The sequence below is a fragment of the Oncorhynchus keta genome, chromosome 1, assembly GCF_023373465.1.
Source record: "Oncorhynchus keta strain PuntledgeMale-10-30-2019 chromosome 1, Oket_V2, whole genome shotgun sequence".
Classification (NCBI taxonomy): domain Eukaryota; kingdom Metazoa; phylum Chordata; class Actinopteri; order Salmoniformes; family Salmonidae; genus Oncorhynchus; species Oncorhynchus keta.
Window position 1 is genome coordinate 69,618,054 of NC_068421.1, and position 71,910 is coordinate 69,689,963.

Consider the following 71,910-nt stretch of genomic DNA (forward strand, 5'->3'; position numbering starts at 1 on the left):
ATGTCAAATGTAATATGATGTCAAATGTATGTCCTGGACTGCAGTTCAGGGTTGGAGATAGTCAATGTTGTACTGTAGAGACTTTCCTCCTATGGCAGTGGCTTCCCTTTATCTCACACACACACACACACACACACACACACACACACACACACACACACACACACACACACACACACACACACTTCTTATAGTGTGGGTGTAATGATAGGTGGTGTCAGTGGTTTTATCAGTAATACTGGGCTGCCACCACTAACAACTGGGTGATATGAATTAGCATTAGTTTATATCTAGGAAGAACCATAAACCCAATCACTGAGGAGCCAGGGTTGGGGAGTAGAAGGAGAGAGACCAGAGGTATGTTTGTGGTCTTGTCACTCGGCCACATACTGACATACACACAAATGTACATGTATTTGACTCACACACTCAAAGGTTCCATCTGCATACAATAGAATTCTCAAATATGGTCATTCCACTTAGGAGTCAGATATGGAAGTGCTGGACCAATCAGCCAATCACGTGTCAGAGTGAACCTATGTAACTCCCTGCTGACAGGCTGATTGCAGTGTAACAATGTGTATGGTAATAACACAGGCCTGTTCTGACTGTTGTAGTCTGTGGACATCTCCATCAAACCTGCTGTGATATGTTTCCACACATACTCACACGCTGCTGTAGGAGGAAGGCAGACAGTAGTGTGTCAGACACACACATGCACCTGCAAACACACACTCCGACAGTGATAGATCCATTGTTCAAAGTTAGGATCTGACAGGCTGAGGTGGGTGGGAGAGAGAGAACACACACAAACCCTACACACTTGTGAAGATCTGAGAGGATTTTATTGGTCTAAGCAATATAGTGAAACTTCCACCAAGCCTATTAGAAGGCAAGTTGAAGCTACTACACCTGTCAAATCTTCTCCACAAGTGCGTAGTGCGTAGGGTTTAGGAGTCCATTTGGGATTGGGCTACACACTCTCTATGCAACAATACCCTCAGCCTCTGCACTATGGCTGGTCTCTCTGTCTGCAGCAGGGTGCTACTGCCATCTGGTGTTGACAACAGGAACTGCATGTGGTGCAGCTGGAGAAAGGGTCTGTGAGTCTAGGGAGTAGCTGACCTGTGTTCAGTCCCAGTGGGTCATGCTAATACTAACATGCTAACTGTGTCTCCTCTCTGTCTGCCTAGGGGAAGGATCTCTGTCTGCAGGGAAAGGATCCTCTCTATGCCCAGATCAACAAAGGGAGGAAATAAAGAGACTGAAAACTGGACTGACCTACCAATGCTGACCAACCAACCCCATGTGTGTGTGTGTTCTCTTTATCAGCCTTCACCTCTGCCTTCTTTTTACCTAGTAATTTCACCTTCCCCTCATCCTTGTCTTTGCTCTTCACCTTCTTGACGATGACTCTGGATGCGATGCCACCCGGCCCCTGAAGGGAGGAGAGGAGGGAAGGTCGAGTACTGCGCGGTAGGGAGTGCGAGTTGGAGGGTGTGTGTGATGTGGAGCTGAGGGAAGGAAGGCAGTTTGTAGGGCTGTGAGGAGGAGGCAGGACTTTAGGTTTCTCAGGGAGAGCAGATTTGGTCCCGGGCTGCTTCAGCAGCAACACTTCCTCATCCTGGAACTTTGCCCTCAAGGACTTGAAGTCCAGAGAGTCTTCTTCCTATCAGACAGAGAAAAGAGGGGACAGGGGAGAGATGGGTTGAAAACAGGTACCTCATACCTGAAAAAGACTAAAGGATATTAATTGAATTTCAAATCAAAGGTTATCATTGAGCCCACTCTACAGATGTAGGATCACACTGTTGCAGGAGAACTTTCCTGCAAGTGCAGGGCATTTTAAACTTGTAGTGTATTTGAGGTTTAAAAAGGCTTCTGAAGTTTGTGAGTTCCACTTTGAATTTTGACTTGATTTTTCACTCACGAAAAATGTATCAACACCTACAAAAATGTAATTAATTATAATCCACATAATAATTCACATGTCCTCTTGCTGTAGCAAACTGGCTCAAATTAAGATCTTACATCTGTATCTGTCTCTCTTTTCACAGTCTAATTCAACATGAGATAAAACAAACTAAGTGACCGTATCATTATTTTCAAGGTGGGGTTCACAACCCCCAAAGCATCTTCCAGACACTCTGGCACCAAAACTGCCAATAGAAACCCATAGAAGCCTAATTCCTTTAGGTGAGAGCCTGGGGGCAATAGAACTATAGGTTAGGGGCCGTGTGTGTGTGTGTGTGTGTGTGTGTGTGTGTGTGTGTGTGTGTGTGTGTGTGTGTGTGTGTGTGTGTGTGTTACTCATCTCTAGCAGCAGCCTGGCATCCCCTCTTACAAAGGAAGGAGCACTCCATCTACCCCCTCTACTCGCCTTTCATTCTCTCTCTCTTTCTCTCCGTCAAACATTGCTAGATGCTATGCTGCCAAAGGGTGACTGGGCCAAGCGTTGTCTCCTTTCCCAACACACAGACAGCGGTATCAGACATGGACACAATTAGTGTCTGTAGCAAGTGGATCCTGGTATGGACTGGTATGCTGAGATCCTTATTTCTGATTGTCCGGTTTATTGGGATCTTGGCATCTGAATGGCTGTTTGGGTGTTTCGCCTTTTTGTGAGTGTCTGCTGGATCACTATGCAGGAACAGACTCTCTGGGAGCTGCTCACACACACAATGTTTTTCCAAATGTCTCTTCTCAGAGGGAATGGGAAGGCTTCAAAGTGAATGGACACTGAGGCATGGATGTTGCCAACCTAACAGGCATCGCCTGGCATGAACGAACATTGCCAAATCGGATAGTGCCGGACTTCGGATGTATGTTGCCAAACTAACTGATTCTGTGAATGAATTGCTCATTCTCTATAATAGCTTTTGTACAATATGGATTAAAACAGACAAACGGAAATGTTTATTTTCTAAGTCAATCAAGCCGCTGGAGTCAGCTCTCCTGGAGTTATACAGTCACAAGACTTTCAGAGCTGATTGTCGATTTGCCAAACTCATTTTGTAAATGATAATAACAATGATCATTCTGTCCACAGACTTCTGTGCCATAAAATAGGCAGGCTTCAGTTATGCAACCAGAAGGTATCAAGCAATACCAACATGTCTGTCTGTCTAGGTTTCTGTAGCTCTCTCAACCTCTGTTCTGTCTATGATCCTATAAGTGTCTTTCCTTAACACAGCCCTTGTCTATACTGCAGCCCTTTATTATCAACATCCATGTTTATCAATATCAGTTCTATCAACATCCATGTTTATCAACACCCATGTTTATCAATATCTGTTCTATCAAACTCCATGTTTTATCAAAATCCATGTTTATCAACATCCATGTTTATCAATATCTGTTCTATCAAACTCCATGTTTTATCAAAATCCATGTTTATCAACATCCATGTTTATCAATATCTGTTCTATCAAACTCCATGCTTATCAACATCCATGTTTATCAATATATGTTTTATCAAAATCCATGTTTATCAACATCCATGTTTATCAATATTTGTTTGATCAAAATCCATGTTTATCAACATCTGTTTTATCAGAATCCATGTTTATCAAAATCCATGTTTATAAAAATCCATGTTTGTCAACATCCATGTTTATCAATATCTGTTTTTAATCAACATCCATGTTTATCAACATCCATGTTTATCAATATTTGTTTTTATCAAAATCCATGTTTATCAATATCTATTTTAGCAGAATCCATGTTTATCAATATTTGTTTTTATCAACATCCATGTTTATCAAAATCCATGTTTATCAATAGCTGTTTTAGCAGAATCCATGTTTATCAACATCCATGTTTATCAATATCCATGTTTATCAACATCCATGTTTCTCAATATCCATGTTTATCAACATCCATGTTTATCAATATCCATGTTTATCAACATCCATGTTTCTCAATATCCATGTGCCAATAACACGTTCCCACTGATGTACCCTGTAACCTCTTAGTCATACTATCTATCACCACCTCCATGCTTCATATCATCCCTCAGTCTGAGTGATAGGACCCTTACCCATCATCACAATCACACCAGACACTCAGCTGGCTGTCATCGACCCCTAACCTGTCTGTCTGTGCTACTGCTAGTACTACATCAACTCTGATGCCAATGACTCCCTATTTTATGGCCAAAGTCTATGCGTAATTAGACTCATCTGGACTGACAACTTGAATAACTGTTTGGACAATAGAAAAAGATAAAGAAGAAGAAAATGAGGAAGTGGAGTAAAAGGGAAACATGCTGTTTGATTACATAATATTTCTAGACATATTTTATGCTTACCGCAGATAACGTTTTCTTAATGTAAATTGACACATTATTTTTATCTTGATGAATACGATAGCATTCTACTGTGGATTTTTAGAATACTTATTTATTTTCTGTTGATTTACGTCTCCACCATGTATTACTGTTACTATTAAACACATCCCAATGCCAGCTGGGTCTGGGTGATCAGTGTGTGTGTGTGTGCCCCTTCTCTCACCTGCCTGACACACATCTATCAAGAAAGGATGGCTTTAATTATGATTTAGTAGACCAATTGTATGAATAATATCCTACAGTATGACATGTGTTTCTCTAAATAGCCATATCATTATGGAAATATAACATGTATTATTGTATGAATAATATCCTACAGTATGACATGTGTTTCTCTAAATAGCTGTAATAACATGCGTCTTGGTGAGAGGTGTAGGAGTCAGGCGCAGGAGAGCAGGGATGTCTGAGAAGCGTGTTTAATAATATAGTCCACCAATATGAAACGGCACAGACAAAAATCCCAAAATTACGCTCTCGAATAATCAGAAACTCGTGCAAACACACGGAGGAACAAACACAGTTCCGACACTTTACATACACGTGCGTAATAGCGAAAAAACAACAAACATCAAATACAATCGAGCGCAATACACACAAGTCTAATCCTGCACGAATTACGGCAGGTAACAGGTGCCCTATATACCCACAGAAATCAAAGCAATTGAAAACCAGGTGTGAAAAGGAACACAGACAAAACAACCAGAAAAAGAAAAAGGGATCGGTAGCGACTAGTAGACCGGCGACGCCGAGCGCCGCCCGAACAGGGAGGGGAGTTACCTTCGGTAGAAGTCGTGTCAGTACCCCCCCCCCCCTGACGCGCGGCTCCCGCATCGCGACCTCGAGGACCCCGCCGATGTCCAGGGGGGGCGGAGGGACCTCCAGCACCTCATCCTCTTGAAGCGGACCAGCCACCACCGGCCTGAGGAGAGACACATGAAACGAGGGGTTAATACGGTAATACGGGGGGAGCTGTAACCTATAACACACCTTGTTTATTCTCCTCAGGACTTTGAATGGCCCCACAAACCGCGGACCCAGCTTCCGGCAGGGCAGGTGGAGGGGCAGGTTTCGGGTCGAGAGCCAGACCCGGTCCCCCGGTGTGTACACCGGGGCCTCGCTGCGGTGGCGGTCGGCACTGGCCTTCTGCCGCCCTTCGGCCCGTTTAAGGTACCCGTGGGCGGCCTCCCAGGTTTCCCTTGAGCGTTTCACCCAATCGTCCACCGCAGGAGCCTCGGTCTGGCTCTGATGCCATGGTACCAGGACCGGCTGATAGCCCAACACACATTGGAAGGGCGACAGGTTCGTAGAGGAGTGGGGGAGTGAGTTCTGGGCCATCTCCGCCCAGGGGATGTACTTTGCCCACTCCCCTGGCCGGTCCTGGCAATACGACCGCAGAAACCTACCCACATCCTGGTTCACTCTTTCCACCTGCCCATTACTCTCGGGGTGAAACCCAGAGGTCAGGCTGACCGAGACCCCCAAACGTTCCATGAACGCCTTCCACACCCTGGACGTGAACTGGGGACCCCGATCAGAAACAATATCCTCAGGCACCCCGTAGTGCCGGAAGACGTGAGTAAACAGGGCCTCCGCCGTCTGTAGGGCCGTAGGGAGACCGGGCAAAGGGAGGAGACGACAGGACTTAGAAAACCGATCCACAACGACCAGGATCGTGGTGTCGCCCTGTGACGGTGGCAGATCGGTCAAGAAGTCAACCGACAGGTGTGACCAAGGCCGCTGTGGAACGGGAAGGGGATATAACTTCCCTCTGGGCAGGTGCCTAGGAGCCTTGCACTGAGCGCACACTGAGCAGGAGGACACATAAACCCTCACGTCCTTGGCTAAAGTGGGCCACCAGTACTTCCCACTAAGACATCGCACCGTCCTCCCGATCCCCGGGTGACCAGAGGAGGGGGATGTGTGAGCCCACCAAATTAACCTGTCTCTAACCTCCAGCGGAACATACACCCGTCCCGCAGGACACTGTGGTGGAGTGGGCTCAACACGCGATGCTCGCTCAATGTCTGCATCCACCTCCCACCTTACAGGTGCCACTAGACAAGAAGCCGGGAGGATGGGCGCAGGACCAATGGCCCGCTCCTCCGTATCATATAGTCGGGACAGTGCATCTGCCTTAGTGTTCTGGGAGCCTGGTCTATAGGAGATGGTAAACCTAAATCGGGTGAAAAACATGGCCCACCTTGCCTGACGAGGGTTCAGTCTCCTCGCTGCCCGAATGTACTCTAGATTACGGTGGTCAGTCCAGATGAGGAAAGGGTGTTGGGCCCCCTCAAGCCAATGTCTCCATACCTTCAGGGCTCTGACAACAGCTAGCAGCTCCCGATCTCCCACGTCATAGTTTCGCTCCGCCGGGCTGAGCTTCCGAGAAAAGAAAGCACAGGGGCGGAGCTTCGGTGGCGCACCCGAGCGCTGGGAGAGCACGGCTCCAACCCCAGCCTCGGATGCGTCCACCTCCACTATAAATGCCAAAGAGGGGTCCGGATGCGCCAGCACGGGATCCGAGGTAAAAAAGAGCCTTCAGGCGACCAAAAGCCCTGTCCGCCTCAGCCGACCATCCCAGACGCGTCGCCCCCCCCCTTCAGCAGTGACGTAATGGGCGCAGCCACCTGCCCAAAACCCCGGATAAACCTCCGGTAGTAGTTGGCAAACCCTAAGAACCGCTGCACCTCCTTTACCGTGGTTGGAGTCGGCCAATTACGCACGGCTGCAATGCCGTCATCCTCCATCACCAACCCCGATGTGGAAATGCGATATCCAAGGAAGGAGACGGCCTGTTGGAAGAACAAGCTTTTCTCAGCCTTGACGTACAGGTCATGCTCCAACAGTCGCCCAAGTACCCTGCACACCAGAGACACATGCGCGGCCCGTGTAGCGGAATAGACCAGAATATCATTGATGTAAACCATCACACCCTGACCGTGCAGGTCCCTGAGAATCTCATCCACAAAAGATTGGAAGACTGCTGGAGCATTCTTCAACCCGTACGGCATGACGAGGTACTCATAATGGCCGGATGTGGTACTAAACGCCGTCTTCCACTCATCTCCCTTCCGGATACGCACCAAGTTATATGCACTCCTGAGATCCAGTTTTGTGAAAAACCGTGCTCCGTGAAATGACTCAATCGCTGTGGCAATGAGAGGTAGCGGGTAACTATACCCCACCGTGATGGAATTTAGACCTCTATAGTCAATGCACGGACGCAGACCACCCTCCTTCTTCTTCACAAAAAAGAAACTCGAGGAGGCAGGTGAGATGGAGGGCTGAATGAACCCCTACCCCAGAGATTCTGATATGTATGTCTCCATAGCCACCGTCTCCTCCTGTGACAGGGAATACACATGACTCCTGGGAAGTGCAGCGCCTACCAGGAGATTTATCGCACAATCCCCTCGTCGATAAGGTGGTAATTGGGTCGCCTTCTTTTTACAGAAGGCGATAGCCAAATCGGCATATTCTGAGGGAATGTGCACTGTGGAGACTTGGTCTGGACTCTCCACCGTTGTAGCACCGATGGAAACTCCTACACACCTGCCTGAGCACTCCTCCGACCACCCCTGTAGAGCCCTCTGTTGCCACGAAATCCTGGGGTTGTGACGGGCCAACCAGGGGATCCCCAACACCACCAGAAATGCAGGAAAATCAATGAGGAAGAGACTAATTCTCTCCTCATGACCCTCCTGCGTAACCATACCCAGTGGAGCCGTGGCCTCCCTGACTAGCCCTGACCCTAATGGTCGGCTATCTAAGGTGTGCACTGGGAAGGGTTTGTCCAGCTGAACAAGGGGAATCCCTAACCTGTTCGCTAAACCGCGGTCAATAAAATTCCCCGCCGCCCCTGAATCTACTAGCGCCTTATGCCGGGAAAGAGGGGAAAATTCAGGAAAAACAATCCATACATACATGTGACCAACAGGGGGCTCTGGGTGAGCCTGGTGCTGACTCACCTGAGGTGTCCGGGCAGTGCTCGGCCTGGCGTCTCGACTCCCGGGGGGACCCCCCCAGCACCGGTCAGCAGTGTGCCCTCTGCGACCACAGCTGGCACAGGAAAGGCCCCCTCCTCCGGTCGCCCTCGCTGAAGCACCTCCTAGCTCCATGGGTGTTGGAGTGGTGGTGCTGGGAGATGGAACTGACAGAGCCTGATCTGGACGTCCGCGGGTCGCCAGCAAGTTGGCCAACCGAATGGACATGTCGATCAATTGGTCCAAGGACAGGGTGATGTCTCTATAGGCTAGCTCCCTACGGACGTCCTCACGCAAACTACACCTATAGTGATCGATCAAGGCCCTGTCGTTCCATCCCGCGCCAGCGGCCAAGGTCCGGAACTCTAGAGCAAAGTCCTGAGCACTCCTCCTCTCCTGCCTCAGATGGAACAGCCGTTCACCCGCCGCTCGACCCTCAGGTGGGTGATCGAACACGGCCCGAAAGCGGCAGGTGAACTCTGGGTAGTGGTCCCTCCCCGAGTCAGGTTTGTTCCATACCGCGTTGGCCCACTCCAGGGCTTTACCTGCGAGGCAGGAGACGAGGGCGTTCACGCTCTCACCCCCCGAAGGAGCCGGACGAACGGTCGCCAGGTATAGGTCCATCTGGAGTAAGAAGCCCTGGCACCCGGCCGCCGTCCCAACTTATTCCCTCGGGAGGGCGAGTTGAATCCCACTGTGCTCAGGCAATGAAGGAGAGGGTAGTGGTACTGGTTGGGGTGTGGCTGATAACAGTGTGGGAAGGCCACCTCTCTCCCATCTCTCCATCGTCGCCATCACCTGATCCATGGCGGTCCCCAGTCGGTGTAATACTGCCGTGTGGTGTTGAATTCGCTCCTCCACGGACCCTGGGAGTGCGTCCGCTCCTGCTGACTCCATAATTATATAGGTGCAGGATTCTGTAATAACATGCGTCTTGGTGAGAGGTGTAGGAGTCAGGCGCAGGAGAGCAGGGATGTCTGAGAAGCGTGTTTAATAATATAGTCCACCAATACGAATTACGCTCTCGAATAATCAGAAACTCGTGCAAACACACGGAGGAACAAACACAGTTCCGACACTTTACATACACGTGCGTAAAAGCGAAAAAACAAGAAACATCAAATACAATCGAGCGCAATACACACAAGTCTAATCCTGCACGAATTACGGCAGGTAACAGGTGCCCTATATACCCACAGAAATCAAAGCAATTGAAAACCAGGTGTGAAAAGGAACACAGACAAAACAACCAGAAAAAGAAAAAGGAATCGGTAGCGACTAGTAGACCGGCGACGCCGAGCGCCGCCCGAACAGGGAGGGGAGTTACCTTCGGTAGAAGTCGTGACAATAGCCATATCATTATGGAAATATAACATGTATTATTGTATGAATAATATCCTACAGTATGACATGTGTTTCTCTAAATAGCCATATCATTATGGAAATATAACATGTATTATGTTTTTACATGTGTCCATTTCAATCTTTATGTCTCCATCTCTTAAATGGCTGCGTCTTTGGAATTCACTACCCCTGTTCTCTACTTTGGAATGCTGACAGACTCCCCAAGTGGTGTCCCTTTTCTCTGTGTCTGTTAGTCTACAACAGCTATTCCCAAACTGGGGTAGGCGTACCCCCAGGGGTACGCGCAATGCCATCGGGGGTACACAAAATTAAATGTCATTCACTTTTTTTTTTTTTTACATTTTTTTTTTAAAATTTTCTTCACATTTTCGAACAGTACATTTATATTTTCCAATGGGACTATACATTTGGGTGAGGTTTTTTTCTCGCCTGAGTAGCCTCGTTCACTGCCAAAAATAAAATGAAACCATCTTGTGTTCAGTGAAATAACAACACAATGTCAAATACAGGTAGCCAAGTCAAATAATGAACATCTAATCACATTAACCGTTACTCTCTCACGGGAAACCTTCACTCTTGTGCAGACATTTAGAAACGAAACATGACAATTTGAAAAAATAGCCAAATGAGTTTTAAGAGCAAGAATTAAGATAATTTTCAAGTAGTAAGACATGTATAAAAGCAACAGATACCATTAATAAGAAGGGGCTAGAAGCGTCTTATATGGTGAGCTACCGATTGGCTAGGACCGGCAAGCTCCGTACTGTTGTGGAGGACTTAATGACTTAGTGACATGGCAGGAGATGTTTTGAAACAATTACTGCTTCGCATACAAGTCAGTGAATTCTATGCGCTACAACTGGATGAGTCAACAGACGTGGCGGGCCTGGTACAGCTCCTGGTATATGTCTGTTACGTTTATGGGGGTCAATTAAGGAAGACATCCTCTTCTGCAAACCACTGGAAACCAGGACAACATGAGAGGATATTTTTAAAGTACTGGACAGCTTTGTGACATCAAATGGACTTTGGTGGTCAAGATGTGTTGGTATCTGTACTGATGGCGCAAAAGCCATGACAGGGAGACATAGTGGAGTGGTAACACGCGTGCAAGCAGTTGCTCTTGCTGCCAAGGGAATGCCTGACAGCTTGAAAGACGTTTTGGACACTACAGTGAAAATGGTTTGTTAAAGCAAGGCCCTTGAACTCTCTTGTATTTTCTGTATTATGCAATGATATGGGCTGTGACCATGTAACGCTTTTACAACATACAGACGTGCGCTGGTTATCAAGGGGCAAAGTATTGACAAGTTTTTTAAAAATTGAGAGACAAACTTCAAGTTTAATTTTTAAATTTTATTTTACCTTTATTTAACTAGGCAAGTCAGTTAAGAACAAATTCTTATTTTAATTGACAGCCTAGGAACAGAGATCCTTATTTCTGATTGGCCGGTTTATTGGGATCTTAGCATCTGATTGGCTGTTTGGGTGTTTCGCCTTTTTGTGAGTGTCTGCTGGATCACTATGCAGGAACTGACTCTCTGGGAGCTGCTCACACACACACTGTTTTTCCAAATGTCTCTTCTCAGAGGGAATGGGAAGGCTTCAAAGTGAATGGACACTGAGGCATGGATGTTGCCAACCTAACAGGCATCGCCTGGCATGAACGAACATTGCCAAATCGGATAGTGCCGGACTTCGGATGTATGTTGCCAAACTAACTGATTCTGTGAATGAATTGCTCATTCTCTATAATAGCTTTTGTACAATATGGATTAAAACAGACAAACGGAAATGTTTATTTTCTAAGTCAATCAAGCCGCTGGAGTCAGCTCTCCTGGAGTTATACAGTCACAAGACTTTCAGAGCTGATTGTCGATTTGCCAAACTCATTTTGTAAATGATAATAACAATGATCATTCTGTCCACAGACTTCTGTGCCATAAAATAGGCAGGCTTCAGTTATGCAACCAGAAGGTATCAAGCAATACCAACATGTCTGTCTAGGTTTCTGTAGCTCTCTCAACCTCTGTTCTGTCTTTGATCCTATAAGTATCTATCCTTAACACAGCCCTTGTCTATACTGCAGCCCTTTATTATCAACATCCATGTTTATCAATATTTGTTCTGTCAAACTCCATGTTTATCAATATCTGTTCTGTCAAACTCCATGTTTATCAACACCCATGTTTATCAATATCTGTTCTATCAAACTCCATGGTTATCAATATCTGTTCTATCAACATCAATGTTTATCAATATCTGTTCTATCAACATCCATGTTTATCAATATCTGTTCTATCAACATCCATATTTATCAATATATGTTTTATCAAAATCCATGTTTATCAATATTTGTTTTATCAAAATCCATGATGTACCCTGTAACCTCTTAGTCATACTATCACCACCTCCATGCTTCATATCATCCCTCAGTCTGAGTGATAGGACCCTTACCCATCATCACAATCACACCAGACACTCATAGCTGGCTGTCATCATTTCACATTTCCAAAAACTTCAAAGTCTTTCCTTTCAAATGGTATCAAGAATATGCATATCCCTGCTTCAGGACCTGAGCTACAGGCAGTTAGATTTGGGTATGTCATTTTATGCAAAAATGGATTAAAAAAATGGGCGGCTAAATGACAAATCTATGTGCCTGTAGCTCAGGTCCTGAAGCAGAGATATGCATATTCTTGATACCATTTGAAAGGAAAGACTTTGAAGTTTGTGGAAATGTAAAATGTATGTAAGAGAATATAACACATTAGATCTGGTAAAAGATCATTCAAAGAAAAAAACGTTTTTTTTGTTCCATCTTCTTTGAAATGCAACAGAAAGGCCATAATGTATATTTCCAGCCCAGGAGCGATTTAGATTTTGGCCACTAGATGGCAGCAGTGTATGTTCAAAGTTTAAGACTGATGCAATGAACCATTACATTTATGTTCAAAATTTTGTATCGAGACTGCCCAAATGTGCCTAATTGGTTTATTAAAAACTTTTCAAGTTCATAACTTTGCACTCTCCTCAAACAATAGCATGGTATTCTTTCACTGTAATAACTGCACTGTCCAATTTACAGTAGATAACTAAAATGTAAGCATTCTGCCTATATCAGATATGTCTATGTCCTGGGAAATATTGTTACTTACAACCTCATGATAATCGTATTAGCCTACGTTAGCTCAACCGTCCAGTGATCGCCCACTGATCCTGTAGAGGTTTTCATACATGTATCATATAGAGTGTGTGTGGCAGGCTTACAATGATGGCAACAAAAAACAACATCTGAGAGTGTGCTGACCCTGGTGCTCGAGGGGGTAAGCCTCTGGAGGTTGAATGTTTGAAGGGGTACGGGACTATACAAAGTTTGGGAACCACTGGTCTAGAATATTTAATATAGCTTTAGGCAACATGGTTCTAGGCCCAAATATTCTGTATCACTGCCATATTAATAGGCACACACAATAGGATGTAGACTATCACATCTGTAATTAGGCAACATGGTTCTGTTTGCCCAACACGGGTCATATTAGCAAAGTGTATAGCCTACCTTGGTAAACGGAGGGGGAAACAAGTTTAATGAGCATTTCATTGTGATTTGTCAACAATCGCGCTTCTATGGCACGAGCTGCGAGTAATGACACGCACGCACACCTGTCAGACAGCATTCCTTTTTGATGAAAGCTGTCAGAAAGTTAATCATGCACGATGCGTTGAAATGCCTTGCGCTCTCGACAGACACCACGATACCCGCTGGCTGACTGACCCGTTTAGCTGGACGGACCGTTTCTGCGATGTGAGCGTGAATAATTATATGAGAGCGAGAGAGATAATTCCACCTGACTCTCTTCCGAGACCGTCCACCCCTGAAGCTAAGGAAGCCATCCCGAGAGAGTGTAAAGGTATGTAGACTAGCCCAATCCTCTATTAGTTGATGACAACAGTAACATTACCGGTAGCCTCCTGGGCTGTTGCCACTGGAAAAAGTTATTCCGAGTTATTGCGTTGATTGTTTTGTGTAACTGCTTGGTGTAATGACGCTACATGAAATAACCAGAATGAGATGGCAGAAGCTGACACCTGGAGAAATACAAGAGCGGCGGAACAAGGCTACCCATAGCTGTCTCTCTGCCTGGTGGAATTACGCACGATGGATCAGGTAATACTTTTATCTGGTGTTATTACACTTTCAGTACTGGTCGCTTCTCATTGTCTCTCTCCCTTGCACGCACACAGCGCCGTCCCTGTATAGCGGAGACCGGGGTTGATTGTCTCACGGGTTGGTTGTCATAGTGCATAGTACTCCCACTCTACAGGGTGCTGTGTGATAATTTTAAAATTCAAATGTGTGAATTCTTTGAAAGAACTCATCCACCTGGACAATTCATGTCAGCATGACAAAACATTGAGGTGAGGGACATTTGTGTTTCAAAGTTTTTGGAGAGCGATTGGACATTGGGAAGAATGTTGATGCCTGGCCGACTATAAATAAACGATGTAGAACTGTAGCATTTCGAATGTAGCTATTCTACAAACATTTGTGAGACGTCTGGCAAATTGTCAAACAATGTCTTAAACTGCTTCTTCCCGAAGCATCATGTATACATCCGTTGGGCCGAGGTATATGTGCTATCTGGGTTTGTTGCCTCTCTCTCACAAACATATATTTTCTGTCACACACTCTCAATCTACAGATGCGTGTGCAAACACACGCATACACACACATTTACTCGAAACGTCATATGTTGTTCTCAAGGCATAAAATGCATAATGTTGTTGGGAATACCGTTCCATCAAAGAAAGGCGATTTCTAAGACTTTATAAACTGGGTGGTTCGAACCCTGAATGCTGATTGGCTGACAGCCATGGTATAGCAGAGCGTATACCATGGGTAGGACAAAACATTTATTTTTACTGCTCTAATTATGTTGGTAACCAGTTTATAAACATGTTGGGTCATGCCTAAGAACAACCCTAAGCTGTGGTATATTGGAGATATACCACACCCCCTCTGGCCTTATTGCATAAGTATACTATATTGCTTAATGTCCTGTTACAAAAGGAATAAACTAGTAGCAAACATTGTGACAACCAAACCTCCTCCTCACAGCCCTACAAACTGCCTTCCTTCCCTCAGCTCCACATCACACACACCCTCCAACTCGCACTCCCTACCGCGCAGTACTCGACCTTCCCTCCTCTCCTCCCTTCAGGGGCCGGGTGGCATCGCATCCAGAGTCATCGTCAAGAAGGTGAAGAGCAAAGACAAGGATGAGGGGAAGGTGAAATTACTAGGTAAAAAGAAGTCAGAGGTGAAGGCTGATAAAGAGAAGTCGGATGAAAGGATGAATGGAGGGAAAGATGTTGTAGAAGTAGCGATGAGGTCAGATCTGCTGGACCAGAAACAGAAGAAAGAAGCAGACCTGGCCATGAAGAACACAAAGGTGTCCCTGCTGTCCCCTGGGGGGTCTAAGGGGGGTAGTGTTGAGCTGGTAGACATGTCACCACCGCCTATAAACACAACAAAGAAGAAGGGTTTTCTGGGCATCGGGAAGTCAGTGAAAATAGGGAAGAAGAGGAAAGAGGGGAGAGTTGAGCTTCTTCCTTTCCCCATACTGGACATAGCCAGCCCAGACCTGGCTGACCCTGAACCTGTCATGCTTCTAACCACCTTCGGAACCCCGGCCCCCCCTGGTGATATACCTATACGTACCGTCATGATCCCACCTTCCCCAGCAGTACACATTGTTCACTTACCCCCTGCCTCTATACCTGCCTCAGTACTAGATTCCCCCTTACCCCTGGAGCTGACTCATAACCCAGTATTTACCCTGTTACCCCCCACCCTGAAACCTGCACCAGCAGCTGAAACCATTACAGTCGTTACACCACCTAACCCCATCCCAGTGATCCCTGACCCTCCTATCATTGATCACATCCCTGAAGCCCTCAGTCCTAAAACCCCAGCTGAAACCATCCCAGCCCCCACCCTGCCAGTATCAGTCCGCCCTACCCCTTCCCCTGTTACTGCCCCATTCAGCCCAATATCAGCTCCCCCAGTCACCCATATACTCCCTGCTGTCCCCTCCCCACCTACACTCTCTACCTACACCCCACCTCCACCTGTTATCGCCACTCCATCCCCACCCCCTGACCCTACCCCCTCTCCTCCTCCTCCCCCTACACCTCCAGCTGCTGATCTTGACCCTGAGTCTGTAGTAGTGGATATTGCTGTTATAGTCGAGACCTCTGCCTCTCCACTTCCCTCTCACACCCCCCCTCCCCCGGCTGGTGACCCCTCAGTCGCACCCCCATCCCTCCAGCCTGAGAGGCCCGTGGGGGTCCAGGAACGGCCACTCTCGGCCCTGTTGGCTCTAGGACGAGCAGAAGAGATGAGTCCACCAAAAAAAAGAGGATCAGAGATAATCTTCAATGCCCTGGAGAAAGCTAAGAGGACGCTCACCAGGTACACAATATACCTTCAATACATGCATATTAACACTATCCACCAGTCACTTTGGTTGAAAGAGTCCGATAAATGACCATATTGTTAACATTAACATAATAATAACTCCATTCCCCCCCCCAGCCCTCTTATGACCCCCATCCCCTCCAGACCTGTCATGCCCACCATAGAGGACCAAACCCCACCTCCCCACAGCCCTAGCCCCACCCCGGTGAAATCGCTACCTGAGCTCCCACCAATCGACTACGATGACCAGGCAGGGGCGGCGGCCCCTACACCCCTGATACCGGCCCTGGCATATATTATTATTATTATTATTATTATATAGGTTTACATATCTATGTGTGTGAATAGACGGGTACATCCCAGTTAGTTATTTTATTTAACCTTTATTTAACTAAGCAAATCCGTTAAGAACACACTGTTATTTACAGTGACGGCCTACCCTGGCCAATCCCTAACCCGGGTTATAATAGGTGCATAGTAGGAAATTCAAACTTGTAGTGTATTTGACTTTCAAAAAGTGTTCTAAAGCTTGTAATTTCCCATTTGAAATGTCAGACTTGATTTGTCCTCACGAAAAATGTATCCAACCCTACAAAAATGTCCACAAATAATAATTCACATTTCATGTTGCTTCAGGATTATTATCCTGCTGTAGAAAACTGGCTCAAATTAAGATCCTACATCTGTATATGTTATATGTGCAGTACCAGTCAAAGTTTGGACACACCTACCCATTCAAGGGTTTTTCATTATTTTTACTATTTTCTACTATGTAGAATAATAGTGAAGACATCAAAACTATAAAATAACACATGGAATCATGTAGTAACCAAAAAAGTGTTAAACAAATCGAAATACATTTGAGATTCTTCAAAGTAGCCACCCTTTGCCTTGAAGACAGCTTTGCACACTCTTGACATTCTCTTAACCAGCTTCATGAGGTAGTCACCTGGAATGCATTTCAATTAACAGGTGTGCCTTGTAAAAGTTGATTTGTGGAATTTATTTCCTCAATGCGTTTGAGCCAATCAGATGTGTTGTGACAAGGTAGGGGTGGTATACACAAGATAGCACTATTTGGTCAAAGACCAAGTCCATATTATGGCAAGAACAGATCAAATAAGCAACAAGAAATTACAGTCCATCATTACTTTAAGACATGAAGGTCAGTCAATCTGGAAAATTTCAAGAACTTTCAAGAAAGTTTCTTCAAGTGCAGTCTCAAAAATCATCAAGCGCTATGATGAAACTGGCTCTCATGAGGACCGACACAGGAAAGGAAGACCCAAAGTTACCTCTGCTGCAGAGGATAAGTTCATTAGAGTTTACCAGCCTCAGAAATTGCAGCACGAATAAAAGCTTCACAGAGTTCAAGTAACAGACACATCTCAACGTCAACTGTTCAGAGACCATGTGAATCAGGCCTTCATGGTCAATTGCTGCAAAGAAACCACTAATAAAGGACACCAATAAGAAGAGACTTGCTTGGGCCAAGAAACACGAGCAATGGACATTAATGTGGTTTATTTAGAAGGCACACTTAACCAGCATGGCTACCACGGCATTCTGCAGCGATACGCAATCCCATTTGGTTTGCGCTTAGTGGGATTATCATGTTTTTCAACAGGACAATGACCCAAAACACACCTCCAGGCTGTGTAACGGCTATTTGACAAAGGAGAGTGATGGAGTGCTGCATCAGATGACCTGGCCTCTACAATCTGCAGTCCACATGAGTTGGACTGCAGAGTGAAGGAAAATCAGCCAACAAGTGCTCAGCATATGTGGGAACTCCTTCAAGACTGTTGTAAAAGCATTCCTCATGAAGCTGGTTGAAAGAATGCCAAGAGTGTGCAAAGCTGCCATCAAGGCAAAGGGTGGCTATTTTGAAGAATCTAAAATATGTTTTGATTTGTTTAAACCATTTTGGTTACTACATTTTTCCATATGTTATTTCATAGTCTTGATGTCTTCACTATTATTCTACAATGTAGAAAATAGTACAAATTAAGAAAACCCCTTGAATGACTAAGTGTGTCCAAACCTTTGACTGGTACTGTATGTGTGTGTGTAGATGGCTACATCTCAGTGAGCGACGTGGAGCTGGACATTAAGGAGATGTTGGAAATGGGGAAGAGGGCTTCTCGGGCCATCAGCTGTAAAAACATTACCACTATGGTAGAACAGGGAGGAGGCGAGATGGACAGCAGGACATCCAATCACTACCCACTTCAGGAAGATACAGGCAGCTGTAAGTACTTCACTGATTACAGTCAATAATTTAGTGCACATTGTCACAAACTGGCTCGAAGTTCATAACAAAAGGGAGACAACGTGGAGACGAGGAATAACAAAATATATGTATTAAATAAAGTAAACTGAATACAATTAACAATGGTGTGTGTAATCAGTAGTGTAAGTGAGTGTTTGCATGCATAAATGTGATAATGCGGGGTGTTGAAAGGTGCCAAAGCAAACAAACAAAAGGCCACAAATACCACGACAAAATCTATAAAGGTGTCTGCATGGAGAGAGTCTCCTCCATGAATGGGGAAGTGGTGTATTTATCCTGGGACAGGCCCAGGTATGTCCCATGTCACTGATGACCCTCCCGGCTCCGCCCACTGGCATCCTAATAAGGAAAATGAGAGCAAAGAGAAAGAATACAGCAGACAGAGTGGGAGGGTCATCACAACATGCACACACCATATTGTGGATCCAAATAAACTCTGTGTTCTCCCGCCAGTCACAGATGACAGTGAGGAGTGGGCACATGATGATGATGATAAACCTCTCTCCTCCCTCATCGAGGAAGACTCCACAGAGAGGTCAGTCCATAACACAGAAATTCCAATATTGACTATTTTAACAGTGACATTTAGAAGTAGGGACTGTTAGAGTATATGTCCTTTAATTTTAAAAACTTTTAACAAATGGAGATTATGGAATATGTATAGACAAGGTTTATACTTGAGGGTGCTATGTCTGATTACAGCTGCATCCAAAATCCATGCAGGTTTAACCTATGAATGTTCTCCATTCTCTTCTACAGAGACCACATCCAAACAATGTCCATGCCAGAGATGGGTGAGTGAAACACCAGTCAAACCACACAATGATCTATCTAACTATCAATGAGCCGTGACTGGCCTAACTGTCACGTGTGCTCCTTCTCCGGCCTCTAGGTCACCAGGCTGCTCGTTATGGCGCCCACCTGTCACCAGCGTTATGATAATAACACTCACCTGGACTCCATCACCTCCTTGATTACCTGCCCTTTATATGTCACTCCCTTTGGTTTCTTCCCCAGTCGTCATTGTTCCTGTTTCATGTTGGTGATCTGTTCGTGTGTCTTGTTTTGTTCATTTATTTATTTATGAACCGGCTTCCCTCCCTGAACTTGCTTCCTGACTCTCAGCGTTACAGAATGACAACTCAACAAAGGGAAGCATCAGGGAGTGTTTTTTGGTGTTGGAGGTGATGAGTCAGGGTGTCCAAACCGGAGCTACCTGAGAGGCCGCTGGTTCCTCTGCCTCAGCTGGCCCGACGGGTTTCCATACCTCAGCTGGATCGATAGGCTCCCAAGCCTCAGCTGGCTCGACAGGCTGCCATGACTCAGCGGGTTTGATAGGCTCCCGTGCCTCGACCGAGGCAACCGGGGAGGTCTCAGCCGGCTCTCACGCCTCAACCGGTTCGTCAGGTTTCTTCGCCTCAGTGGAGGCGACCGGTCCGCTCTGGGTTCCCGGGATCGTCCCTTTGGTTGGCATCCTGCGGCTGGAGCCGGACACGCCGGCGAGGGGATACTGTCACGTATGCGCTCTCTCCGGCGCTCTAGGTCGTCATGCTCCCGCACCTCAGCCGGCTCCACAGGTTCCCGCGCCTAAGCAGAGGTGACCAGTCCACTCCTGATCCCTGGGATCATCTTGGTCGGTGTCTGCCCTTCATATGTCACTCCCTTTGGCTTATTCCCCAGTCATTGTTGCTGTTTCATGTCTGCGCTATTTGTGCTTTGTTCATTTATTAAATGTATTCACTCCCTGAACTTGCTTCCTGACTATCAGCGAACAGTTTTACACTAACCTTCCTTCAATTCCTGTTTTTCTTACATTTTTTTTGTTCCTTATGAAAGCCAAAGGTTTTAGTTACAACTATTGCTTGTTGGCTATTGTGTGCTTATTCTTCCTCCAGGAAGCAGAGAGCCTAGCATCCACAACCAGCACATACTCAGTGATGCCAGCATAGATGGCATTGACATGCAGTGAGTCACACACAGATAATGATTTTAATACTATTAACAATATTCTGTCCAATAGCCTCCATTCTGATGTCTGTCTATTCTGCAGGGCGAGACATGAAGCACTTCAGAAGCTGGCCACTTTCTTCCACAAACCAGTTGTAGAGGATCCCATCATGAGGTACACACGTGTGTGCGCACAGCGGTAAAGGTGAATGAGTGTTTCTCTAGGTAATACGGTCACCGTAACAACCCACCGCCACACAATCAGTCATGATGACTGTCAAATTCCACGTGACCATTTTAGTCATGATAATTGGGCCTCTCCAAGCTCTGCTGCTGCTGGTCATTAGTAGCCTACCAAACATGCTAACTGTCTGGTACTCTGCACTCTATTGTCCCTCTAATCACTTTAACATCAATGCAAATGTATTTGAAAATCTAATCAAACACTTCATGTGAGCACATGAGCTCAAGTTAAGCAACATTTCTATAGTCAATGCAATTGCATGAGAGTGAGAACAGAGTTGATGGCCTCTGTTAAAAATAATAGGATCCCATCAGCTTTCTATAGGCTAGGCCTATTATTTATTTCTTAACTTTCCTAATATTATACACATTGGTTCTCTTTACAACAGGAGTATAGCCTACCTGGCTGGCATGAAAATGAACCACTGGAAACATGTCCTACATTTGCTATTTAAGTGCATAGAATACTTTTTTTTGCTGCCACCGTTTTGAGACAGGTGCATGATAATGGTCATTCTAAATCAAAACTAATTTCACACGTATATGACAAGATAAAATAAAGAATAGTGTGATGGGTGACAATATTATACATTACCACTTGTGAATGATGCCCAGCTTAAGGTGAACAGCGCATTCTTTTCTTTTTGACTTTTTCAAATCATAGTCTCACACCTCATGTAGCCTAGCCCATAGGCCTATATGTTTTGATAAGGTTTCTATCACAACTGAAGTGGCCAAGTAACATCTTTAAAAAGAAGCACATTAATCCACTTTACAACGGGTGAGGAGCCTATGATGCATACGCAGTGAGTTAAGTTTAGGGAAGATCATTTTCACCATAATGCACCTTTATAATATAACCAATACATGCATAATCACATTTGTCATCACTTTTGAGTATGCTCACTTGAGTTTCTGCTAATGGAACATTCATGCTTATACAGTAGCCTACTGCCATGTGCGCACTGCTACACTTATGTAAAGAAATAGTCAAATAGTTTATCAAAATTTGAAGCTAAACGTTCTCACCTGTTGCATCAGGCTCATTGCTTAAATGTTTTTTTGATGCTAGTGGTTGTATTAATTTGGGCTCTATCATATTCCACAACTGTCCCAGGCGATGTTTGGAATATTTATTTCTCACACAGAATAAATTGGTCAACTTTTGTACTATGAGGGATTGTAGATTGACATAGGCTAGTGCTTTTGCTGTTTGTTAGGCCCACTTATTGTGTTGGCTGACAAAGTAAATGTGGACAGTTCTTCAAATATCTTCAATATGCACCTCGGAATTGGATAAGGATGCGAGCAGTTGAGTCCCTGATGTGTCTGTCTTCACTTGTAGCCTATGAGATCCAATCACATAACTGAGAGCCATGTGAGTGAGCGGTGCTTCAGCATGCAGCCGGGAGAAGGGAATTATAATGATTATATTCAAGGGCACAACTGCCGCAAAAGGCATGGATGTTTTTTTGGGGGGAGGCATTACGGCCACAGAAAGGGGATGCAGCTGAGAAATTGTGTATAGCTTGCGCAACAAACAAAGCAGAGCTCATGCCTTTCATGCAACTTTTTCCAAGTCATTAGTCTCATTATGCAGCCGTAGAATGTATTAAAAATCAACATGTAGCCCAACATTTCTTTCACAACTGATGTTACATAACTCAATGAAGCATATAGAAGGACCTGTTTCTTTAACTGCTCAACACAGAATACTTTCATGTGTGCACTCCCTCAAATCATCTTATTCAGCTATGTTCAACTGTATTATTCATACTATAAAATAATGCCATGGAATTCTAAGCGAATATTGTCTGCTACATTAACTAATGAAGCCCACAGCCATATGGAATAGCCAGATCAGGGCCTAACATAAGGACAACTCAGTGTGCTATTCTGTTCTTCTGAAATGGGCTACATTTTCTTCAGCAGCTGCTCTTCTCTTGTTTGTTTTTTTCTCTTCTCTAGTTACTCGACCAGCTCTGTCTCCCTCTAAGACCTGAAGAACCGTAACGCGCTATGGGTGGATTCTGTGTCCTACACATTCCACATATTAGGTATTGTCCTTGGGCTGGTTACCTAGACACAAATGATCCATTGTGCATGCCTTTCTTTAATAAAGATGTAGGATCTTCATTTGATCACCCTGTTGCAGGAGAACTCCTGTAATGCAAAAAAAAAGGCTTCTCAAGTTTAACTTCCACATTGACATTATTTGACTTGATTTAAAAATTCAACCAGTACAAAAATCTCCATGAATTATAATTCACATTTTCTTTTTCTGCAGGATTATTTTAAAATACTACATTTAATAGTCCCGAGGGGTTAGTCAGCTAACTTTCCTAAATATTCTGAAATAACCTTTTACTGTTTTAGAAAGATGAGCTTGAAGTTGGCATGGTCTAATTGACTCAATAAGAAAGCTGGGTCCAGGAAACCAGCTCATAATCGTTGAAAGAATGTTGTTGGAATTCACGAGTTCAATGAAAGGAATGAACTTTCTACCTTTGAATCTCACACTCAGTTGACAGTGGGAAAATACATGTAAAACATTGTTTAATTTCCAGGCCCTATGGACTTAAGGACAAGAGACAGTGTACCTGTAAATTGGATAGAAATAAATGCCACATTGTGTAATTTATCAGACAGGTTTTCTTGTCTTGGGTTGTGAATGTTATTGAGCTGTCACTGAGTGGGTGTGTCACAGGCATCTGTGTGTTTCTCTGTAGGTGTAAAGAGGAAACAGATATGGTGGTTCTTCCTCCTCCTGACCTGTATGCAGACATAATCAGTGACACTTAGTAGACTACAAACTACCTACAGGTGAGAAAGTTGCTTTACTTTACAGCTCCAATAGTCACCACTGAGCAGAACCGTTGATCAGTTATTAAGGCATTGATGACGCCTGGATCTTCTCTCTCCTATGAGCAGCTGGTGAACACGGGAAGAACGGCAAGCTGGTACGTCTGTCATCGCCATGGCAATCACTCAGATGACGGAGGCTTGTAGAATCTGTCTGGACAACCTGCAATCGGATGGACTATTTCTGTTATTGTTTAGGCTGGGATTCAATCTGAGCACTCTAGTCGACAATGCAGCCTTAAGGTAACCGTGTTCAGAGATGGCATTCAAGATAAATGCTGCAGTTGTCGGCAATTACCTTTCAATTTGAAATGACTGTTAAATGTCAAGGACGCTATATAGCGCGGTTTTGGATTGAATCTCTTGTATTGATGTCCGTCCAGGGTTATGGAGGGCATTATACGACACCATAACATTGGTTGAGGTTCCACTGTATCTTTACAAGTGTCTACGTTGGAAATTGCTACGACAACTCACTGTATCCAGCTATTTATGTGTCTCAAATGACACCCTATTCCGTGTGTAATAAACTAAGTGACAGAGGGTTAGCCACATAGGGCTCAGTCAAATGTAGTGCACTACACAGGGAATAGTATGCCTGCCATATGAGACTTGTCTTATGGGAAATTCACTGGGAATAAAAAAAATAAGTATTAAAGAGATGTAACATTTAGCCTCCAGCTCTGCTAGTTGTGATCTGGTGATTCATAAACTCAAAGCGGCGGTCTACTGTATAGGTCAGTTTGTGTTTGACAAATTCTCAGTAAAGTGCAAATCAGAACACCATGCAGTGCATGCAACACAGACTGAGGGAGAGGTACATTTCACTGTGTGACAGTGACAACACACCTTAACCCTTAATGGTAGAGTGGATGTGTGTAAATATCTTCCCCTTGTATGAGCAGAGAACAGGGGTGTTGCTGTGGGTAATTGCATGAGTCTTGCAGCATGGAGCAGAGTTTCTCCCTGGCCCTGTAGTGGCTACAGTCTTTATTTAACTAGGCAAGTCGGTTAAGAACAACTTCTTATTTTACAATGACAGCCTACCCCGAATGACGCTGGGCCAATTGTGCACCGCCCTATGGGACTCCCGATCACGGCCAGTTGTGGGATACAGCCCGAGATCAAACCAGGCTCTGTAGTAACATCACTCTATAGCAGTGTTTCCCCTATTGGATGCGTGTTTAGTTTTTTGCCTTAGCACTACACAGCTGATTCAGATGTTTAGCGCTAGGGCAAAACTAAATGTGCTCCCTTTTGGGTCCCCAGGACCGAGTTTGGGAAACACTGCTCTATCTAATATAGATAGGTCTGGGTTCCGTATTGAATGTATAGTCTCATACAGAGAGAACAGACTGCACTCACTGCTACTTAGGATAGAAGAGAGGTTTAGTATATTTTCTCTGTGGCTCAAAACACACTAACAGATCACCTTCATGGTACCAGAACACAACACACACTAGCATGAATCAGATCAGCCAGAGCCCAGTCCTCACTGGCTCGAACAGGACAGACAGGACTTGAAGACTGTAAACCACCGGGCAAATAGTAAAGGGAGATTTGTTCCATTTTATAAACTGGGTGGTTCGAGCCCTGAATGCTGATTGGCTGATATGTTATATCAGACCGTATATCATGAGTATGATAACATGTATTTTTACTAGCAAAAAGGCGCCTCGGGGGTTTGTGGTATATGGCCAATATACCACGGCTAAGGGCTGTATCCAGGCACTCCGCGCTGCAGAACAGTCCTTTGGCCATATACCACACCTCATGCGTATTGCTTAAATAAAGACCAGAGAGCTATATATGCAATAATTTCATACAACTTCTAATCAGTCAGTGATCTCGCATATCTATTATCTCTCCCCCTCTCTTGCTCTACCTATAGTTATATTAGTCAGATCTCAAATCTCTTTATTTATCCATTATCTTACCAGGTAAGTTGACTGACAACACGTTCTCATTTGCAGCAACAACCTGGGGAATAGTTACAGGGGAGAGGAGGGGGATTAATGAGCCAATTGTAAACTGGGGATTATTAGGTGACCGTGATGGTTTAAGGGCCAGATTAGGAATTTAGCCAGGACACCAGGGTTAACATCCCTACTCTTACGATAAGTGCCATGGGATCTTTAATGACCTCAGAGTCAGGACACCCGTTTAACGTCCCATCCGAACATCGGCACCCTATACAGGGTAGTGTGCCCAATTGGGATATTTATTTTTTTAGACCAGAGGAAAGAGTGCCTACTACTGGCCCTACAACACCACTTCCAGCAGCATCTGGTCTCCCATCCAGGGACTGACCAGGACCAACCCTGCTTAGCTTCAGAAGCAAGCCAGCAGTGGTATGCAGGGTAGTATGCTGCTGACTGATTATTGACAAACTACAGTATGTCTTCTCCTCCTGACCAATGGCAAGCTCCGGTCTGTCACTCCTTTACACACACACACGTATGGTTTCCATTCTGTTTCTACAAACAAAACATTGCCACCAAGCTAGAAGCAACATTTGTGTTTTTAAGGCACCTAGAGAAAGTTCCGTGCCGTAGAGTCCTCGGAGGCTCGCTACAGACACACTTCCCTCCCTCCGTCCGGTAGCCACGTTAGCATCAATGCCAACTAATCCACTGAACAATATTGCCAGTCAGCTAGCCTCCTCTCTACGACCTCATCACCTAAAATCTCTTCAAACATCAGCAGTGCTTCAATAACCAGTAACCACACACAGCCTTTAAAACAATCTCTAAAAATAAATAAAATAATATATTCCTCTACTCAACATCATCTACTCAAAATGATAGTAATATAAATATATGATATGGGTAAAAATCTGTGTCATTATAAAAACCATTTAAAATAAAACTTTAAATGTGTAACCTAACATAGTAGGCATAAGAAAACGTCTTAGCGGAGTTCACACAACCGGTTTTCAGCGGAAAAGAAAGCTAAGCTGAATTAACTGTATCCCTGAAAACCGGATGCATAAAATTGTTTGCAATTCTGTTATGGTGATGGCTGTTCCACAGCTGATTGGAGGTTGAGAGTAATGTGGGAGGAGCTGCCCATCTTTATACAGTCTCTGGGATAAAGTAGATTTGACCTAACGTGACCCTGCCCCAGCAAGTTTGATCTCTAACCCCTAACCTTTCCCATGGCAAGACTGGCTCTCGACAGACTGGAAGCCTAACCACAGATCTAGAATCAGTTTCCCATGCCCAGCCTAAACCTATAACTTAGGGAGGTAACAACACACAACTGACCCTAGATATGTGGTTAGGCGGACAGTTCTCTACTAAACTTAGGCCAGGATCACACCGATATCAAACTGTCTAACTACAAGGCTCAGGGCAGGCTTCTGTTTTAGAGGTTATGCAAGTAGGACCTGGAGTTTTCCTGACTTCACGTTATCCAGCGGAGTTAACCTTCTCTAGCGGGCCAGTGTGGTGATGAGACTGGCACACATCTCAAAGAAGTCCATGGTGTGGCTGCCCTGGCGCGGGGTGGAGGTGATGAGGGCAGCGCTGGAGCACAGCGACACAGGCAGGGAGGAGCTGAGCTGGGGGAGATCCACAGCAGGTAAGGCTGAGTCCACACTGAGTCTGGGTCTATGGAGCCCTGCAGTGGAGCCTGACCTCTGAGGGGTGGAAGAACCTGACTTAAACCCTACTGCCTCCATGATGTCATCTGGAGAGGGGGAAAGGAGCAGTAAGGAGAGGAAAGGTTAGTGTTTGTTTTTGTAGCTACTCATCTGTACTCAATTGTTGTACAATTGTAATAAGAGAAATCTAAATGCTGTTGTTACACACCAAAGCAAACTGTCCTTAGATACCTGGGTAAACCATAGTAACTGTACTTTTTAAACTTATTAGAAAGAGATCTAAATGCTGTTTCAAATAAGTTTAAAAAGTACAGTTACTACAGTTTACCCAGGTATCTAAGGACAGTTTGCTTTGGTGTATATTATAACATATGTCATGTTATAGAGCTGTCGTACCATCGATGCTCTTGAAGTCCAGCAGGTAGGATCTGTTGTCCACCTGGTACAGCTGGAGACTCATCTTCACCAGGTTGCCTGTTACTGGGTTCTTACTCCGAACACGCAGGTGGTACGTTCAGGTGGTACAAGTTCACACACAACACGCACACACACCTTAGCAATACACACACACAACACGCACCTTAACATGTACCATATACACACAACGCACACTTACACACAACACGCACATGTACCATATACACACACACACGCACACACACCTTAACATGCCACACACACCACGCACACACACCTTAACATGTACCATATACACACACACAACACGCACACACACCTTAACATGTACCATATACACACACAACACGCACACACACCTTAACATGTACCATATACACACACAACACGCACACACACCTTAGCATGTACCATATACACACACACACACACACGCACACACACCTTAGCATGTACCATATACATACACACACACACACAACACACACACACGCACACACACCTTAGCATGTACCATATATACCACACGCATACACACACACACACCTTACACGCACACACACCTGAGCATGTACCATATACACACACACACAACACATGCACACACACCGCGCCTCACCTTCCAGCATGTACCTATACCCACCTCAGCCATGATGTCAACACGCACACACACCAGGTGCCATGTATCCATATAGGGCACACACAACACACCATTAACATGTACCATATACACACACACACAACACGCACACACACCTTAACATGTACCATATACACACACAACACACCTTAACATGTACCATATACACACACAACACACCTTAACATGTACCATATACACACACAACACACCTTAACATGTACCATATACACACACAACACACCTTAACATGTACCATATACACACACAACACACCTTAACATGTACCATATACACACACACAACACACCTTAACATGTACCATATACACACACCGCGCCTCACCTTCCAGTCATACTGTAGCTGTCTCATAGCCCTGTAGACCTCAGCCATGATGTCATAGGGTCTGCTCTGACTCCTGATGCCCAGGTGCCACTTGGCTTTCTTCACTGCCAGGGGTTTGGCTCTAGTGGTGTTGAGGGCATCCAGCGGGCAGCGTGCCTGCAGACAGAGAGAGGAGAGAATCTTTCATTTTCCTCAACAAGCAGCAACAAATACATGAGGACAAGGAAACTGCACGCAAATATACTATACTGCCAATGTTGCATTTACATTCCAACAGTGTTGTTTTTTTAGTGCTAGACTGGTATTACAGAAGAAGCACTTCGTCAAGTGTTTACACTTTAGAGGTATTGTATCTGATTTTATATAAACATTACAGACACGACGATAGTCGGTTTAATTAGTTCATAAAATAGAACCAGGTACAGCTGCTTGCCTTAGGGCTGTCTATCAGCAGGGGGGGCATCCTCTCTGGGTGTGGTTTGACCCTGGGAGGCAGGGGCATGCCATCCTCCATGAAGGAGCCCTGGGGAGGGCTGGAGGCCAGGTAGAACTCACTGGCCTGAGTCATGATACGAAGGTTATCTATAATCAGATGGTATGCTACCGCCAGCTGGTCCTGGGGAGAGAGAGAGAGAGAGAGAGAGAGAGAGAAGGAGAATGAGAGAGGGAAGGAGAGGAGAGAGGGAAAGAGAGGAAGAGAGCAAGAAAAAGGAGGGAGAGGGGTGGGAGGGAGAGAGAGGAGAGTTGAGGAAGAGAGGGGGAGTGTGTTTGTCTGTGTACTGTATGACTAAGCATGTGTGTGTGCACATGTCCAGTATGTACCTGGGGGTCTCCGCTGTACAGGCTGGACATCACCTCAGACTCGGTGCTCTCAAACTTGTCGCACACCTCCCTGATGGCCTCCTCGTCCAGAACCGTGGAGTCATAAGACAGGTCCTCAGGAAACAGGTAGCCTGGCAGGTCCTGCTTAAACCACTCATGTTCCCTACACACACACACACAAAATAACAGTTACTGTCCATGATTCTTCTATTCTTTCACTCTGGACCAACCTTGAACCACCACAAACCAGCATGTGGCTAGGTTTGCCAGTTTTATCCCATTAAAAACCTCAGCATCATCAGTAGGGAAGGTTAGAGGTCAGGTGTTACCTAATGTCTTTAATGGTGGCTCTCTTCAATGGGTCGACCTGCAGCATGAGCAGCAGCAGGGAGGCGACGGGGCGAGTGAGGTATTCTGGCATATAGAACACGCCCCCTCTGATCTTCTTAAACAGCGTGGGAACATGTTCATCCTCAAAGGGTAGAGTCCCACACAGCAACGCATACAGGATCACACCACAGTTCCATATATCACTCAAGCATATAACCTGTTACCAAAGCAACGCATAGGATCACACCACAGCTCCATATATCCACTTCAGGGCCAGCCTGTTACCAAAGCAACACATACAGGATCACACCACAGCTCCATATATCCACTTCAGGGCCAGCATATAACCTGTTACCAAAGCAACGCATACAGGATCACACCACAGCTCCATATATCCACTTCAGGGCCAGCATATAACCTGTTACCAAAGCAACGCATACAGGATCACACCACAGCTCCATATATCCACTTCAGGGCCAGCATATAACCCATTACCAAAGCAACACATACAGGATCACACCACAGCTCCATATATCCACTTCAGGGCCAGCATATAACCTGTTACCAAAGCAACGCATACAGGATCACACCACAGCTCCATATATCCACTTCAGGGCCAGCATATAACCTGTTACCAAAGCAACGCATACAGGATCACACCACAGCTCCATATATCCACTTCAGGGCCAGCATATAACCTGTTACCAAAGCAACGCATACAGGATCACACCACAGCTCCATATATCCACTTCAGGGCCAGCATATAACCTGTTACCAAAGCAACGCATACAGGATCACACCACAGCTCCATATATCCACTTCAGGGCCAGCATATAACCTGTTACCAAAGCAACACATACAGGATCACACCACAGCTCCATATATCCACTTCAGGGCCAGCATATAACCCATTACCAAAGCAACACATACAGGATCACACCACAGCTCCATATATCCACTTCAGGGCCAGCATATAACCTGTTACCAAAGCAACACATACAGGATCACACCACAGCTCCATATATCCACTTCAGGGCCAGCATATAACCTGTTACCAAAGCAACGCATACAGGATCACACCACAGCTCCATATATCCACTTCAGGGCCAGCATATAACCTGTTACCAAAGCAACGCATACAGGATCACACCACAGCTCCATATATCCACTTCAGGGCCAGCATATAACCTGTTACCAAAGCAACACATACAGGATCACACCACAGCTCCATATATCCACTTCAGGGCCAGCATATAACCTGTTACCAAAGCAACGCATACAGGATCACACCACAGCTCCATATATCCACTTCAGGGCCAGCATATAACCTGTTACCAAAGCAACGCATACAGGATCACACCACAGCTCCATATATCCACTTCAGGGCCAGCATATAACCTGTTACCAAAGCAACGCATACAGGATCACACCACAGCTCCATATATCCACTTCAGGGCCAGCATATAACCTGTTACCAAAGCAACACATACAGGATCACACCACAGCTCCATATATCCACTTCAGGGCCAGCATATAACCTGTTACCAAAGCAACGCATACAGGATCACACCACAGCTCCATATATCCACTTCAGGGCCAGCATATAACCCATTACCAAAGCAACACATACAGGATCACACCACAGCTCCATATATCCACTTCAGGGCCAGCATATAACCTGTTACCAAAGCAACGCATACAGGATCACACCACAGCTCCATATATCCACTTCAGGGCCAGCATATAACCTGTTACCAAAGCAACGCATACAGGATCACACCACAGCTCCATATATCCACTTCAGGGCCAGCATATAACCCATTACCAAAGCAACGCATACAGGATCACACCACAGCTCCATATATCCACTTCAGGGCCAGCATATAACCCGTTACCAAAGCAACACATACAGGATCACACCACAGCTCCATATATCCACTTCAGGGCCAGCATATAACCTGTTACCAAAGCAACGCATACAGGATCACACCACAGCTCCATATATCCACTTCAGGGCCAGCATATAACCTGTTACCAAAGCAACGCATACAGGATCACACCACAGCTCCATATATCCACTTCAGGGCCAGCATATAACCCATTACCAAAGCAACGCATACAGGATCACACCACAGCTCCATATATCCACTTCAGGGCCAGCATATAACCTGTTCCCAAAGCAACGCATACAGGATCACACCACAGCTCCATATATCCACTTCAGGGCCAGCATATAACCTGTTACCAAAGCAACACATACAGGATCACACCACAGCTCCATATATCCACTTCAGGGCCAGCTTATAACCTGTTACCAAAGCAACACATACAGGATCACACCACAGCTCCATATATCCACTTCAGGGCCAGCTTATAACCTGTTACCAAAGCAACACATACAGGATCACACCACAGCTCCATATATCCACTTCAGGGCCAGCATATAACCTGTTACCAAAGCAACACATACAGGATCACACCACAACATCCTACAGCAACCATACTCAATTGGCAGACCGCGGGGTCCAGATCCGAACCCGGAATTGTTATTTGCCTGTGCTACAGACGGCATATCGGTCTAGTAATACTGGACTAGTAAAGGCCCAGTGCACTACTTTTGTGATAAAAAAGAAAAAAAAAAATATATATATATATATATATATATATTCACATTGTTCAGGGGTGTGCTCAGCACCACTACTTCACGTGGCTATGGCGCCATTTCTTGGTTACAAAAATTCTAATAGTTCGCCTAATTTCAATATATGTGACAAAACAACTCATCCAACTCATCATCAAGCTGGAGGCCCTGGGCCTCAACCCCGCCCTGTGCAATTGGATCCTTGACTTTCTGATGGGCCGCCCCGATGTGGTGAAGGTAGGAAACAACATCTCCACCTCGCTGACCCTCAACACTGGGGCCCCACACAGGTGCGTGCTCAGTCCCCTCCTGTACTCCCTGTTCACCCACAACTCCAACTCAATCATCAAGTTTGCAGACGACAACAGTAGTGGGCTTGATTACCAACAATGAAGAGACAGCCTACAGGGAGGAGGTGAGGGGCCCTCGGAGTGTGGTGCTGGGAAAACAACCTCTCACTCAATGTCAACAAAACAAAGGAGATGATCATCGACTTCAGGAAACAGCAGAGGGAGCACCCCCCTATCCACATCGACGGGATAGTAGTGGAGAAAGTTCCACCCACAGGACGCTGAAGAAACTCTGCTTGTCATCAAAAACCCTGACTAACTTTTACGGATCCACAATCGAGAGCATCCTGTCGGTCTGTATCACCGCCTCGTATTGCAACTGCACTGTCCTCAACCGCCAGGCTTTCTAAGAGGGTGGTGCGGTCTGCACAACACATCACTGGGGGCAAACTACCTGCCCTCCAGGACACCTACAGCACAGGGAGGCAAAAAAGATCATCAAGGACAACAACCACCCGAGCTACTGCCTGTTCACCCCGGTAACATCCAGAAGGCGAGGTCAGTACAGGTGCATCAAAGCTGGAACCGAGAGACTGAAGAACAGCTATCTCAAGGCCATCAGACTGCTAAACAGCAATCACTAACTCAGAGGCTGCTGCCTACATGGAGACCCAATCACTGGCCACTTTAACAAATGGATCACTAGTCACTTTAAACAATGGCACTTTAAATAAAGCCACTTTAATAATGTTTACATATCTTACATTACTCATCTCATATGTATATACTGTATTTTATACCATCTATTGCACCTTGCCTATGCTGTTTGGCCATCGCTCATCCATATATTTATATGTACATATTCTCATTCAACCCTTCTAGATGTGTGTATTAGGTAGTTGTTGGAATTGTTAGATTACTTGTTAGATATTACTGCAATGTCGAAACCAGAAGCACAAACATTTCGCTACACTCGCATTAACATCTGCTAACCATGTGTATGTGACAAACCATTTGATTTCACTTGAACAAGCATGTATAGTGTAGAGAATCATTGTACCATCTAAACCGTTGTGAAATATATTTTCCATAACCAAAACTATTGTACTTCAGCTGTTTGAAGCTGGTGTACAAAACTGAAAGTAAAAGACTCAAAAACTAAACTTAAGAAAGGGAAGCATAGAAATAGAGCACATAGAAATATAGAAGGTAGATCTGTTCTATGTAAATTTGATCAGGTCACCCAAAACGTTACATATTGCAGCTTTAAGGAACTCGGTCAAGTTGTAATAGTAGAATGCAGAAGGTGCCATTTCTAAATTTGGTAGTGCATTAGCAGCTTGTATTATATGAACACGCATAAAACATGGCAAAATGTGTCAAATTGCATGAAAATAGCTTTAAACTACAACTTTTCAGTCTCCCAACAAGAAAGGTCTGAACAGTTTGTGTCATGGACAGTACGCGTGTATGTGTGTTAGAAATAGACATGGTGCAGGTAGCTGAGGGTCCGATTATTCCTGGAGAGATCAGATGGGTCACGAGGTGGATGTTTGTTACTATGCCAATATATCCATCCAGACTTTTGCCACCTAGGCCATTTTTGTGTCCGGACATTCTCAAATAGTATTTGAGTACCCCTGTCCTACAGTATCAACCCTAGGACCTTCATACGTACAACCTAAACACACAAAATCGGAGGGCCTGTTGTCCGGGCCTCTGGAAGTCTCTAGTGGGGGTGCCACAGGGTTCAATTCTTTGGCCGACTCGCTTCTCTGTATACATCAATGATGTCCCTCTTGCTGCTGGTGATTCTCTGATCCACCTCTACGCAGACGACACCATTCTGTATACTTCTGGCCCTTCTTTGGACACTGTGTTAAATAACCTCCAGAAGAGCTTCAATGCCATCCAACTGTCCTTCTGTGGCCTACAACTGCTCTTAAATGAAAGTAAAACTAAATGCATGCTCACTACTCTGGACGGTTCCGACTTAGAATATGTGGACAACTACAAATACCTAGGTGTCTGGTTAGACTATAAACTGTTCGTTCTTCCAGACTCACATTAAGCAATCCAAAATTAAATCTAGAATCGGCTTCCTATTTCGCAACAAAGCCTCTTTCACTCGTGCTGCCAAACATACACTCGTAAAACTGACTATCCTACCAATCCTTGACGTCATTTACAAAATAGCCTGCGACACTCCACTCAGCAAATCGGATGCAGTCTATCACAGTGCCATCCGTTTTGTCACTAAAGCCCCATATACTACCCACCACTGGGACCTGTATGCTCTCGTTGGCTGGCCCTCGCTTCATATTCGTCAACAAACCCACTGGCTCCAGGTCATCTATAAGTCTTTGCTAAGTAAAGCCCCGCCTTATCTCAGCTCACTGGTCACCATAGCAGCCCCCACCCGTAGCATGCGCTCCAGCAGGTATATTGCACTGGTCACCACCAAAGCCAATTCCTCCTTTGGCCGCCTTTCCTTCCAGTTCTATGCTGCCAATGACTGGAACAAACTGAAAAAATCACCGAAGCTGGAGACTCATATCTCCCTCACTAACTTTAAGCACCAGCTGTCAGAGAAGCTCACCAGATCACTGTACATGTACATAGCCTATCTGTAAATAGACCATCCAACTACTTCATCCCCATGCTGTTATGTATTTTGCTCCTTTACACCCCAGTATCTCTACTTGCACATTCATCTTCTGCACATCTATCACTCAAGTGTTTAATTGCTATATTGTAATTATTTTGCCACTATGGCCTATTTATTGTCTTACCTCCCTTATCCTGCCTCATTTGCACACACTGTAGACTTTTTCTATTGTATTATTGACTGTATGTTTGTTTATTCCATTTGTAACTCTGTGTTGTTGTATGTGTCGCACTGCTTTGCTTTATCTAGGCCAGGTCGCCGATGTAAATGAGAACTTGTTCTCAACTGGCCAACCTGGTTAAATAAAATAAAGGTGAAATATAAATTAAAAAAACACCTTCCAGAGATGACTTCAGGAGCAGCGTAGTTGGGAGATCCGCAGCTGGTCCTCAGGAACTCCCCATCTGACATCATGTTTGACAACCCTTTTGACCAGAGCACATCATTTTTTAACAACATTATCTTCAATCTGAAGTTCCTGACGCTATCTTGGAACTATGTTAAGAGAGGGTTAGTGTTAGGTTGTGCCATGGTTAGGTCTCTAGGCCGGTGTAATGTTTTTATTCTGCTTTACTAACCCAGTCCTCTAAGCTCCACACATGCTGCACTGATCGGATCAACTTCTCCCTAACCTTATTTCACCTTAACTAACCCTCCCAGGATCTTCTCCCTTCCCTCCTCTCTCTCGCTCTTCTCCTCTTTCTCCCCTTCTCTCGCTATGATCAAGTGACACAGGGCCTGACAGGGCTCCTTGCCAGAGTGGATATCAGACCTGCCTTTTGCTAAGCAACAACCCCCTTACTCCAAACACACGCACCCCACCCAAGCCCCCTGTCCAGAGTAAGAGTCATATAGGTGTCAGTATATTCTAAAAGACAAGTGGTTTTGTTTGACATTTGCTACTGCTAATATAGTAGCTATGGCTATCTTTTTGGATAACTCAATTTGTTATGTGCATGCATGTGTGTGTGTAGCATACCAAAGTCAGCTATCTTGGCGTTCTTGGAATGGTCCAGCAGAACATTCTCAGGTTTGAGGTCTCTGTGCACCACCATGTGTCTGTGGCAGTAGTCTACCCCTGAGATGATCTGTTGGAACAACCGACGAGCCTCTTTGTCTTCTACCTAAAAACACACAATATGAGGTAAAGAGTAGGAGGTTACTAGATTATTCTATTCTAATGATACTACATACTGTCACTATGACAAATGTCACCATATAATGGCCTCTGTCTATATCCATCAATCAATCCAGACAGTCCAGTCAGTCAGTCGTATATTTCATTGACGGGGCTGTAGTGGAGCAGGTTGAGAGCTTCAAGTTCCTTGGTGTCCACATCACCAACGAACTGTCATGGTCCAAACACACCAAGGCGTTCGTGAAGAGGGCACGGCAACACCTATTCCCCCTCAGGATACTGAAAAGATTTGGCATGGGTTCTCAGATCCTTAAAAAGTTCTACAGCTGCACCAACGAGAGCATCCTGACTGGTTGCATCACCGGCTGGTATGGCAACTGCTCCAACTCCGACCGCAGGGCACTACAGAGGACAGTGTGTACGGCCCAATACATCACTGGGGCCAAGCTTCCTGCCACCCAGGACCTTTACACCAGGCGGTGTCAGAGGAAGACCCTAAAAATTGCCAAAGACTCTAGCCACCGCAGTCATAGACTGTTCTCTCTGCTACCACACGGCAAGCGGTTCCAAAGCACCAAGTCTAGGTTCAAAAGGCTTCTTAACAGCTTCTACCCCCAAGCCATAAGACTCCTGAACAGCTAATCAAATGGGTACCCAGACTATTCACATTAACCCACCCCCATTACACTCCTGCTACACTCTGTTTATTATCTATGCATAGTCACTTTACCTCTACCTACATGTACATATTACCTCAATTACCTCAACTAACCTCCTGTATATAGCACCGCTACTGTTATTTTGTTGTTGCTCTTTAATTATTATTATACCTCAACTAAATCGTGTAATAAATCATGTGGAAATTGAGCAAGTTGAGATGACTACATTTCTTGGAGTAACACTAGATTGTAAACTGTCATGGTCAAGACATATTGATGCAGTAGTAGCTAAAATGGGAAGAAGTCTGTCTATAATAAAGCGACAACACTATCAACAAGGCAGTTCCTACAGGCCCTAGTTTTGTCACATCTTGACTACATTTACATTACATTTAAGTCATTTAGCAGACGCTCTTATCCAGAGCGACTTACAAATTGGTGCATTCACCTTATGACATCCAGTGGAACAGTCACTTTACAATAGTGCATCTAAATCTTAAAAAGGGGGTGAGGGGGGGGGAAGGATTACTTATCCTATCCTAGGTATTCCTTAAAGAGGTGGGGTTTCAGGTGTCTCCGGAAGGTGGTGATTGACTCCGCTGTCCTGGCGTCGTGAGGGAGTTTGTTCCACCATTGGGGGCCAGAGCAGCGAACAGTTTTGACTGGGCTGAGCGGGAACTGTGCTTCCTCAGTGGTAGGGAGGCGAGCAGGCCAGAGGTGGATGAACGCAGTGCCCTTGTTTGGGTGTAGGGCCTGATCAGAGCCTGGAGGTACTGAGGTGCCGTTCCCCTCACAGCTCCGTAGGCAAGCACCATGGTCTTGTAGCGGATGGAGAGAGCGAGCTTCAACTGGAAGCCAGTGGAGAGAGCGGAGGAGCGGGGTGACGTGAGAGAACTGGCTGGGAAGGTTGAACACCAGACGGGCTGCGGCGTTCTGGATGAGTTGTAGGGGTTTAATGGCACAGGCAGGGAGCCCAGCCAACAGCGAGTTGCAGTAATCCAGACGGGAGATGACAAGTGCCTGGATTAGGACCTGCGCCGCTTCCTGTGTGAGGCAGGGTCATACTCTGCGGATGTTGTAGAGCATGAACCTACAGGAACAGGCCACCGCCTTGATGTTAGTTGAGATCGACAGGGTGTTGTCCAGGATCACGCCAAGGTTCTTAGCGCTCTGGGAGGAGGACACAATGGAGTTGTCAACCGTGATGGCGAGATCATGGAACGGGCAGTCCTTCCCCGGGAGGAAGAGCAGCTCCGTCTTGCCGAGGTTCAGCTTGAGGTGGTGATCCGTCATCCACACTGATATGTCTGCCAGACATGCAGAGATGCGATTCGCCACCTGGTCATCAGAGGGGGGAAAGGAGAAGATTAATTGTGTGTCGTCTGCATAGCAATGATAGGAGAGACCATGTGAGGTTATGACAGAGCCAAGTGACTTGGTGTATAGCGAGAATAGGAGAGGGCCTAGAACAGAGCCCTGGGGGACACCAGTGGTGAGAGCGCGTGGTGAGGAGACAGATTCTCGCCACGCCACCTGGTAGGAGCGACCTGTCAGGTAGGACGCGATCCAAGCGTGGGCCGCGCCGGAGATGCCCAACTCGGAGAGGGTGGAGAGGAGGATCTGATGGTTAACAGTATCGAAGGCAGCCGATAGGTCTAGAAGGATGAGAGCAGAGGAGAGAGAGTTAGCTTTAGCGGTGCGGAGCGCCTCCGTGATACAGAGAAGAGCAGTCTCAGTTGAATGACTAGTCTTGAAACCTGACTGATTTGGATCAAGAAGGTCATTCTGAGAGAGATAGCGGGAGAGCTGGCCAAGGACGGCACTTTCAAGAGTTTTGGAGAGAAAAGAAAGAAGGGATACTGGTCTGTAGTTGTTGACATCGGAGGGATCGAGTGTAGGTTTTTTCAGAAGGGGTGCAACTCTCGCTCTCTTGAAGACGGAAGGGACGTAGCCAGCGGTCAGGGATGAGTTGATGAGCGAGGTGAGGTAAGGGAGAAGGTCTCCGGAAATGGTCTGGAGAAGAGAGGAGGGGATAGGGTCAAGCGGGCAGGTTGTTGGGCGGCCGGCCGTCACAAGACGCGAGATTTCATCTGGAGAGAGGGGAGAAAGAGGTCAGAGCACAGGGTAGGGCAGTGTGAGCAGAACCAGCGGTGTCGTTTGACTTAGCAAACGAGGATCGGATGTCATCGACCTTCTTTTCAAAATGGTTGACGAAGTCATCTGCAGAGAGGGAGGAGGGGGGGGGATTCAGGAGGGAGGAGAAGGTGGCAAAGAGCTTCCTAGGGTTAGAGGCAGAAGCTTGGAATTTAGAGTGGTAGAAAGTGGCTTTAGCAGCAGAGACAGAAGAGGAAAATGTAGAGAGGAGGGAGCGAAAGGATGCCAGGTCCGCAGGGAGGCGAGTTTTCCTCCATTTCCGCTCGGCTGCCCGGAGCCCTGTTACTGTTCAGTCGTGTTGTCAGGTGCCACAAAAAACGTTGCTATTAGCTCAGAACAGGGCAGCATGGCTGGCCCTTGGATGCACACAGAGAGCTAATATTAATAATATGCATGTCAATCTCTCCTGGCTGAAAGTGGAGGAGAGATTGACTTCATCACTACTTTTATTTATGAGAGGTATTGACATGTTGAATGCAAACTACTGGCACACAGCTTGGACACCCATGCATACCCCACAAGACATGCCACAAGAGGTCTCTTCAAAGTCTCCAAGTCCAGAACAGACTATGGGAGGCACACAGTACTACATAGAGCCATGACTACATGGAACTCTATTCCACATCAAGTAACTGACACAAGCAGTAAAAATTAGATTTAAAAAAACAGGTTAAAAAAACACCTTATGGAACAGCGGGGACTGTGAAGCAACACAAACATTAGCACAGACACATGCATACACACGCATGGATTTAGTAATGTACATATGTGGTAGTGGTAGAGTAGGGGCCTGAGGGCACACAGTGTGTTGTGAAATCTGTGAATGTATTGTAATGTTTTAAAATGGTATAAACTGCCTTCATTTTGCTGGACCCCAGGTAGAATAGCTGCTTTGGCAGCAGCTAATGGGGATCCATAATAAATACAAATACAAATTTGGCAGATGTGACAAATACAATTTGATATATCACCCGTCCGTGTTTGCAGATGTAGTCAAACAGCTCTCCTCCTGAGACATACTCCATCACCATGAAGAAATCTGTAGGAGTACTGATCACCTGGTACCTACACACACACACACACACACACACACACACACACACACACACACACACACACACACACACACACACACACACACACACACACACACACACACACACACACACACACACACACACACACACACACACACACACACAAATACTCAGGAGAAATGTCAGAAATACACTTGTTCTCTTTCGTTTACTTCCTTCTCTCACACAGACAGGGCTATTGTGCTGAATACATTGGGAAAGGCTGAAAGTCTGTCATTTCATTACACTGTTCTGAGAGCAGCCAACAAATGTGTACCATAGCTCACACTGTCACTGTGGCCTAACCCTAAAATGAACACTCCCAGAGAGAGAGAGAAAGCTGGAGACATTCGATGTGAGAAAAATAATATTCCTCGAGGCGCATTCAAATTACAAGTGCCTTACAGAGAGAGAAATGTACCTGCCCAGTCATTGTAGCCTACAACATTCTTATTGCAGTTGCGGGAAACACACCTTTTAAAGCAGTCTTGATGGCCACTGTTAAAAGAGGATCACTGAGTTTTCTAGTGTTACTAGGCTACACGCATTTCTCAAATCCAAGTAATGAGTAAAATGCGCTATTAAAAATCTTTGGCAAATAGGAAATCAAACTGGATGGGCTTCAGAGATAGATTGGAGGGGTTGGTGGTAACTGAAGGATGGGATTCTAAACTAACCAAAGATCACATATATTGTGTCCGTAAAATGTATATAGTATGTATAAGCTGGAAATAGAAGCCTGAGTGTTGTTGTTCATTAGTTTACTCCGGTTAGGGGAGGGGTGGTAGGGTTAGGGGAAAATAATAAAGGAAAATATATATTTTTAAATATGTATACACCACCTTTAAATAGTTTGGGGTCACTTAGAAATGTCCTTGTTTTTGAAAGAAAAGCAATTTTTTTTTGTCCATTAAAATAACATCAAATTGATCAGAAATACAGTGTAGACATTGTTAATGTTGTAAATGACTATTGTAGCTGGAAAATGTAATAACTACATAGGCGTACAGAGGCCAATTATCAGCAACCATCACTCCTGTGATCTAATGGCATGTTGTGTTAGCTAATCCAAGTTTATAATTTTAAAAGGCTAATTGATCATTAGAAAATCGTTTTGCAATTATGTTAGCACAGCTGAAAACTGTTGTTCTGTTTAATGAAACAATAAAACTGGCCTTCTTTAGACTAGTTGAGTATCTGGAGCATCAGCATTTGTGGGTTTGATTACAGGCTTAAAATGGTCAAAAACAAAGACCGTTCTTCTGAAACTCGTCAGTCTATTCTTGTTCTGAGAAATGATGGCTATTCCATGCGAGAAATTGCTCCACAAATTTCTTGTTAAAACAAACTATAGTTTTGGCAAGTCGGTTGGGACATCTAATTTGTGCATGACACAAGTCATTTTTCCAACAATTGTTTAGGCACAGATTATTTTACTTAGAATTCACTGAATCACAATTCCAGTGGGTCAGAAGTTTACATACACTAAGTTGACTGAGCCTTTAAACAGCTTGAAAATTCCAGAAAATGATGTCATGACTTTAGAAGCGTCAGATAGGCTAATTGACATCATTTGAGCCAATTGGAGGTGTACCTGTGGATGTATTTTAAGGCCTACCTTCAAACTCAGTGACTCTGCTTGACATCATGGGAAAATCAAAAGAAATCAGCCAAGAACTCAGGGAGCAATTTCCAAATGCCTAAAGGTACCACGTTCATCTGTACAAACAATAGTACGCAATTATAAACACCATGGGCCCACACAGCCGTCATACCGCTCAGGAAGGAGACGCATTCGGTCTCCTAGAGATGAACGTACTTTGGTGAGAAAAGTGCAAATCAATTCCAGAACAACAGCAAAGGACATTTGAAGATGCTGGGGGAAACAGGTACAAAAGTATCTATATCTACAGTAAAACGAGTCCTATATGGACATAACCTGAAAGGCCGCTCAGAAAGGAAGAAGCCACGGTTTGCAACAAAAATAGAACTGTTTGGCGATAATGACCATTGTTATGTTTGGAGGAAATAGGGGGAGGCTTGAAGGCGAAGAACACCATCCCAACCGTGAAACAGGGGGTGGCAGCATCATGTTGTGGGGGTGCTTTGCTGCAGGAGGGACTGGTGCACTTCACCAAATAGATGGCATCATGAGGCAGGACAATTATGTGGATATATTGAAGCAACATCTCAAGACATGAGTCAGGAAGTTAAAGCTTGGTTGCAAATGGGTCTTCCAAATGGACAATGACCTCAAGTGTACTTCTAAAGTTGTGGCAAAATGGCTTCAGGACAACAAAGTAAAAGTATTGGAATGGCCATCACAAATCCTGACCTCAATCCTATAGAAAATGTGTGGGCAGAACTGAAAAAGCGTAAGCGAGCAAGGAGGCCAACAAACCTGACTCAGTTACACCAGCTCTGTCAGGAGGAATGGGCCAAAATTCACCCAGCTTATTGTAGGAAGCTTGTGGAAGGCTACCCAAAATGTTTGATCCATGTTTAAATTGTTTAAGGCAATGCTACCAAATACTAATTAAGTGTATGTAAACGTCTGACCCACTGGAAATGTGATGAAAGAAATAAAAGCTGAAATAAATCACTCTCAGCTATTATTCTGACATTTCACATTCTTAAAATGAAGTGGTGATCCTAAGATATGGACTTTTTACTAGGAATTGTGAAAAATTAAGTTTAAATGTATTTGGTTAAGGTGCATGTCAACGTTCGACCTCAACTGTATATCTTTCCCTCATTGGAGTAGGATATCATTTTTAAAAGTCACCAGAACGGACCTTCTCACAGTCATTCTCCAACCCAAAAAATGGTAGATCACCCTGCGACATGTATTATGCTGTGATATGTGCTTTTGTCAGTATATATTTAGGCTAATGCATCACCCCCCCCTAAACACACACTGAGTCTGTGTGTGTGTATGTTGTACTCACAGTTTGATGATATGAGGGTGCCTGAATAGTTTGAGGTTCTGTATTTCTCGTTTGATCTTGCCCACCACGTCCAGACTCCTGATTTTCTGTCTGTTCAGGATCTTCACTGCCACCTTATGACCTGTCAACTGGTGCTCTCCAACTACCAGACAGACAGGACAGACAGAAACACACATGAACAAACTACAATGTTTCTGTTCAATTGCTGCAATGTAGGCTATAAGGCACAAATTGTGCTGATGGGACACATATACACTGAACAAAAATATAAAACGCAACATGTAAAGTGTTGGTCCCATGATTCATGAGCTGAAATAAAAGATCCCGGAAATGTTCCATACGCACAAAAAGCTTTTTTCTCTCAAATGTTTTGCACAAATTTGTTTACATCCGTTAGTGAGCATTTCTCCTTTGCCAAGATAATCCATCCACCTGAAAGGTGTGACATGTCAAGACGCTAATTAAACAGCATGATCATTATACAGGTTCAACTTGTGCTGGGGGACAATAAAAGGCTACTCTAAAATGTGCAGTTTTGTCACTGCTGATGAAAGTGGGGGGTTTGCACGAACAAATAATTTCTGCACAAACTGTCAGAAACCGTCTCAGGGAAGCTCATCTGCGGGCTTGTCGTCCTCACCAGGGTCTTGACCTGACTGCAGTTCGGTGTTGTCACCAACTTTAGTGGACAAATGCTCACCTTCGATGGCCACTTGCACGCTGGAGAAGTGTGCTCTTCACGAATAAATCCCAGAATAAATCCCAGTTTCAACTATTGTGTGGGCGACCGGTTTTCAAATGACAACGTTATGAACATAATGCGCCATGGTTGCGGTGGGGTTATGGTATGGGCAGGAAATAAACTATGGACAGTGAACATAATGCGCCATGGTTGCGGTGGGGTTATGGTATGGGCAGGAAATAAACTATGGACAGTGAACATAATGCGCCATGGTTGCGGTGGGGTTATGGTATGGGCAGGAAATAAACTATGGACAGTGAACATAATGCGCCATGGTTGCGGTGGGGTTATGGTATGGGCAGGAAATAAACTATGGACAGTGAACATAATGCGCCATGGTTGCGGTGGGGTTATGGTATGGGCAGGAAATAAACTATGGACAGTGAACATAATGCGCCATGGTTGCGGTGGGGTTATGGTATGGGCAGGAAATAAACTATGGACAGTGAACATAATGCGCCATGGTTGCGGTGGGGTTATGGTATGGGCAGGAAATAAACTATGGACAGTGAACATAATGCGCCATGGTTGCGGTGGGGTTATGGTATGGGCAGGAAATAAACTATGGACAGTGAACATAATGCGCCATGGTTGCGGTGGGGTTATGGTATGGGCAGGAAATAAACTATGGACAGTGAACATAATGCGCCATGGTTGCGGTGGGGTTATGGTATGGGCAGGAAATAAACTATGGACAGTGAACATAATAGCATTTTATCGATGGTAATTTCAATGCACAGATACCGTGACGAGATCATGAGGCCCATTCCTCCATCAGCATGACAATGCACAGATACCGTGACGAGATCATGAGGCCCATTCCTCCATCAGCATGACAATGCACAGATACCGTGACGAGATCATGAGGCCCATTCCTCCATCAGCATGACAATGCACAGATACCGTGACGAGATCATGAGGCCCATTCCTCCATCAGCATGACAATGCACAGATACCGTGACGAGATCATGAGGCCCATTCCTCCATCAGCATGACAACGCACAGATACCGTGACGAGATCATGAGGCCCATTCCTCCATCAGCATGACAATGCACAGATACCGTGACGAGATCATGAGGCCCATTCCTCCATCAGCATGACAATGCACCGCTCCATGTCACAAGGATCTGTACACAATTCCTGGAAGCTGAAAATGTCCCAGTTCTTCCATGGTCTGCATACTCACCAGACATGTCACTAACTAAGCATGTTTGGGATGCCATTTAATAAGAGAAGTCGGACAACATTCCACAGGACACAATTAAAGCCTGATCAACTATATGAGAAGGAGATGTGCCACGCAAGACAAATGGTGGTCACACCAGATACTGACTGGTTTTCTGATCCACAGCCCTACTTTTTTTAAGGTCTCTGTAAATCAGTAAAATATTTAAAATGGTTGCATGTTGCGTTTATATTTATGTTCAGTGTAAAAACCTGTGTAATTAGCTATCTAGCGCGCTCCAAACAAGTGTGTAAACTAACGAGGCACTGGATTCTTTCTCTCTGATATGAAAGATAAGGGACATATCAGCATATGTTTCGAGAACCGGTTTGAAAGCGATGATTGTTGACTTTTCGAAACGTTAAAACACCGCGTTGGAATTGTAATTCATACGGAGCCAAATGTGAGCGAATGTAACTGCTGAAAACACTGCATACGGACATAGGTTTTTTTTTGACAGCTAGGGAAATGTGTGCTGTAATGTGTATACTACTCAGCTAAACATGTATTGCCTGATAAAGAACAGAATCGTAGCTGTTTCATCGTAGCCAACTTGACATGAGTCAGAACATATCTATTTCCACATTACTGGACTAGCTATATCTGTTCACAACATTAAGTAACATACAGTTAAACAGGTTAAAGACAACACCAATTACAGTAAGCCTAAAGCCTACACACATTAACTACAAGGTGAATAAGTCAAGTGCGACCTGTCTGTCACGTTGTAATAACATTATTATAGCCTGTCTGTAGCCACACGGTTACTGGCCGTCTGTAACAATATTGTCTGTCTGTAACAAAGAATAAACACTTATTGTTGGCTAGTAGCTGGTTACTCTCCTACTAATGTCTCAAATCTAACACACCACTTTCAGCGCAGTGGGAGAGGAAGGGGGGGATTATAGAATGGGGTCTGCATTCGACAAGGTCAAGTTGAGACTGCTGAGGGGAAGACGAGGTCATTTAATGAGGCGTTCTAAATTCTCATTCTGTCCAAGCCATGGGATAATTCACACCATGATTTGATTGAGGAATACTGGTGATGATGAGCACTATTTAGCTATAACATTACGGTTTATTTTAGTTTTAAAATGTCCATAGCCACAAGACAGGTTTAAAGGTCTACTGCCACTAGCAAAGTCAACCTTCGACATTCACTGACCGTCAGACGTTACAATTACGTGCGAGTTGTTTGTTTACACCATCATTGTTGCCGAAGGTAGCCTAATTATCCTTATAAATCCTACCATTACTGATGAGACTGGTCAGGGTAGAACTAGCAAGCTATGCTGCTGGAAGAATTCACCTTAAACAAACCACATTCTCTACACATAAACGAATACCACCGTAATATATTCTAGCCTATTCGTAACCACGCAGCCAAAGCTACGTACTTCGCCTAGCTATCTAAATAGCCCACCAGAGTTGGGTGCGAAAACACAGGCTACGAGTATTTACACTCAATAACAGAAAACGTCCCACGACATAACCGTTGACAAGCACGCGACTTAACTCTTTACTTTGCCGAAGGTGCCGACGCCTAGAGTGTCTCCGAGAAGATAATGTCCGATCTTCACTCGGCCGCCTTCGTGTTTCTGCTGTCGTTCTGCCATCTTCAAACCGCTCCGGTAGGCTTGAGCTCTCTGCTCTGTGCGCTGGCTGCCGAGCGTGACGTGCTCGGCAGTGTCCTCGGGACACTGGACAAGCCAACTTCTCTCATCTCGAATATCAACAGCGCTCTACCGTGGAGCTCTATTGCGCGACGAGAGAAGCCTATAGATATAGGCTTTTTTTTGTTAAAGATGCCTGGGCCTTGTCAAATATTGGGTCAGAAATCAATTACAGATCATGTAATTTATTCTAGGCATAATGTAAGATAATTAATGTAGACTGTTATTATATACTGTCCTATACTACAGTATTGTTATTGCCCTGGTTCTCTCGCCAAAGTTACATTTACGTTCCCATAAACTCAGTGCCTATCAAGAAACGCTAGTTCAGGAATGCTGACATCTGGCCTTCAAGGCCAGCAGTAGGCCCAGGCTTCTGGTGTTTTGCATTCTGCTTTCTCTCTAATCAAATCAGACCTGGGGCACCAGTGAGTGGACTCTCTGGCCAATCAATTAACTCAGGGAGAAAAACATCACTAATTTGTCCAGATTGGAAAAGAGGGGTTGTTTCTGAACAGTGCACAGTTTGAATTTTTTTCCAAACAAGGGCACATTTGAGTGTTTCTACCACTAGATGTCAGACAGAGCTCAGTGATGATCCCCTGGCCTCCTATACTCATTGGTGTTGATCAGTAACACTTTTGTGCCTGGGACCACTGCTCCTCTCTATGTCTATGAGGCGCACTGACAGACAGAAGACAACACTACAGTCATGGCCAAAAGTTTTGAGAATGACACAAATATTAATTTTCACAAAGTCTGCTGCCTCAGTTTGCATGATGGCAATTTGCATATACTCCAGAATGTTATGAAGAGTGATCAGAGGAATTGCAATTAATTGCAAAGTCCCTCTTTGCCATGCAAATGAACTGAATCCCCCAGAAACATTTCTACTGCATTTCAGCCCTGCCACAAAAGGAGCAGCTGACATCATGTCAGTGATTCTCTCGTTAACACAGGTGTGAGTGTTGACGAGGACAAGGCTGGAGATCACTGTCATGCTGATTGAGTTTGAATAACAGACTGGAAGCTTCAAAAGAGGGTGGTGCTTGGAACCATTATTCTTCCTCTGTCAACCGTGGTTACCTGCAAGGAAACACGTGCCGTCATCATTGCTTTGCACAAAAAGGGCTTCACAGGCAAGGATATTGCTGCCAGTAAGATTGCACCTAAATCAACCATTTATCGGATCATCAAGAACTTCAAGGAGAGCGGTTCAATTGTTGTGAAGAAGGCTTCAGGGCGCCCAAGAAAGTCCAGCAAGGGCCAGGACCGTTTCCTAAAGTTGATTCAGCTGCGGGATCGGGGCACCACCAGTACAGAGCTTGCTCAGGAATGGCAGCAGGCAGGTGTGTGTGCATCTGCACACACAGTGAGCCAAAAACTTTTGGAGGATGGCCTGGTGTCAAGAAGGGCAGCAAAGAAGCCACTTCTCTCCAGGAAAAAATTAGGGACAGACTGATTTTCCGCAAAAGGTACAGGGATTGGACTGCTGATGACTGGGGTAAAGTCATTTTCTCTGATGAATCCCCTTTCCGATTGTTTGGGGCATCCGGAAAAAAAGCTTGTTCGGAGAAGACAAGGTGAGCGCTACCATCAGTCCTGTGTCATGCCAACAGTAAAGCATCCTGAGACCATTCATGTTGCTTCTCAGCCAAGGGAGTGGGCTCACTCACAATTTTGCCTAAGAGCACAGCCATGAATAAAGAATGGTACCAACACATCCTCCGAGAGCAACTTCTCCCAACCATCCAGGAACAGTTTGGTGACGAACAATGCCTTTAAACATTGTGGAAATTAATATTTGTGTCATTCTCAAAACTTTTGGCCACGACTGTACTTTTAACTCTCAACAACAGACAGGCAGACAGATAGGCGAAACCCTCAATATGCAGATAGGTAAAAGACATCAGCTTTTTCTAAACTGAACCCTCAACTATTACTCTACACACACAGACAATCTCTATTTTTTGGTGATGACTGCTGGTGTTTTAATTTGAATCTAGGCAGGACAGGTTAAGTGCTGAGGAGCATCTGCACCGGTTTCAGGCATCTGGCCTCCAGTGCACCTCCCCAGTCCGGTACATTCTGTCAGCCCGGTACTTCCTGTGCTAGCTCCCCGAACTCACCATGCGGAGTGTGTCATCGTTCCGGCACCATCTGTGCCAGCTCTACGCACCAGGTCTCCAGTGCGCCTAAAAATAAAGAAAAACCCTTGCATGCGTAGGTGTGTCCAAACATTTGACTGGTACTGTACATATCTACCTCAATTACATTGTACCCCTGCACATCGACTCAGTACTGGTATTGCCAAGTTACCGTTACTCTTGTGTATTTATGACTTTTATTTTCTCTCTCTGCATTATTGGGAAGGGCTGGTAAGTAAGCATTTCACTGTTAGTCTACACCTGGTGTTTACAAAGTATGTGACAAATAAAAATGGATTGGATTTGCGATACAATGCTGTGTCCACTTACTGTCTCTCTGCTATACAGTTACCGTGCTCACCATCCACACTTTGGAACTATGAAATGTGTCTACGGCCTGTATGTGCCTGTATGGAAATCTTGTTGTATTTTTTACAAATCTTTGCTGCTAATAAATGAGCAAAAGCCCCAAGGATCTAATCTAAATCTGGAATATTTATGAATATTTTCAATCCCACCTGTACTAGAGTGGATATCAGGAACTTTTGACTAGGTTAGCCACTATTAATCTCATCAAGAGTTTCAGATATTTTGGCAATGGCATTTGGGAGAGGTGTTGGACTGACAGACAAAAGGTTGCTGGTTCAAGTCCTGTTTGGTAAACTCTGTAAATTGAATGCCCATACTTTCAGTGACCAGTTACGTGTGAGTACAAGGTTGTGTTCATTAAGGCATACTGTACCAAAACGTTTGGCAAAGTGACATTTAAACAAGCTTTCTTTGGACACATTCAGATACCTCTTAATGTCATTACATTTCTTTGCGATTTCTTCTGTTTCATGCCAACTGTACATGCATGACTCAGATATTTGGCAGATTTTTTTCTCCATCAGTAATGCAGTAATGAAGGCCTACTATAGTTGCAGCCTGGTCTCATACACTCATACACGTAACATAGTAAATTCAATCCGGGATCTGAAATTAGTATGATATGTTTGGTATGGTTACATACTGTAATGCTGCGTGTCAAATCTCATCATGGACAACTTTAGCATTTGAGCTAATTAGCAACTTTGCAACTACTTACGCATGTTTTGCTACTTTTCATCTACTTAGCATGTTAGCTAACCCTTACCCTAATCCTTTAACCTAACTTCCAACCTTAACCCTAACCTTAATCCTTAACCCTAAATCCTAGCCTAGCTAACGTTAGCCATCTGGCTAACTTTATCCAAAACAAATGGGAATTTGTAACATATCATATGTATGTAAAATTCGTAACATATTGTACGAATTGCAATTTGTAACATATCATACGAATTGATATTCGTAACATAGCATACGAAATTGATCATTGAAATCCACATATTAATACATACCATACGAAACATAACATCATGATAAAGTCAGTTTCACGGATTTACGTACAGAATAATACGAAATGCTCTGAGACCAGGTTGGTAGTAGTGACAAGGGGCTCGCTGCCCACCGACGCCGCTTCATGGTGCGCCCTGTGCGCTCTGTGTTCTGTGTTGGCCTCCCCAGTACCCGCCGCTGGGAGCAGTGTCAGACTGCTCTTATCCAGGTCCAGAGAACGTTTACTAGCATGAGGTATGGAGCTAATTACTGAGCCGTAGCAGAGAGAAGAGAAGAAGGCTGAGCCAAACTGCTGAGAAGGAGGGTGAGGAGGAGGAGGAGGAGGAGAAGAGGAAGGGTTGATAAAACTACCATATCTCTCTCTCTGCGCTCAGAACGCTATTCTCTGCCAGGCTTTGAAGCTGACTGAGAGAGAGGAGACAGAAGCAGGATTCATTCATCATAGCGCCTTTACAGAAGTTTACCATCCCAAATCGTGAACAGGACAGACGAAAGGTTTTAATCCAGTATCTGAAGAGGCGATTTATGGTGAAAAGTATGCTTTTCTAAAGTAAAATATTTGGACAGACGAGGCATCGCATCGTTGCAGCGCTGATACAAAGTTTGCAGGTCCTCTACTTAGTTGGGAAGTTCGTTTCCCATAGTTGGCTTCTGAGTGACATCTGCTTCTTCTCCGCTGGAATCCTTGACGGACTAAATAACGTGATTTAGATTGTTTGGAGCGCTGGTGGAATTTTAACTGGAGACGGAGTTCTTCCATGCAACAGTTGGCTATTTTGTACAAGTAAGCCATGGCACAACAGACCAGAAACGGAGGGACCTCATTGAACAACAACGGCACCGATATCACCAAGAGGAAGCTGTTGACAGGACTGGACATCTTCTGCCTGCTACTAGGTGAGTTTCTAAAACATATTCGGCAAATACTGTAAACAAAAGAAATGACTTGACAGCACTGAATACCCTATAACATGACCACAACGTTCCAATACTGTCACACTGTAATGGCATCAGGGAAAAGTGTGGCCTATAATACACTGGACAATTAGGCTACATAACATATTTAACACTTTAAAGGGTGTGGCCAGAATGTATATGGTGCGGTAGTGCGTTATTAGTAAGAAATACAAACAGAACCACTCTGCCAGAGTGTGTTACAACAGAGAGAGAGAGAGAGAGAGAGAAAGAGAGGAAGAGAGGAAGAGGAAGAGAGACGACTGGAGTGGATACGCTGCCCTGAGCAGAGAGAGAGGGAGTCAGAGAGGAGACAACTCCAACATTTCCACCGTAAAATAGTTGTCAGACGGTGAGAACCAGGACCACGGGACTCTGTTTTAAGTGCCCCTGCGAGAGTGAGAGAACACACTGTGGTTGACGTGATGTGAAGTGGTCAAACAGGTTGTTATGGTTTCCTAAAGACCACTGTCTGACTGAAAAATACTCTATGAGAATAAACCTACTCGTTGCATTTAGTTGCGATTAAGTCAAATTGTTTATAAATGTTTCTATAATTGGATATTATAGTATCCCAATTAACAGTGGGATAGGTCCCTGCTGTGTGTGTGTTTATGTTTATGTGTGTGTGTCCAGGGGTGAGAGATGTTGGAGGTGTTTTGAAGTGCTGCAACTTTACCATTTTACTGCCCCTTAAAAAGTCTGCCAGCCCCTCTCCACAACCTTTTCCCCTACCACCACCCTCCGTTACCCCTATTGCCGCTATTACCCTCTTGAGCTGCCTTTCCATCTAGAGAACAGGAATTGTATGAAACAGGACTAGAGCTTTGGAATGGTGTGCAATTGGAATTGGAATACAAATGGAATGCTGTGGAATTGGAATATGAATGGAACATAGAATGTGATTATGCTCTGGAGTGCTATTCCATTACGACATTCATTATAGGACATGCAGCATTATGTAGGTCAGGCAAGGCAATGGTGTGTGTTTGTGTTTGTTTGACTGAGGTGATGATGGCTTGTCTGAACAATGCCAGTCATCTCATTCTTTCTGTATCTCTCATTCCCCCCTTTTCTCTCTTTCTTTACACGTTTTCTCCTACAACCCTACAGCAAATCTCCTTCAGCTGCCCCCCAGATCAACTCTCCCCAGATCAACTCTCTCTCTCTCTCTCTCTCTCTCTCTCTCTCTCTCTCTCTCTCTCTCTCTGTCTCTCTCTCTGTCTCTGTCTCTGTCTCTGTCTCTCTCTCTCTCTGTCTCTCTCTCTGTCTCTCTCTCTCTCTCTCTCTGTCTCTCTCTCTCTCTCTCTCTCTGTCTCTCTCTCTGTCTCTCTCTGTCTACGTGTAGTAGTTGCTTACACATTTGTGTTGTGAGGCAGGGGAATGCCTCTGCACTGTAATCCCAGTGGTGAGAGAGAGAGAGAGAGAGAGAGAGAGAGAGAGAGAGAGAGAGAGAGAGAGAGAGAGATATAAATGAGCAACAGAGAGAGAGAGAGAGAAATGAGCAACAGAGAGAGAGAGAGAGATAAATGAGCAACAGAGAGAGAGAGAGAGAGAGATAAATGAGCAACAGAGAGAGAAAGAGATAAATGAGCAACAGAGAGAGAAAGAGATTAGGGAAGGCAAAAGGTGAAAGAGAACAATAACAGTTCTATCGTTTTTGCCCTCACAAGACAATCTGATATAGGAGAGATAAAGTTCAAGGCAATGGTGTGTGTTTGTTTGTCTGAAGTGATGATGGCTCGTTTGAACAATGCCAACCCATCTCTCTCTACGGGGAATGTGTGGAGTATTTGTTGAAACATTTGTGTTGTGAGGCAGGGGGAATGCCTCTTCACTGTAAGCCCTGCGCTGTGCTGAGAGAGAGAGAGAGAGAGAGAGAGAGAGAGAGAGAGAGAGAGAGAGAGAGAGAGAGAGAGAGAGAGAGAGAGAGAGAGAGAGAGAGAGAGAGAGAGAGAGAGAGAGAGAGAGAGAGAGAGAGAGAGAGAGAGAGAGAGAGACCCACCCCTCTCTCTCTCTCTTCTAGTTCTATAGTTTTTGCCCTCACAAGACAAGCTTGATCATATATAGTAGAGATAATGTCCCAGTTTCTTCACAAGCATCACCCTGTCTAGAAACAGCTACAAATGTCAGACGTCGTTTTCCAGCGAGTTTATATTTCTATTAGTGAGCTTATTAAAACATCTCAGACACACATACAGTACAGTATTTCATCTCTAGCATATAAACTCCGAAACAGAAACACTGTTTCATATAAACTCTGTCACAGTCTTTGAATCCATGTGGAGTAGATTTCCGCCACAAACCAACTTCCTCCGCTTAACAAACACAGGCTTGGACGCATTGTGCTTGTTGTCAACACACACACACTCATACACATACCCTCTTTGTGATTCTAAACACAGACAAGCTGTCTTTTATTGATTCGATGGCCTGGTTTAGTGTGGGTAAGGGAGGGAGGGATGTAGAGGGGGATGGATCTAGTGACTAAGGAGAGGAGATAGAGGGGGGCTATCAGGGGGAATGAAAGGGGTAAGGAGGAATGTGCGTTTGCAGAGCACTTGAAGAATGTGTGATTATGAATGGACTTTGCCCTCACCCGTGTGTGTCTGTTTGTGTGTGTGTGTGTTCGTGGCAGGAGAACTTCAGGGATCCGACAAGAGTACCTACCACTCCTCCAACACATGAAGTCTGCTGGTGAACACCATCTATGCAGACAGTCTATAGACCCTCCTGTTACTCTTGGGTAGATCTAAAATAATACATAATCTTCAATACTGCCAGAGAGAACAGCCGCCTAGAGAGAGATTGAGACAGACAGATTTACTATGGAGAGATAATCCCATACTGCCAGAGAGGACAGCAGCCCAGAGAGGAATTGAGACAGACGTATTTACTGTGGAGAGTTAATCCCATACTGCCAGAGAGAACAGCAGCCCAGAGAGGGATTGAGACAGACAGATTTACTATGGAGAGATAATCCCATACTGTCAGAGAGAACAGCAGCCCAGAGAGGAATTAAGACAGACAGATTTACTATGGAGAGATAATCCCATACTGCCAGAGAGAACAGCAGCCCAGAGAGGGATTGAGACAGACAGATTGACTATGGAGAGATCATCCCATACTGCCAGAGAGAACAGCAGCCCAGAGAGGGATTGAGACAGACAGATTTACTATGGAGAGATAATCCCATACTGCCAGAGAGAACAGCAGCCCAGAGAGGAATTAAGACAGACAGATTTACTATGGAGAGATAATCCCATACTGCCAGAGAGAACAGCAGCCCAGAGAGGGATTGAGACAGACAGATTTACTATGGAGAGATAATCCCATACTGCCAGAGAGAACAGCACCCCAGAGAGGGATTGAGACAGACAGATTGACTATGGAGAGATAATCCCATACTGCCAGAGAGAACAGCACCCCAGAGAGGGATTGAGACAGACAGATTGACTATGGAGAGATAATCCCATACTGCCAGAGAGAACATCAGCCCAGAGAGGGATTGAGACAGACATATTTACTATATTTACACACGGACACACACGGACACACACGGACACACACACACAGCGTCCCGGGGCTTGATTGCGGATGTTTTTTAGAAGAGATGTTCTATGTGGTTCTATGTGGAGAGACGCTGTGCTCTTTAGGAAACAACACTTATAAAAACAGACCTCAGCCCTGCTCTACAGCTGAACAATGGGACTGGAGTGCTGTGTGTGTCTGTGTGTGTCTGTGTGTGTCTGTGTGTGTCTGTGTGTTCATGTTCGGACTAGAGCTGGGAAGCTATTCAAGGTTGGTGTCTTTCTCAGAATATAAATTCAAATCCCCCCCCTCTCTCCTCTCCCTCTCTCCTCACCCTCTCTCCCCACTCTGACTTGTTATCCAGTTGGCTGCTCAGAAAGCAACAAAGAGTGAAAGTCAATGCTAAGTAAAGGTCTCTATTAGAGAGATTTTTATTTATTTATTTGTAATAATGACAATTACAACAATACTGAATGAACACTTATTTTAACTTAATATAATACATCAATAAAAATACATTTAGACTCAAATAAATAATGAAACATGTTCAATTTGGTTTTAATAATGCAAGAACAAAGAGAAGTAAAAGTGCAATATGTGCCATGTAAAAAAGCTAGCGTTTGAGTTCCTTGCTCAGAACATGAGAACATATGAAAGTCGGTGGTTCCTTTTTTAACATGAGACCTTAATATTCCAAGGTAAGAGGTTTTAGGTTGTAGTTAATGTAGTATTTATAGGACTGTTTCTCTCTATACCATTTTGTATTTCAAATATCTTTGACTATTGGATGTTCTTACAGGCACTATAGTATTGCCAGTGTAACAGTATAGCCTCCGTGCCTCTCCTCGCCCCTACCTGGGCTCGAACCAGGAACACATCGACAACAGCCACCCTCGAAGCAGCGTTACCCATGCAGAGCAAGGGGAACAACCACTCCAAGTCTCAGAGAGAGTGACGTTTGAAACGCTATTAACACGCACTCCGCTAACTAGCTAGCCATTTCACATGGTTACACCAGCCATTAGGCTGATAGGCTTGAAGTCATAAACAGCACTGTACTTGCGAAGAGCTGCTGGCAAAATGCACGAAAGTGCTGTTTGAATGAATGCTTACGAGCCTGCTGCTGCCTACCACCGCTCAGTCAGATTTCTCTATCAAATCATAGACTTAATTATAACATAACACACAGAAATACGAGCCTATGGTCATTAATATGGTCGAATCCGGAAACTATCATTTCGAAAACAAAACGTTTATTATTTCAGTGAAATACGGAACCGTTCGGTACTTTATCTAACGGGTGGCATCCCTGGATTTCTTTTAGCTAAATATGCAGGTTTAAAAATATGTACTTCTGTGTATTGATTTTAAGAAAGGCATTGGTGTTTATGGTTAGGTACAGTCGTCCAACGATTGTTTTCGCAAATGCGCTTTTGTTAAATAATCCCCCAGCGTTGCATCGATTATATGCAACGCAGGACACGCTAGATAAACTAGTAATATCATCAACCATGTGTAGTTAACTAGTGATTATGAATCATTGATTGTTTTTTATAAGATAAGTTTAATGCTAGCTAGCAACTTACCTTGGCTTCTACTGCATTCGCGTAACAGGCAGGCTCCTCGTGGAGTGCAACGAGATGCAGGTGGTTAGAGCGTTGGACTAGTTAACTGTAAGGTTGCAATATTGGATCCCCCGAGCTGACAATGTAAAAATCTGTCGTTCTGCCCCTGAACAAGGCAGTGAACCCACCGTTCCTAGGCCGTCATTGAAATTAAGAATGTGTTCTTAACGGATTTGCCTTGTTAAATAAAGGTATAATAAAGGTATAAAGATTATAATAAAGGTATCGTCCATTCCGATTAATCTTTCAACCTCTAGTCTCTATATAGCGGCCAATCTTATTAATTTGAGCAGAGACACATCTCCTGTTAATTTCGAAATACAGCTGAGTGAAATCTCAGCCCTGTTACCGTGTTACCATTAGCTGAACATAAGAATGTGTGTTTTTATGTGCAGTCTGACCTGAAGTCAGTCTCTGTGGGAGATGAGAGAGTAGCCTTACAGCCCTGGGAAATCGCCCTATGCTAGTATTATACTCCTATAGCTGCTGTTAGCATTAATCCTCGTCTCTACCTCCCATTAAGACCTATAGCATTACATTATATTACATCAGTTTCACATTCTAGCTTTAACCCATTCAGTCACATACATCTCGTTAACCCAGTACTTCTCCTCCTCTGGTAAAAGGTACTGGTAACTGCCAAAATAATGGAAACACATGAGAAAGTGAGGGATTCAAGGTATATTGAAAGCAGGTGCTTTCACACAGGTGTGGTTCAACATCCCATCATGCTAAGGGTCATGTATAAAAATGTTAGGCAGGCCATCATTTTGGCTACCATGGCTATGCCCCCATAGGATGGCAATGCCCCCATACACAGGGCACGAGTGGTCACTGAATGGTTTGATAAGTATGAAAATGATGTAAACCATATTCCATGGCTGTCTCAGTCACCAGATCTCAACCCAATTGAACACTTATGGGAGATTCTGGAGCAGCTCCTGAGACAGCATTTTCCACCACCATTAGTAATGGTGGTGGAAATTTATTGTGGAAGAAGGGTGTTGCATTCCTCCAACAGAGTTCCAGACACCTGTAGAATCTATGCCAAGATGCATTGAAGCGGTTCTGGCTCATGGTGGCCCAACACCCTATTAATACACTTTATGTTGGTGTTTCCTATAATTTGGCAGTTACCTGTACATCTACTTCCCCAGCCACTTTACTCTGACTGACCAACCGGCTCTATAAATATTTTCCAGAATGTCTTACATTCCTCATCAGCCAGTAGTACCGAGCTCTCTTGAAGTGACATCTGGTGTGTGTGTGTGTGTGTGTGTGTAGGGGGCACTCAGGAAAGGGTGGGAAACGGAAAGGTAGTGTCAGTCGGACGTAGGTGTGGCTCACTTTGCTGTGAAACATAATACCGTCCACTTTCCAGCACTTCCCCCCTCCTCTTCACATCCCTCTACCTCTCTCTACCTCCCTGTAACCCCATTTCCACTCTGCCATCTCCCTCCTCCCCTCCTCCCTCTCCCTCCAATCAGTGGAGTGATGGTGCGAGTGGGACCCTGGAGAGGGAGGAATGTGTTGGGTCTGTGGAAGTAATGAGTTATAGATGTAGCTGGGCCTAGCATGAGAGGTATACAGGCAGGCTGTTGGGGCTAGTGTTTGCCAGGCGCCTGTTGGATGGGTGACTAATCTAACCATAGGTGGCTCACATGGCAACTGTAAACACACACACACACACACACACACACACACACACACACACACACACACACACACACACACACACACACACACACACACACACAGCCAGATCGCAAAAGATCCACTGCGAAATTAGACATCCGTCCAGGTAAGCAGGATGTCCGAAGATGACTTCAAGTAGGCTTGGGTTTTGCTAGGGCATTGTAGACGGGGATACCGGATGGGGGTAAGCCATGAGCTGAGGGTCGCGTGTTGAATCCCAGTGTTAGACAATTCTTTATTTGGGGGTTTTAACACTAGAACCGCTGGGCCTCAAGGGACCCCCCTTCGAGCTAATGAGCAACTGCAACTGCAACTGTAACGGCTTTCGTCATCGGATGAGGAAGAGTAGTCGGACCAAAGCACAGCGTGGTAAGTGTTCAGATTTCTTTATTGAACTGAACACTGAATAAACAAAAACAGCAAAGGGAAAACCCAAAACAGTCCTGCAAGGTGAAAAACACTAAACAGAAATTAACTACCCACAAAAACCCTGTGGGAAAAGGCTACCTAAGACACGGTTCTCAATCAGACACAACGACAGCTGCCTCTGAGAACCAAACCCGGCCAAAATCACAGAAATAGAAAACATAGAACAAAACAGAATGCCCACCCCAACTCACGCCCTGACCAACCCAAAATAGAGACATTAAAAGGATCTCTAAGGTCAGTGCGTGACAGTACCCTTCCCAAAGGTGCGGACTCCGGCCACAAAACCTAAACCTATAGGGGAGGGTCTGGGTGGGCATCTTTCCTCGGTGGCGGCTCTGGTGCGGGGACCCTCGCCGCGGGCCCCAGACAGGAGGGCGACTCTGGCAGCTCCGGACGGGGGAGGAGACTCTGGCAGCTCCGGACGGGGGGAGACTCTGGCAGCTCCGGACGGGGAGGGGGACTCTGGCAGCTCCGGACGGGGGGAGACTCTGGCAGCTCCGGACGGGGGGAGACTCTGGCAGCTCCGGACGGGGGGACTCTGGCAGCTCCGGACGGGGGACGGGGAGACTCTGGCAGCTCCGGACGGGGGGTGGGACTCTGGCAGCTCCGGGCGGGGGGGGGGAGACTCTGGCAGCTCCGGACGGGGGGGGAGACTCTGGCAGCTCCGGACGGGGGGAGACTCTGGCAGCTCTGGACAGGAGGGAGACTCTGGCAGCTCCGGACAGGAGACAGGCACAGGACTCACCAGGCTGGGGAGACACACAGGAGACCTGGTTCTGGGAACAGGCACAGGGCTCACCAGGCTGGAGAGACCTACTGGAGGCCTGGTCTGTGGAGGAGGCACAGGATAGACCGGGCCGTGGAGGCGCACTGGAGGTCTCTAACTAAGGGCTTGCACAACCCGTCCTGGCTGGAAGGTGACTTTAGCCCGGCACGTGCGGGGCGCAGGCACAGGACGCACTGGGCTGTGCAGACGCACTGGAGATACAGCGTGCAGAGCCAACGTAGGATATCCTGGCCCGGGGAGACGCACTGGAGGTCTGGAGAGCAGGGCTGGCACTATCCGTCCTGGCTGGATCCTCACCCTAGCTCGGCAGATGCGGTGAGCTGGAATGTAGCGCACCGGGCTCAGAGCACGTATTGGAGATTTGTAGCGCCAAGCTGGCACAGGACGTGCAGGGCTGGGGAGGCGCTTAGGAGGCCTGGTGCGTGGGGCTGGCACAGTACTCACCAGACGGCTATGACGCACCTCAGGACGAGTATGGAGAGCTGACTCAGGTGACATCAAATCGCGGACACGCTCTGTCGGCCGGATGTCGTGCCTCATGCACCAACCAACACAGCAGCTCTCTCATTGCTCTCTCCTCCAATCTCCCCATCAACTCCTTCACAGTCTCGGCTTCGCTTCCTTCGCTCACCTCCAATTTCACCCCATCGCCCGGGGCCTGACTAGTCCCATGATCGCCACGGTAAGCACGGGGAGTTGGCTCAGGTCTCCAACCTGACTCTGCCACACTCCCTGTGTGCCCCCCAAATTATTTTTTGGGGGGGCTGCCTCTCGGGCTTCCTTGCCAGCCGTGTTCTCATTGTAATGTTGCTGCTAAGCCTTAGCTGCCTCCAGTTCCTCCTGTGGACGGCGATACGCCCCAGCCTGCCTCCAGTTCCTCCTGTGGACGGCGATACGCCCCAGCCTGCCTCCAGTTCCTCCTGTGGACGGCGATACGCCCCAGCCTGCCTCCAGTTCCTCCTGTGGACGGCGATACTCCCCCGCCTGCCTCCAGTTCCTCCTGTGGACGGCGATACTCCCCAGCCTGCCTCCAGTTCCTCCTGTGGATGGCAATACTCCCCAGCCAGCCTCCAGTTCCTCCTGTGGACGGCGATACTCCCCAGCATGCCTCCAGTTCCTCCTGTGGACGGCGATACTACCCCGCCTGCCTCCAGGGTCACTTCCCGTACAGGATCTCCTCCCATGTCCAGGAGTCCATTACACCACGCTGCTTGGTCCTTTGGTGGTGGGTAGTTCTGTAACGGCTTTCGTCGTCGGATGAGGAAGAGTAGTCGGACCAAAGCACAGCGTGGTAAGTGTTCATATTTATTTATTGAACTGAACACTGAATAAACAAAAACAACAAAGGGAAAACCCGAAACAGTCCTGCAAGGTGAAAAACATTAAACAGAAATTAACTACCCACAAAAACCCAGTGGGAAAAGGCTACCTAAGTATGGTTCTCAATCAGAGACAACGACAGACAGCTGCCTCTGATTGAGAACCACACCCGGCCAAACACACAGAAATAGAAAACATAGAACAAAACATAGAATGCCCACCCCAACTCACGCCCTGACCAAAACGATCTCTAAGGTCATTGCGTGACAGCAACATTCTAACAGTGTAATTAATACATTTTATATTGGCAAAAATAATGATTTCGTTGTGTTTATGAAGGTCTTAAGTAACATTAGAATATGACTATTTATTTAATTAATTTCAAATAACACAGCATTTCTTTTAGTTCATGTTTCTGTAGGCTATATGTAAAAAGGAAAAACACAACTTCAAGTGTTTAATACATGTTATTGGTGGAGTGCCTTTGTTACAACTATGAAAAAGAAAGTCGTGTTGGAATGCGGTAACAGCTTTTCAACAACCAAATAAAAATAAATACCCCAACCACCAAAACGCACAGTCAGTGATGACATTTTGGTCTGATAATTGGCCGGTAGCATTCTCACCGGCTTGATCTAACCAAACAGTGTCGTTGCTTCCTCTCTGCTGTCTCACCGTTGTATTAGGTGGTGGCACGGGCACCTGATCAGTGTGCAACGTCCCCACCATCTGAGTCGTTTTCATTCAGATTTTGCAGCAATGCTAACACAGCATGTGCATCCATTTGTCTGGTCTTCATGCCATTGTAAATTGTGCACTCTCACTGTGTACTCCAAGTAGGCCAGAGTGGACTGATAAGACTACTTGGATTTGGTGGACTAATATAGGGGACATTTCATTTAGAGATTATAATTAGTAGATAAATACAGTAGAATGGCCTGCCCCGTTCTTCATTCACAATTGGTGATTACATAATTATGCGTTGTTCGCTGCTACTCGCCATCAACTCACCCATTCTTTCCCATCATATTTAATCTGTTGTTTTATGTGTAAAATTAGTTTCTGTATATTTTAGGTTCAGTTTCGAGGCAATTATCGGGTGATTATCAATTGGGCACAGCACCTTCAAATGTTGGGAGAAGGAGGGGCAACGTGGAAAACATTTAAAAAATGACATTCCCTCCTAAAACTGGTTATAACTCCAGTTTTGTTTGTGATATAAAAAATTCTAACGACAGTATGTTATATAGACTTATTTAGGATAAGTTAAGGATGGAGGGGGGAATGACTTCTTAATTTTCACGATTTCACAGTATTATTTTACCTGATAGTGTGCAAATACTGTATATAAAACACAGGGTAATATCCCAATTTTTTTGGACTGCACTGGGCCTTTAACCCTATCACAAACCCTTAATTTAACCATTTGGAATTTATGCTTAAACTTAACCTTTGAAATTTGACGTTTATGGGCAAACATCTGATTCTGCAGTGAGACTGTGAGAGCTTTTTGCACACACACGCGCGCACACACACAGAGACATAGACAAACACACACACAGACATAGACAACACACACACACACACACACACACACACACACACACACACACACACACACACACACACACAGAGACATAGACACACACACACACACACACACACACACACACACACACACACACACACACACACACATACACACACACACACACACACACACACACACACACACACACACACACACACACACACACACACACACACACACACACACACACACACACACACACACACACAGAGAGAGACATAGACAAACACAAAAAACAAACACATACTTAGGGTTAATTGTTGTGTCCGGTGCTGTTTATTCTCCTGTAGACCAAACACAGTTGTGTTTACAGTGAAGTATTACAACCCCATTCTTACAGCTCCAGACGGTATTATAGCCCTTTACGGGGCTAGACTTTAGAGTATATACACAATGATCCCGGCCCCCACACTACAGACAGACAGCAGTTGGAGTGGGAATCATTAGGCTGATATGAGAAGAGGAGCTGTGTTTATACTCACAGGGACACAGACTACCGATATGTCTATAGGGCTGTATACTTCAGGAGAGAAGAGACAAACCATTATTGGATTGACGAGATTATATGTAATCTAATATATCATCTAGAGATAATTATATATACACTCCCACTCATTTCTCCTCTGCCATAGCTGTATTATGGTGAGAGAGGAGGTCTGCAGTCCTATGCCTGACATTTACTGTATACACACATTGTGCACACATGCTCCCCTTGCTCCATTCATTTACCGTTCTGTGCATTAATTAATACAGTCAGGCATGTGAACATGGTTCATATCATTTATAGGACATTTCTGGCTTGGTATTGTGATGTCATGGGATAGTTGGTATATGGTTAGGCCTATGGGTGTGGATTGCTTCTCTATTCAGACCCTGTGTTGTGTAATACATGCCATTTAGCAGATGCTTTTATCTGAAGTCACTTACAGTCATGCGTGCATATATTTTATGTATGGGTGGTCCCGGGAATCAAACCCACTACCCTGGCGTTACGATCGCCATGCTCTACCAACTGAGCTACAAAGGTAAGGCAGCTCCTGAGGCTTTAGCTCCAGAAATGTACTGGGTTGCATAACTACAGTAGATTGAGATCCTTGCATGTTGACTACACCAACCGCCATATAGGGCACCCGGACTGTGGCACAATGCCCAGGCTGATCTCTGACTACTGGGTATAATGGCTCCAGTGGAACTACCACTTTTAGGGCTCCTGAGTGGCGCAGTGTTCAAAGACACTTCATCTCAATGCTAGAGGTGTCACTACAGACCCTGGTTCGATTCTGGGCTGTATCACAACCAGCTGTGATTGGGAGTCCCATAGGGCGGCGCGCAATCGTGTTAATGTTTGGCCGGGGTCGGCCGTCATTGTAAGTAAGAATTTATTCTTGGCTGACCTGCCTCGTTTTTTTTTAAAGAATTCTAAGTACATCACACACAGTTGGTGTATGAGACTATGGGTTGTATGGCTAGATGATAATGATACACTCCTGAGGTTTCTGAGACCTCAGGGTTGTCATTATATATGTTAGTGTGACAGACTGGACTGGACGTGTGTGTTTGTCATGCAAATCAAATCAATCAAATCAAATTGTATTTGTCACATACATATGGTTAGCAGATGTTAATGCGAGTGTAGCGAAATGCTTGTGCTTCTAGTTCTGACAATGCAGTAATAACCAACAAGTAATCTAACTAACAATTCTAAAACTACTGTCTTATACACAGTGTAAGGGGATAAAGAATATGTACATAAGGATATATGAATGAGTGATGGTACAGAGCAGCATAGGCAAGATACAGTAGATGGTATCGAGTACAGTATATACATATGTGATGAGTATGTAAACAAAGTGGCATAGTTAAAGTGGCTAGTGATACATGTATTACATAAGGATGCAGTCGATGATATAGAGTGCAGTATATACATATGCATATGAGATGAATAATGTAGGGTAAGTAACATTATATAAGGTAGCATTGTTTAAAGTGGCTAGTGATATATTTACATCATTTCCCATCAATTCCCATTATTAAAGTGGCTGGAGTTGAGTCAGTGTCAGTGTGTTGGCAGCAGCCACTCATTGTTAGTGGTGGCTGTTTAACAGTCTGATGGACTTGAGATAGAAGCTGTTTTTCAGTCTCTCGGTCCCAGCTTTGATGCACCTGTACTGACCTCGCCTTCTGGATGATAGCGGGTGAACAGGCAGTGGCTCGGGTGGTTGTTGTCCTTGATGATCTTTATAGCCTTCCTGTAACATCGGGTGGTGTAGGTGTCCTGGAGGGCAGGTAGTTTGCCCCCGGTGATGCGTTGTGCAGACCTCACTACCCTCTGGAGAGCCTTACGGTTGAGGGCGGAGCAGTTGCCGTACCAGGCGGCGATACAGCCCGCCAGGATGCTCTCGATTGTGCATCTGTAGAAGTTTGTGAGTGCTTTTGGTGACAAGCCGAATTTCTTCAGCCTCCTGAGGTTGAAGAGGCGCTGCTGCGCCTTCTTCACGATGCTGTCAGTGTGAGTGGACCAATTCAGTTTGTCTGTGATGTGTATGCCGAGGAACTTAAAACTTGCTACCCTCTCCACTACTGTTCCATCGATGTGGATAGGGGGGTGTTCCCTCTGCTGTTTCCTGAAGTCCACAATCATCTCCTTAACTTTGTTGACGTTGAGTGTGAGGTTATTTTCCTGACACCACACTCCAAGGGCCCTCACCTCCTCCCTGTAGGCCGTCTCGTCGTTGTTGGTAATCAAGCCTACCACTGTTGTGTCGTCCGCAAACTTGATGATTGAGTTGGAGGCGTGCGTGGCCACGCAGTCGTGGGTGAACAGGGAGTACAGGAGAGGGCTCAGAACACACCCTTGTGGGGCCCCAGTGTTGAGGATCAGCGGGGAGGAGATGTTGTTGCCTACCCTCACCACCTGGGGGGCGGCCCGTCAGGAAGTCCAGTACCCAGTTGCACAGGGCGGGGTCGAGACCCAGGGTCTCGAGCTTGATGACGAGCTTGGAGGGTACTATGGTGTTGAATGCCGAGCTGTAGTCGATGAACAGCATTCTCACATAGGTATTCCTCTTGTCCAGATGGGTTAGGGCAGTGTGCAGTGTGGTTGAGATTGCATCGTCTGTGGACCTATTTGGGCGGTAAGCAAATTGGAGTGGGTCTAGGGTGTCAGGTAGGGTAGAGGTGATATGGTCCTTGACTAGTCTCTCAAAGCACTTCATGATGACGGAAGTGAGTGCTACGGGGCGGAAGTCGTTTAGCTCAGTTACCTTAGCTTTCTTGGGAACAGGAACAATGGTGGCCCTCTTGAAGCATGTGTGAACAGCAGACTGGTATAGGGATTGATTGAATATGTCCGTAAACACACAGGCCAGCTGGTCTGCGCATGTTCTGAGGGAGCGGCTGGGGATGCCATCTGGGCCTGCAGCCTTGCGAGGGTTAACACGTTTAAATGTCTTACTCACCTCGACTGCAGTGAAGGAGAGACCGCAAGTTTTCGTTGCAGGCCGTGTCAGTGGCACTGTATTGTCCTCGAAGCGGGCAAAAAAGTTATTTAGTCTGCCTGGGAGCAAGACATCCTGGTCCGTGACTGGGCTGGATTTCTTCTTGTAGTCCGTGATTGACTGTAGACCCTGCCACATGCCTCTTGTGTCTGAGCCGTTGAATTGAGATTCTACTTTGTCCCTGTACTGACGCTTAGCTTGTTTGATAGCCTTGCGGAGGGAATAGCTGCACTGTTTGTATTCGGTCATGTTACCAGACACCTTGCCCTGATTAAAAGCAGTGGTTCGCGCTTTCAGTTTCACGCGAATGCTGCCATCAATCCACGGTTTCTGGTTAGGGAATGTTTTAATCGTTGCTATGGGAACGACATGGGATTGTTATCTGACGCAATACGAAACATATCCCAGTCCACGTGATGGAAGCAGTCTTGGAGTTTGGAGTCAGCTTGGTCGGACCAGCGTTGGACAGACCTCAGCGTGGGAGCCTCTTGTTTTAGTTTCTGCCTGTAGGCAGGGATCAACAAAATGGAGTCGTGGTCAGCTTTTCCGAAAGGGGGGCGGGGCAGGGCCTTATATGCGTCGCGGAAGTTAGAGTAACAATGATCCAAGGTTTTTCCACCCCTGGTTGCGCAATCGATATGCTAAGAGCATGGGATCCATTCCGCTGTCCTGTTTGAAAGGCAGAACACAGGATCCGCGTCGCGAAAAACATATTCTTGGTCGTACTGATGGTGAGTTGACGCTGATCTTATATTCAGTAGTTCTTCTCGACTGTATGTAATGAAACCTAAGATGACCTGGGGTACTAATGTAAGAAATAACACGTAAAAAAAACAAAAAACTGCATAGTTTCCTAGGAACGCGAAGCGAGGCGGCCATCTCTGTCGGCACCAGAGAGTCCCGTTGTGCGTGCTGTCGGCAACAGGTTGAGTGATAGGAATTGGGATGAGGTCTCACTGTAACTGTCTTCTCCTGTGTGTGTGTGGGGGGGTCTTTCTTCCACAAACTGTTTTAGAGTGGTGTTGAATTCTTGAATATAATTCCAGGGTGTTCAGCAGTATCTTCTAAGTGTGGGTTTAAAGTTTGGGTTTCAAGTGTGTGTTAAGTGGAATTCTGTGTGTGGGAATCACACATAAACATCTGACCACCCCTTCTGTTTCTCTCTCTGGTCTCTACCTCTGGTCTCTCCCTCTGATCTCTACCTCTGGTCTCTCTCTCTGGTCTCTACCTCTGGTCTCTCTCTCTGGTCTCTCTCTCTGGTCTCTCTCTCTGGTCTCTCTCTCTGGTCTCTCCCTCTGGTCTCTCTCTGGTCTCTCTCTCTGGTCTCTCTCTCTGGTCTCTACCTCTTCCTTCTCTCTGGTCTCTCTCTCTGGTCTACCTCTGGTCTCTACCTCTCCCTTCTCTCTGGTCTCTCTCTCTGGTCTCTACCTCTGGTCTCTCTCTGGTCTCTACCTCTGGTCGCTACATCTGGTCTCTCTCTCTGGTCTCTACCTCTGGTCTCTCTCTCTGGTCTCTACATCTGGTCTCTCTCTCTGGTCTCTATGTCTGGTCTCGCTCTCTGGTCTCGCTCTCTGGTCTCTCCCTCTGGTCTCTTCCTCTCCCTCTCCCTGACTCTGGTCTCTCTCTCTGGTCTCTCTCTCTCTGGTCTCTCTCTCTCTGGTCTCTCCCTCTGGTCTCTCCCTCTGGCCTCTACCTCTGGCCTCTACCTCTGGCCTCTACCTCTGGGCTCTCCCTCTGGTTTCTACCTCTGGTCTCTCCCTTCTGTCTGGCCTTACCTTCCCTGATAGGGCCTCATCTCTTCTCTTCAATGTCACACCGGCCCCTCTGTCCTCAAAACTAACTATCTCGCTCTCTCTCGGTGTGGGGAGATATTCACTGTTTAGGGGAACAATGGTTCTTTTGATGCGTCTGGACTCTTTGTATCATATCGCTAATGAGCACTAATAGTCCTCTAGTATAGCGAGGGATGGATGGGGAGAGATAAAGGGAGAGTGGAAGGGAGAGAGAGATTGTTTATCTATTTCACTTGCTTTGGCAGTGTAAACATGTTTTCCCATGCCAATAAAGCACTTTGAATTGAATTGAGAGAGAGTTCCTCACTTCTTGTGTATCTCTCAGCTACTCCTCCCCTCCCTCAGTGTCATTGACTGGTCATTTAGTTGACAGGAGACTGATTTATAGAGGTGGCTGTATGGGCAGCCAGGTCGCTGAAGATCCACTGCGAAATTTGACATCCATCCAGGTAATGTTTTAACCCTACCCCAAACATGAACCCTTACCTTAACCATTTGTAAGTAGTGCCTAAACTTAACCTTCCAAATTGGACTTTTATGGACAAACGTCTAATTCTGCAGTGAGACAGAGAGCTTGTTGATATGTGGTTGTATATTACACTGTGTAAGATTGTTGTTTGGCTGTGGTTTTATCCAGCTTTTAGTTCTTGTCCTTATCTCTATCTCTCTATCCTGTTTACATACAGAGGTCTGTAGAGGAGAGGCTCACAGGCTCACAGCTTCACTGGGGAACAATACCGAGAACATTCACAGCCTAGCCACGATTTAACACCCATTGTCTTGATTTAGGAACACACACACACACACACACACACACACACACACACACACACACACACACACACACACACACACACACACACACACACACACACACACACACACACACACACACACACACACACACACACACTGACTTGTGGTTGGCAGTAGTCCTTATTGTAGTCCATGACAGGGGAAGCAGGTCTGGGCTGGGCTGGTTTCCCAAAATCATGGTAGCACTAAGATAATCTTTCATCCATTTAGTTTAAATGGAATTAAGATGATCTTAGTGCTACTATGCTTTTGGGAAACCAGCCCTGATCTCTAGCCCAGATAGAGACACCCTAGCCACTATTACAGTACACTCTGCCCTTAGTGACTCTGCTGCTCTGACATCAGGGCCTTGAGGTAGGGATGGGTGGAGAAGGGGAGGAGGAGAGGGGAATGAGTAGAGGTAGAGAGATGGAGGGGTAGAGGAGAGGAGGGTCATCAACTTTCAAAGGGCATCCAGCCCTCCTCTCCAGACCAGGTATTTGTAATAACACCATTATAGCAACAATAGAGAAACGCCCAGCGGGCCTGACAGACGGCTCCATACTCCATAGTCTATACTCTATATAGCTCTGGGAGTTTGTGTGCTGCTGGAGTCATATGTGGTCTCGGGTTTCCCTCCTAAACCAGATTTCACATGATGGCAGAAATGTGCTGGACTCCCCAGTCCCCATGGGGTCAGGCACAGGAGCAGGTGGAAGATTAAATCGTTTGAACTTTGAGCACAGCAGAACTGCCTCAAAAGTGTCGTGCTGGGCACAACCTCCCCATCCTATGGAAAGCAGCTGTTTTTCCCCTTACAAAGAAAAGACTAGGGGGAAGGTTGAGTTATGTAACAGCTACTCACTTCCTTCAGATCTAAAAACACTTAAGGGGTAGAGGGTAGGGGGAGCTCATATAGAATGATAGAGACCTATAGTGGCCAAAAGGTAGTATTAGCGTGGGCAGCGCCATTGAGGGCTTCCACCATTTTAATGTAGTCAACTGGATGGGACTTCCAACTTCATTGGCTGATCCCTCCTAGTGACTCCAACCGGGTCATCAGGAGGGATCAACCAACTGTGAAGAAGAAAATGGACTACTTCAAAATGGAGATTGCCTCAATGGCGCTGCCCATGCTGTCACAGATGCCATAATAGCACAGATAGAATGATGAGGCCTCTTTCCATCTCTATGGGGGGGCTGGAACAAGGACCCCAGCGGCTCTCCTTTGCAGGTGCATGTCTGTAAAGTCTCCTGGCCCAGAGGTTGTCCAATCAGGTGCCTTTGTGTAAAAAGCTGGTTGTTTATTGGTGTGAATAAAATCTCTCAGAGTAAGCACGTTTGAGCCACACCCCCTACCCTGCCTAGCCCTGGCTAGCTGGCTGCCCTTTCACTGCAGCAGAAAAGAGGCCATTCATTCTGTACACTGCTCTGCTGACACAGCAGCGTGTGTGTGTGTGTGTGTGTGTGTGTGTGTGTGTGTGTGTGTGTGTGTGTGTGTGTGTGTGTGTGTGTGTGTGTGTGTGTGTGTGTGTGTGTGTGTGTGTGTGTGTGTGTGTGTGTGTGTGTGTGTGTGTGTGACAGCAGCTTGTGTAGACAAAGCTCTCCCAAACACACTCATACACAGATCAGCTGTGGGGTAGAATTGAAAATGCGAGCAAAGAGAGGAGAGGAGAACAGAGGAATCGAAAGTATGAGAAGGGCTCCTGACTGGAGCAGTGGTCTAAGGCACAGCATCTCAGTGTAAGAGGCATCACTACTGTCCCTGGTTCAAATCAAGGCTGAATCACATCTGGCTGTGATTGGGAATCCCATAGGATGGTGCACAATTGGCCCTTGCCTAGTCTCTCTCTCTCTCTAGTTAAATAAAGAAAGAAGGGAGGAGTGAAGATGTTCAAGTCATTGGGAGGCCTACAATACTTCAGGCTAGCACTCATCTTGTGTGAGGTCACTCTCTGACCCCTGACCATTAATCTCTAACCTTGCAAAGTGCAATAGTTCCTCAGGGTCCACACATGGCTTAATGTCACACACACACACACACACACACACTCACACACACACACAGTGTTCTATAGGGAAACTAGGGCTCAGCTAATGAACGTCATCAATTAGGACCAGATAGAATGTTCAGTTCCTCAGAAAGGTACCTCGCTGTACATAGATTTTTCAAATTTTATTTTATTTTGTATTATTGACTGTACGTTTGTTTATGTGTAACTCTGTGTTGTTGTTTTTGTCGCACTGCTTTGCTTTATCTTGGCAGGTCGTAGTTGTAAATGAGAACTTGTTCTCAACTGGCCTACCTGGTTAAATAAAGGTGAAATAAAAAACAAATAAAAGGTGTCAGGTACCCTACTGAACTCTCCCTCCTTTTCCCACATTTTTCCCTCCAGTTTCTCCAGGCCTTGTCATGACCACCCACACAAACACAGTTGCATGCACACTAATACTGAGCTGATCTACAGTATCTTCATGCGGAGGAGAGACAGAAAAGGAGGAGTGTAGCTTTAATAGACTAGCAGGGAGAACAGGGTCAAACCCTTTAGCCCCCCCTCTATCCTTGTCCCCTGTCCTTCTGTCTCCACGGTCAGGGTTGACCATGGTCTGTGTGACCGAGACAGAGAGGAAATCCTCTGTTTTGAGCAGATCACAATGCCTATTCCTCTTCGCTACAACTCCGGCCATTCACCCCTATCCTCCCCTCCCTCCCCTAGTTTACATTTTAGTCAGTGAGCAGTGAGCAGGGTATATATAGTTCTAATGCTGTCTGGGTCTAAAGCCATGTATAGTGCCACTAGAAGTTCAGAAAGGAATCAATCATCTTGAGCGCAACACACACACACACTGACTTGTGGTTGGCAGTAGTCCTTATTTTAGTCAATAGATTAAAAACTGGATAATCGGAAGCATAAATCTGTATAAACAGCTTTTTTTTCATCAACCCCACTCTCTCTCCTGTCCCCCTTCTCTCTCTCTCCTGTCCCCCTTCTCTCTCTCTCTCTCTCTCTCTCTCCTGTCCCCCTTCTCTCTCTCCTGTCCCCCTCCTCTCTCTCCTGTCCCCCTTCTCTCTCTCTCTCTCTCTCTCTCTCCCCTTCTCTCTCTCCTGTCCCCTTCTCTCTCTCTCTCTCTCTCTCTCTCTCTCTCTCTCTCTCTCTCTCTCTCTCTCTCTCTCTCTCTCCCCCTTCTCTCTCTCCTGTCCCCCTTCTCTCTCTCTCTCTCTCTCTCTCTCTCTCTCTCTCTCCTCCCCTTCTCTCTCTCTCTCTCTCGTCCCCTTCTCTCTCTCCTGTCCCCCTTCTCTCTCTCTCTCTCTCTCGTCCCCTTCTCTCTCTCCTGTCCCCCTTCTCTCTCTCTCTCTCTCTCTCTCTCTCTCTCTCTCTCTCTCTCTCCCCTCTCTCTCTCTCTCTCTCTCTCTCTCCTGTCCCCCTTCTCTCTCTCTCTCTCTCTCTCTCTCTCTCTCTCTCTCTCTCTCTC

General features: G+C 45.5%; 4 protein-coding genes and 1 pseudogene across 69 annotated transcripts in view; 4 read left to right on the top strand and 1 right to left on the bottom strand.

The window, feature by feature from the left end:
- The window catches only part of LOC118380174 (disabled homolog 1-like), a 370,535-nt gene extending 369,196 nt beyond the window's left edge, over positions 1-1,339 (top strand). For 5 of the 6 annotated variants that reach the window (XM_052459061.1, XM_052459057.1, XM_052459038.1 and 2 more), the window contains one exon: positions 1,194-1,339. Coding sequence is in view for 1 of the 6 variants with exons in the window: in XM_052459065.1 (XP_052315025.1) it covers positions 1,194-1,259 (66 nt within the window). In the remaining 5 variants the exon portion in view is untranslated. The remainder of the gene's footprint in view (positions 1-1,193) is intronic. The other variant, XM_052459065.1, reaches the window with a different exon arrangement.
- Positions 1,340-1,432: 93 nt separating this feature from the next.
- On the top strand, positions 1,433-4,465 carry LOC127906632 (dynein heavy chain-like; annotated as a pseudogene).
- A 7,991-nt stretch (positions 4,466-12,456) lies between these two features.
- On the top strand, positions 12,457-23,762 carry LOC118392006 (uncharacterized). Of its 11 annotated transcripts, none has more exons than XM_052459141.1 (9): positions 12,937-13,607; positions 13,763-13,864; positions 18,252-18,428; positions 18,924-19,005; positions 19,230-19,264; positions 20,366-20,435; positions 20,521-20,592; positions 23,390-23,483; positions 23,592-23,762. In XM_052459141.1, exons 3-8 carry the CDS (start codon positions 18,296-18,298, stop codon positions 23,460-23,462), a joined length of 465 nt encoding a protein of 154 aa, XP_052315101.1. In that variant the 5' UTR covers positions 12,937-13,607; positions 13,763-13,864; positions 18,252-18,295; the 3' UTR covers positions 23,463-23,483; positions 23,592-23,762. The 11 variants fall into 11 exon arrangements, 8 of the variants coding, with proteins under 8 accessions (XP_035639535.1, XP_035639516.1, XP_052315101.1 ...); XR_004827289.2 differs by lacking the exons at positions 12,937-13,607; positions 13,763-13,864 and adding exons at positions 16,002-16,171; positions 22,629-22,717 and having other exon boundaries at positions 20,521-20,622; positions 23,592-23,645; XR_004827291.2 differs by lacking the exons at positions 12,937-13,607; positions 13,763-13,864 and adding exons at positions 16,002-16,171; positions 22,629-22,717 and having other exon boundaries at positions 23,592-23,645.
- Positions 20,974-46,911, bottom strand: LOC118392057 (5'-AMP-activated protein kinase catalytic subunit alpha-2-like). Of its 50 annotated transcripts, none has more exons than XM_052459178.1 (13): positions 46,739-46,911; positions 43,255-43,396; positions 40,202-40,295; positions 36,259-36,403; positions 35,617-35,704; positions 30,606-30,658; positions 29,680-29,851; positions 29,351-29,513; positions 28,962-29,144; positions 28,529-28,684; positions 27,523-27,613; positions 26,911-27,212; positions 20,974-23,685 (listed from the first exon to the last, which is right to left on the bottom strand). In XM_052459178.1, the coding sequence occupies exons 1-12, from the start codon at positions 46,836-46,838 to the stop codon at positions 26,956-26,958; spliced, it is 1,644 nt and encodes a 547-aa protein (XP_052315138.1). In that variant the 5' UTR covers positions 46,839-46,911; the 3' UTR covers positions 20,974-23,685; positions 26,911-26,955. The 50 variants fall into 50 exon arrangements, 44 of the variants coding, with proteins under 44 accessions (XP_052315138.1, XP_052315157.1, XP_052315179.1 ...); XM_052459197.1 differs by lacking the exon at positions 30,606-30,658 and adding an exon at positions 30,676-30,728; XM_052459219.1 differs by lacking the exon at positions 30,606-30,658 and adding an exon at positions 30,739-30,798 and having other exon boundaries at positions 29,680-29,844.
- A 3,745-nt stretch (positions 46,912-50,656) lies between these two features.
- The window catches only part of LOC118392086 (phospholipid phosphatase 3-like), a 43,661-nt gene continuing 22,407 nt past the window's right edge, over positions 50,657-71,910 (top strand). The window contains exon 1 of one of the 2 annotated variants that reach the window (XM_052459382.1): positions 50,657-51,316. In XM_052459382.1, the coding sequence (XP_052315342.1) occupies positions 51,211-51,316 (106 nt within the window). In that variant the 5' untranslated portion in view covers positions 50,657-51,210. The remainder of the gene's footprint in view (positions 51,317-71,910) is intronic. The other variant, XM_052459377.1, reaches the window with a different exon arrangement.

What these genes read in the sequence shown, in the direction of transcription:
- LOC118392006 (XM_035783615.2), top strand. Translation starts at nt 13,740, where the DNA reads ATGACGCTACATGAAATAACCAGAATGAGATGGCAGAAGCTGACACCT. An exon ending in AATTACGCACGATGGATCAG is followed by an intron (nt 13,865 to 14,842) that starts GTAATACTTTTA and finishes TCCTTCCCTCAG; the next exon opens with CTCCACATCACACACACCCT. An exon ending in GCTAAGAGGACGCTCACCAG is followed by an intron (nt 16,172 to 16,294) that starts GTACACAATATA and finishes TCCCCCCCCCAG; the next exon opens with CCCTCTTATGACCCCCATCC.
- LOC118392057 (XM_052459178.1), bottom strand. Translation starts at nt 46,838, where the DNA reads ATGGCAGAACGACAGCAGAAACACGAAGGCGGCCGAGTGAAGATCGGA. An exon ending in ACATCTGCAAACACGGACGG is followed by an intron (nt 36,404 to 40,201) that starts GTGATATATCAA and finishes GTGTGTTTTTAG; the next exon opens with GTAGAAGACAAAGAGGCTCG. An exon ending in TGCTGATAGACAGCCCTAAG is followed by an intron (nt 28,685 to 28,961) that starts GCAAGCAGCTGT and finishes CTCTGTCTGCAG; the next exon opens with GCACGCTGCCCGCTGGATGC.